The following is a 68,323-nucleotide window of genomic DNA, read 5'->3' on the forward strand; positions in this document are numbered from 1 at the left end:
TCGGTTTTATGATCCCACAACTGGGACAGTTAAGACTGCATAAATTGAGAAAGAGTGGTGATGGTGGCAAGCAGTGCTTTGCAAAAGAAAAATGGAAGGAGGGAAAGAATCTGGATGTGAGCTGAAGGAAGCCTCTGGAGCTGGAGGGGGCGGGAGTTTTGCGCACCTGCAGCAATCTCTGCCCTCCGAGACAGAGGCGCCCATTCTCTGAGCCTTGTGCAATTCGTGGAATTTGCAGGGTGCGCCTGGGTGGGCTTCCTCATAGCTGGCGGTCTGGGAGCACAAAGCCCTTCTGTCCCAGCCGCCCCACCCCCATTCCTCTTCCAGATCCCACGCCTGCCAGCTGAGTTGGGCAACATTTGCTCTGGCCGGTGCTTCAGAAAGTCAGGATCTGGTCTGGTCGTGGGACAGCTTTTGCTGCAAGTCCCACCTCTTTTGTTTAACTGACCACTGCAAGAACCTTCCTGATCGCCTGCTTGCGAAATCTACAACAAACAAAGTTGGCCTTTAACAAGCTCCTCTTGGCTGAGGCGAATCTACAACAAGAACCCTGAAAGTTGCTTTGGCGAAGACCGGTTCTCTCTTTTGCAATGCAAAGCATTTTAAAGAGAGGCCTGTTGTAATTGCTGTGCCTAAGACAGACTTTCTGAGGGCTGGTGAGCAGGTGGTACAGTCATCATGGCGGCCGCCCCCACCCCAGATGCCCTATGCAGAGTTCCTTCCGATGGGGGCATCTGCCATCCTTCAGCTAGAACACCCCTACGCAGACGTGACCCACGAGTTTGGGACCAGGCCAGGCGTTCCAGGGGTTGCACAGCCGGTACCTCTCATAGCAGCTTCCAGATTTATAATAATAGTAATAATTTTAATTTATTATTTGTACCCCGCCCATCTGGCTGGGTTTCCCCAGCCACTCTGGGCAGCTTCCAACAAAGAAGAAAAATACATTAAAATGTCACACATTAAAAACTTCCCTGAACAGGGCTGCCTTCAGATGTCTTCTAAATGTTAGGTAGTTGTTGTTCTCTTTGACATCTGATGGGAGGGCATTCCACAGGGCGGGTGCCACCACCAAGAAGGCCCTCTGCCTAGTTCCCTGTATCCTCAGTTCTCGCAATGAGGGAACAGCCAGAAGGCCCTCGGAGCTGGACCTCAGTGTCCAGGCAGAACAATGGGGGTGGAGACGCTCCTTCAGATATACAGGACCGAAGCCGTTTAGGGCTTTCAAGGTCAGCCCCAACACTTTGACTTGTGCTCGGAAACATACTTGATGCTGAAGAGCCAAGCCAGAAGGAAGCACAAGGCGGCCATAGTGGGAGGATGGGGCTCTGTCTCTTCGGCCGGCCGAGGCTTTCTCTGCCTTCCGTCAGGTGAAGGGCATTTTTGCATGGGAGGCTGATTCCTCAATTCAGTCCAGTTTGTGACACAGCTTTGAAATGTACAGTGGCCAGAACATACCTTCCGTTCGACATTCATTTATCCAGAGGATCCCAGGGGAGCCAAATGTCCCTCTTCCAGTCCCTGCCCCACATGGGGCTCCCATGGCAAGAGGCTGCCTTCGCTCTGGTGCCTTCTGGGGTGTCCTGGGTGAGCGCTTTCCCAGCCCCACGCCTTCGCCAGCCCCACACCTGCCCCTTTGCGAAGAGCCTCCCCGACTGATGTGTCTCCTCAGGAGAAGAGAGTTGTTGTTCTGACACACTTGACTCTGCCCAGGCTCAGTCCCTGTCAAAGTCAACATCTTCCCTTCCGTATTTGCCAGTTCAGCTCCAGAGACCTCACAGCCGTCCATTACAAATCTGGGAAGCGTTTCAGTTCCTGCCATTATCAAAAGGCATTGCAATGTACAGTTGAAGTCAACAAGGAAAATTTATTTGTGCCTGGAACGAAGCGATGGAGGCGCTGCCTTGAATGATTTCATTAAGCCAGGAAGGAAGAGTTTTTAAAAACTAGTTTTAGTTACAGGTAGGTAGCTGTGTTGGTCTGCTGTAGTCGAAACAAAATAAAAAAAATCCTTCCAGTAGCACCTTGGAGAGCAACTAAGTTTGTTATTGGTATGAGCTTTCATGTGCATGCGCACTTCTTCACGAAAGCTCATACCAATAACAAACTTAGTTGGTCTTTTAAGATGCTAATGGAAGGAATTTTTTTATTTTAAAAACTAGAACGCAGATCTAGATCTTTCTGAGATTTCCCATCTGGGTGACTGAGGCTGCCCTGTTCCCGGGACCAGGAGTCCCTCTAGCAACCAAGCATCCTCCACTCTCCGGACCCCACCAGTCACGCCCTCCCTTGATCTAATGAGCCAAGAGGAAACATGGTTGGGCGTACAGCTGCCCACACATGGCAATTTATTTGCTGCCCAGTCTGGGTGGGGCCTGACCCCCCCCAAACAAACATGCTGCAACAGGACCACGTATTCATAGGTGCCTTGGTTTCTTTGCAGCTGACCCTGTCCGTGGGGCTTGTGGCTAGAAACCTGGGCGGTACGCAGCCCAGCTCCAAAGGCGTAATGTAACATTAACTCATACTAAGATTCCCATGGTGAATAATAAATATTTATAGAAAATAAAAGGATTATCCACCTGTAAGTTCTGTCGTTATTGAGAAGAAAGGTTCTCTTTCTCATCTTCAACGAGCCAGACAGACTTGCACAAGCAGATGGCACTGAGGGATCAGGTGTCTCCACATTTGAATAAGAAACTAAAATCCTGCCATACATGAAGAAAAAATCATGTGTATTTGTTTTGGGCCAGCCATAGATCAAGGCCGGACATTTGCCCTCCCCCAGGTCCCCCACAACTCTGGAATGGGCAGGAGCCCCACACCTTTTCCCGTAAGCCTCCCTTCTTCTCCCCCCCTCAGTGCCCCAGAGGCAGCCTCCGCCCTTTTGCGGAAAGAGTTAACGGTAGCGAGTGCAGATTGTGCAACCCTCCTGGGCTGGGAAATCCCTCCTCTCTGCTGATATAAGAGGTGATAGGGCCTGGCCTTGGGGCTCTGCTGCTGTGGACTGGAGCACATCATGCGCAGCCCCTTGGGAGCCCTCTGCCTGAGCTGGGCCCTGGCCCTGGCCCACCCGCTGTGAGTGCCCGGAATGGGGCAGGGGCTCTTTTTGGCACAGCTTTTGCTGCAGAGATGAGCCCCATGGGGGGTCCAGTGGGCCCAGGGAGAGGAGGGGGTGGCTCTGCCGTGGGGGTCTTCTCTCCCTAGACCCCCCCGGAGCAGCATCCACTGTGCCCCCATGTCCTCTAGCAGGAGCTGACCTGAGGCTGGGGCTCTTTCCGCCAGAGCATCCGTGCCGGGGCCCCTGGGCGGCTGCAGAGACCCACTGCCGGGTGCTAACCAGGGTTTTCTGTTTGGCAGGGGTCACGGGAGCAGCAAGTTCAATGGCACCGGCGGCAGCAGCTGGCACCACTCGGCCTCACAGCCTCCGCTCAACGACACAGGTGGGCTTTGCCAATGGGCACCTTCTCCAGAGGTCCTGCTCCTCCTTTGCTCTGGGCACCCCCTTCTGTCTCCCTGCCCCGCTCCCAGCCAGGCTGCCCCCATCCCCCCTTGGTGCGCTGCAGAAAATCAGAGAATTGCAAAGCTGGGAGGGACCTTGGGGGTCATCAAGTGCGGGAATCGCAGCCAAACAAACCCTCTGACAGGCACTGGCTGTGCCCACCACCTTCTGAGAGTACGTTTTGGCATTTTTCTCACTTCTGGGGGCACAGGGCTGGCTGGTATATCAATATATCATCCTAAACTGGTTTGAAGTCCATATCGTGATTTTGCTTTTATAGTTTTTGACCTGGCGATATATCGCGAATAATGATGTCTTTGTGTGCGCTACGCAAAAATCACCGTGTGGGGGAAACCATGCAGCCAGCCAGGGCCTCTCCATAGCGCCATCCTTATCTCAGACCTCGTGAGATATCGGTGTATCGCGATGGTTAGCTGGTGATCTATCACAATTTTCTCTGCTTCTTCCAGAGACCACCAGGCGCTGTGCCAACGAGGAAGGCTTTGACGCCATCACGCTGGACGAGAGAGGCAACATGCTCTTCTTCAAAGGTAGCCTGCATCTCGCACTCGTCTCCCTGCACCCACTGGCGGAGGAACAGGGGTGCGGGGGCAGCACCCCCCCCAGCGGCACGATCCCGATGGGGTGCCATTGCGGCTCCCCCCCTCACTGGGTGCCACGCCCCTGCAGGCGGTGCTCCACACCCACAGGACATGTGCCACACTCCCAGGACGCGCGCCAGCCACACCCCCGTCTGCTCTCTGCCCCCCCTTGAAGCTCCACCACTGCCTTCACACACCCCCTTTCTTCCCATGGTGTGAGGAGGAGGCTGGGTGCGCTAGCCGAGGGGTTGCTATGGGGAGGTCTCTGTGAGATATGGGCTCAGGAAGGATGCAGACCTCGGGATGCTTTCCGGGGGGCTGCTGAAGCTAAGTCAGCCCCCTGGGGGCTCAGCTGGGGCCCCCAGCCGGTGCCTCCCGCTGAGCCTCCCCTTCTTCCCCAGGGGACGTGGTCTGGAAGGGCTTCAGTGGGCCGGCCGAGCCCCTCAACGCCTCCTGGCCCCAGATCCAGGGACCCCTCGATGCCGCCTTGAGGATCCACCACCTGGACCAGCCGGCCGCCCACGACAACGTCTACTTCTTCCAGGTGGGGGGCCGGGGGGTGACTCCCCCCAAGCAAAGAACCCCTAAGCTTCCCTGGGGCAGCAGATCTGCAAGGCAGGACGGCCCTCCCAGCCAGGGGTGCTTCTGTGCCCTGGATGGGAAGGTGGGGCCGCCCCAGGGCTGGGGGGGGGGGGCTGCCAGGGGGCAGGATGTGGAGGCAAGTGGGGTGAGGGGCCTCTCTCTCCCACTGAGCTGCCCACCCATGGGGAAGGGAGACGGTGGGGCTGCCATCTTTTGCGCCCTGTGGTCCTCAGCTGAGATGGAGGGTGTGCCCTGGTCTCCCTGCAGGGCCAGTGGGTCTGGGCTTATGCCCAGGGCAAGCTGAGGCCTGGCTTCCCCCGGCGCATCGAGGAAGAGTTCAGAGGGGTGCCTGGACACCTGGATGCTGCGGTCGAGTGTCACCCCAAGGAGTGTGCGGCCGCCACCGTCCTCTTCTTCAAGGGTGAGCTGGAGCGTGTCTCCTGGGGGGCTGAGGGGCTCAGGAGGTGGGCCGGATGCCCCTGGAAGAAGCAGGGGGTGGAAGTAGAGGGTCCTACCCTGGGGTTCCTCTCGCCAGCCGCCTCCCATGTTAACGGAGAAATCTGAGGCTCCCTTGGACAAAAAACAAGGACACCAGCCAGGAATAGCAGAGCAAAACAGCAGCCAGTCGGCTTGGTCTTGATTGAAGACTGTCACGACAGGACTCCCACCTGCCACAAGCTGGAAGCCCTGAACGAAAGAGCCCCCAAACTTTTATTAGCTGCTAATCCCCATGTTACAACCCCCAAACTACATCACTAATACATCATGGTTACATCATGAAAGGGGAGGTCTGGTGGCAGTAATCTGAGCATCCTGGACCCTGCCCCATGGTTCCCCTTGCCCTCCACCAAACACCCAGCGAGTGTCACAAAAGAGATCTTTACATTTCCCTGTTTCCCAGCCAAGTTCATCACACCCTTTTGTCTCCCTCTGGGTTTGTTATTTCTGGAATGGCTACCTGTCTGGCACTCAGGTATCAGGATGCCAGGGGGTATCACTCAGGTAGAGGGGCTGCTGATCCCAGAAGGAAGAGCAGCAAAAGAGGCTTGAGCCCAGGAGTCAGCCTCTTTTCCTTTGGCCTTAGGCCCACCCCTGGCCAGCTGTCCATTGTCCTCCCTGGCTGGGGTGGGGGGTGGGGGTGGGGGGTGGGTGGGTCAAAGGCCAGCTCAGGCAGGTGGGTGGCACCCGCCCAGGTGAGCCTCGCTTCGTGCCGCAAACCCCGCCCACCTGTGGGGAAGGGAGGGCGGATATTATCCCTCAGGCAGAGGGGATGCTGAGTAGCTGAGCTCACAGGTCTAGATGAATTTCTGAAGTTTCCCCACTGAGCCAGTACATAGATGCATTGATCAGTGAATTCTTACATTTGGTGTTCTGCAGCAGAGGCCCTTTGAATAGATAGGTAGAAACTGCGATGAAGTGTTTTGTGGGGACAAGTCACAAAAGTGATGGTGCTGATTTTGGGGGTGGGCTGCATGTGCATGATGTCTGCTGGAGGGGCAACCCCTCCCCCAACCTATACACAAATTCCTGCAACACCCAGAACATCCCCCTGAAACTCCAGTCCAGGGGCTCCTCCAGCCCCCCAGGCAGGAGGGCAAGGGGGGGGGGGAAGAACTCCTCCCCAAAGCTGCGCCCCCCCAGGAGGATCTTGGGAGATGTAGTTCAGCGAGGGAGGAGGACCGCAGAGGCAGCTTCAGTGGAGAGACCAGGGGACAGAAGGGGAGCCGGGATGTGGCTGGATCAGGCCAAAGGGTCCCATCGGCCCAGCACCCTCTTCTCCCAGCACCCAGGCAGATGCTCAACACGGGACCCGAGCACAAGCGCCTCCTAGTGGTGCAGCCGTAGAACTGTCAGCACATTTGCAAAGCTAAGCAGGGTCGGGTCTGGTTTCACACTGAATGGGGAACCAGGGCACTGGGGCACTGCAGGGGGTTGGACTAGATGCCCCTTGGGGATCCCCTCCAACTCAGCAGTTCTAGCACTCTCTGTCTCCCCGACTTGCATGGAGGTGGCAGCCGCTGACCCCCCTTCCCTGCTCTGTCTCCCGCAGGCCCCCTGGTCCTCTCCTATGACTTGGCCACCGGGATGGTGAAGCAGCGCTCCTGGTCGGCGGTGGCCAACTGCTCCTCTGCCGTGCGCTGGCTGGAGCGCTATTACTGCTTCCAGGGCATCCAGTTCTTGCGCTTTGACCCCGTCACGGGCGAGGTGCCCCCCAAGTACCCGCGGGATGCCAGGGACTACTTCATGCGCTGCCCGGGAAGAGGTGAGCTCCCCCACATCCCTGTTGCTGCATCTGGGGCGCTCTGAGAAGGGAACATCTATCCCCCCACAAGCCAGCAGGCGCAAACCCCACTGAGCCTCCCTACCCTGTGGGGCTGGTCAGGGAGAGTCTTGCATGCGAGGAAACGGCAAAGAGGGAATCTGGGGGTGCCAGAAGCAAAAAGCCCCTCCTCTCCTGCAAGATGTGCTGTGCCAGAGTCCATAGAAGCCAAAGGTGGCTGCGAGGAGCTGTGGTTTGGGGAGACCAGGGCACCCTTCTCCCCGAGTGGCATTTCCCGGCTGTGGCAGCTGCGCAGGGCCTGCCGGCAAGGAGCAGCTTCCCTGGGATGCCCACTGAACCTGGCAGCTTGTGGCAGCCCAGCCAGCTGGACGGCCTGTAGGCCAGGGTGGGGAGGCTGCATGGGCCGAGTTCAGCTGGCAGCGGGGACCCCCTCTGGAGCCCAACTCCAAGGCCTTGGCATAGGGGGCAGCACAAGAGGCCTGTGGCTGCTTCTCCCTGGGCCAATTTGCTCACAGTCCAAATTGCCTTTGGCCCCGGGGTGGGGGGCATCTGCAAGCCCCCCCCCCCCCGTCAAGGGAGCAGGCCAAATTGCGCATGGATGAAGATGGGGCGGGGGGGGGCCTTCACCTGGAAAAGGACTTCAGACAAGGATACTGTCTCACCCGTGGTGGGGGATCAGTGGGGCAGCCTTTGCCCTCCTGGGGCACCGGCTGTGGCTCTGGGGCAGTCAGATTCAGGAGCTGTTTTTGCCCATGGACAGGGCTGTTACTCAGGGCCCCAACCCCCCCCCCACTGGGAGTTTCTGTTCTCTGCATTGCTTCCCCTTGACCCCTGGCAGGCCACGGGCACGAGGCACAGGCCAATGCCACCCTCAGGGCAGCCATGGACCCCTGCAGCGGGGAGCCCTTCCAAGCCTTCTCCTCGGACGACTCGGGGCGCATCTATGCCTTCCGCGGTGAGCAAGCGGGGACACCCTGGCATTACAGGGGGGGCAACAGGGGGCTCACTGGCACTGGAAGCGGGCCAAGCTGAGAGGGCTCCTCTTCCACTCTCGTAGCCCGGGGAGGTTGGAGACCCTCAACTGGAACCCAAATGGTGGCTGGCTGCCCACCCACCCCAGGGAGCTGGAGGCATGAAGCCCCCCTCCATTTCCCCTCCTGGCAGGGGGGCAGTATCTCCGCGTGGACTCCTGGCGCGATGGCTGGCATGCCTGGCCTCTCAGCCACACCTGGAAGGGCCTGGAGGGGGACGTGGACGCGGCCTTCAGCTGGGAGGACAAATTCTACCTGATCCAGGTATGGGGGGCAGGGCAGCTGGGGGGGGGGGAGGCAAGATACACCTCCCTTGTCAGGAGGAATATGGGAATGGGTACCAGCCCTGGAGAGGGCAGGGGTCAGCTCTGTCCTCCACCTGTGTGATCTGGCCAGAAGATGGTGCCTAAGAGGCCCGAGGGAGCCATGGAGTCTCAAGGGGGGGGTCCCTAACCTCTCATAGGAAGAATGAACCTCTACATAGGGATTCTTCTTCCTTTGCCCACCAGAAGGCAGGTCCCCCCCCCCCCCAGTATTAAGCCTCTGGCCCCTGCCCATCTCTTACCACCATCTGCCACCACACTTCCCATAGGGAGGCTCAAAAATGGACACCCCCGTGTGCAACTGGAGAATGAAAAGGCAGCTATGATTTTTTTTTGGGGGGGGGGGCTTTTGTTCAGTGAAACTCCCCCTCCCAGAGAAGCCTGGCTGTTGGTTGAGGCCAAAGGGGGCCCACCCAGTCCTGCCTGCTGCCCCCACAGCAGCCATTATGGGAAGCCCCCTGAGGGGGACCCCAGCTCAGCGCAGAATCACAGAAGTGAAGAGTTGGAAGGCAGGGACCCCCAAAGGTCCTCTATCCCACCCCCTGCCAGGCAGCAGCCGCTTTTCCCACCTGCCATTCCCTGCAGCGGGCCTTAGTCAGAGGCCTCCAGCTGAGCCAGAAGGTGCCTGAGGGGCTGGGAGGCGGCTGGGTGTCCCCCACCCTGTGGGACTGGCGGCTTCCCCCTCCTGCTCTCGCCTGCAGGGCTCTGAGGTCACCATCTTCCGGGCCGGCTCTGGCTACAGCCGCGTGGAGGGCTACCCCCGGCCTCTGCAGGAAGAGCTGGGGCTGCCGGGCGTGGATGCGGCCTTCACCTGCCCTCATTCCAGCCACCTCTACGTCTTTCAAGGTATTTGGAAGGGCGGGGAGGGCCTCATTCTGCAAAGCGGGAGGTGCAGGGCCCCCCAGACCCAGGTGCTCAGTGCCAGGAAAGAGGGCCATAGCTCCCCACATACGGATAGGAAAGGCTTTGGCCTGAAAGCCTGGGAAGCAGCTGCCAGCCTGTGCAGACAGCACTGAAGGAGATGGAGCAGCCGTCTCCCTTGCCGTCGGGCAGCTTCCTGCGTTCCAGCGCACGCTCCGGGGGACTCCTCTCAAGGCAAGCAAGAGCCGCTGAGCCCCCCAGGCCTGGGAATCCTGGAATGGCTGAGTTGGAAGGGGCCTCCAGGGGTCATCCAGTCCAGCCCACTGCCAGGCAGGAGTCCCAGGCAGGCTGCTTTCTCACGTGCAGGCAGGTACAGCCGCGTCTGTGGACAGGAGATGGCCACTCACTTCTGGGTGGGGTCTCTGGCCAGGCGAGGGGGGGGGTCTTCTCCCTCCAGAGGCCCAGAACGGCCCTGCGTGGTTGAGGGGTGGGGGCAGGGAGAAGAGGGTTGGGGGCTCTGCAAGCAGCTCCAGGGACTGGCACCGGGGGCCTGACCCGATTCCTCCCCCCAGGAAACTCCATGAAGCTGGTGGACCTGCAGAGGAGCCCCCGCCTGCCAGGCCCAGCGCTGGACACCCCCCACGGCCACGTGGACAGCGCTTTCTGCACCGCCCAGGGGGTCTTCCTTTTCCAGGGGCCCAACTTCTACCACTATAGGAGTGTGGACCATCTCCTGGGGGCCCCGGGGCCTGTGCCTGCCCAGAACACAGCTGCGGACGTTTTCTGGTGCCCCATGGCAAGGGGCAAGGGGGGGCCCCACACCCCGCTCCCCAGGCATGAATAGCAGGGCCCCTTCCTCTGTGCGACTGCCATAAAACTTAGGGAACAAGCTGTACCAGCAAAATGATTAAGGTTTTAAATGATAATTGTAGGTTATATTTTAGTGATCAAGATTTAATATATTTTTTAACTGCCGCTATATCTGAATTTTCTCTCTTATACCCAATTGCAATTCAATGTATCTTTGTTGTGTTTTATGATTTTCCTGATATTGTGACTGGTCTGTGACCGTAAGAATAAATTCTGATTCAGGGCCTCTTCCTGCCCTGAGGTGACCCACCAGCTCCCACCCTCCTCCCCAGGAGCCCGGACCCACCTGCACCCAATAAAAGCCTCTGCCTGGTGCCCACTGTAATCCTGTGTGTTTGGGGGGGGGGCTACAGCTGATCTCTTGGGTCTCCCCCTCCCTGTAATCAGAGGGGCTGAGGGGGCTTCCAGGTGAAGTGTTTGATGCACCTTCATCCCAGCAAGAGTCGCCCCCCCTTTCCCAGTCCGCCTCTCGCCTTCCTCACTGCAAAATGTTTGGGTCAAGTCGGGTTCCTGTGCCAGAGACTGCCCCCCCCCGCAACCTGCATTTGTGGGAATGGGACTGAATCCCACCCCCCTCCCCTCTGGAAAGGCCCTCAGCTGCTGGATGCTGAGTCTCCTGAGCTGAGAGAGCAGCCAGGTCAGGATTGTCTCTGGGCAGGGGAGGGTCCTGGGTTCAGTCCTGAACTGGGGCCTCGCCAGGAAGGGCCGGCAGAGACCCCTGGGGCGCTGCTGCTGTCAGTGCAGGGAATACGAGCCCTATGGACCCCGATTCAGTATCAGTGCGGGAGGGTGCAAGAGACCAGGCGGGGCGTAGCAAAAGGACCTTTTATTCGGGGGCTTCCCCAAGGCCGTTCCGCGGGGCTCAGCCGAAGATGCAGACGGTGCCGGAAGCCAGGCGGTGGCGGTACTCGTGTCGGAGGCTGGCGGCCTGCGGGAAGCTGCTCTTCATCTCCAGCTTGCCGGGCACCACCAGGAGGGTGACTCCGGGCCCCAGGCCCTCGGCCAGCTTCTGGAGCAGGCGGCGGGCCAGGTAGCCGGCGGCTCGCGCGGGCTCGGCCTCCAGGCTGGCGTAGACCTCGGGGGGCGGGTTGGGCAGCTTCCACTCCAGCTCCCCGATCAGCTGGTGGGTGCGGGCGCGGTCGAGGGCGCCGGGGCTCTCCCCATAGCAGGCCACCACGTGCAGCCCCCCCGGGGCGCGGGCGGCCACGAAGCTGCCCTGCGCCAGCACCTCCTCCTCCTCGCCGCCCGCCCCGTCGCCGCCGCCCTCCTGCCAGGCCATCACCGCCCAGCGCAGCCAGTCGTAGTTCTCCTCCAGCTTGCGCAGGACGCTGGATGCCAGCTGGGCCGGCCCGGGGGGCACCGCGGGCAGCTCGGCCAGCGCCCGCTCGACGTCGTCGCGCGCCTGCTCGGGGAAGTAGCGGGCGCAGGCGGCCAGCGCCTCCTTCATGCGCCGGTGCGCGGCGCCCACGCGCTCCTCCCAGACGGCCAGCAGCAGCGCCGGGTCGCGCTGGGTGAGGCCCGCCTGGCACAGCAGGCACAGCAGCCCGGCGCCCAGCAGCGCGTTCAGCTTCTGGCACACGCCCGCCATCTGGGGCCTCCGCGGCCGGTGCGCCTCGACGGCGCGCTCCAGCACCGGGCGCTGCGCCGCCGCCACCCCGCAGCCCTGCACGCGCCGCCACGCGGCCAGCAGGCGCCGCTCCAGCTTCTCGCGCGCGCACGCGGCCACGAAGAGCTCGGCCTCGCGCGCCGCCGACGCCGTGCCGGACGCGCGCGCCGCCAGAGCCAGCTGCTCGAAGGCGACCGACACGCCGTCCTCGCAGGCGCCCAGCTCGCCCGCGCCGTCCAGCGCCAGCCCCGGCCCGGCGGCCAGGTCGCGCTCCAGCAGCGCCAGCTCGCGGCGGACGAAGGCCGCCTCCTCCGGGGTGGCCGAGCCCCGCAGCAGCGACGCCGCGCCCAGCGCCAGGGAGCGCAGCGACTGCAGGAAGCCCGTGGGCTCCAGGCACTGCGAGAAGAGCGCCATCCGCAGGCGGGACGGGAGTCTGCAGAGGGAGAGAGAGAGAGAGAGAGAGGCGCGGGTCAGGGAGGCCGCCAAGAGGGGAGCGCTCTCTTAAGACCCCGGCTGCTGGATCGGGGCCAGGCCCCATGTCGTCGAGCAGCCTATCACTGAAAGGGACCTGGGGTCGTCTAGTCTAACCCCTGTCTGCAATGTGTCTGCGTCAGGAGAGCCGCCGTTCAACCTCTGGCTAAAAGCCTCCACGGAAGGAGAGCCCCCCCCGTCCTGCCCCCCCCCCAGTTGCCTGCCAGATGTCCCTTACAGGAGCCCCTTCCCCTCTTGCGATTCCCAGCCACGGGGAGGCAGAGCCGAGTCACCAGGGCTAGGAGCCATCCAATAGCTCTCTCCCATCATTGCCTCCTGTGGGAGGGAGTTCCACAGTCTAACCATGTGCTGCATAAAGAAAGACTTTCCTTTTTTAGGAAGGGGGAGGCTGGGACCCCAATCTCTGTCCCGGTAACCATGCCTGCTTCTGCTCCTACTGCAGGCATAGGCAAACTCCGGCCCTCCAGCTGTTTTGGAACTACAATTCCCATCATCCCTAGCTAACAGGGCCAGTGGTCAGGGATGATGGGAACTGCAGTCTCAAAACACCAGGAGGGCTGGAGTTTGCGTATGCCTGTCCTAATGCATTGCGAATCAGAGAAGAGCAGCCAGCCACTACCCACTGCGCATGCTCAGAGAATCCCTGGTCCAAGGAAGGAGATGGTGCCTTGGAGTCTTTGAGGCCAAGTCCTAAGGCAGCCTTGGCCAACCAGGCACTCTTCACATGCTCTGGGCTGGCAGCTCCCATCAGCCGCTGCATCATCCGGCTGCGATGGCTCAGACTGTTGGGAGTCGTAGTCTGAAATGCTCAGAGGGCGCCGCGTTGGCCAGGGCTGCCGTCAAGCCTTCCTCAGCCCCTGCAGCAACAGAGGGTGAGCCTCTGGCTTAGGGGCTGAAATCTGTGAAGGGGGAGGACTGCTGGCACACCCACCCTCTGCCCAAATAACCCTGGCAACTGCCCCCTGCAGAGAGCTACGGTTCCCAGCACCCTTTACAAACTAGGGTTCCTAGGAAACTTGCTAAAGAGAGCTTCCAAGGCCAGAGGCAGTCTACCTCTGAATGCCTCTAGTCAGAGGGGCGGCGGGAAGGCCCTTGAACCCAGATGGATGCTTGGGTCCAAGCCCCCCAGATTAAGTGGGGCTCCCCAGCTGGGGCGTGGCCTCCTAAAGAGAGTGAGAGACCCCTCATATTTCTCAGCCTGGGTCTGGCTGGCCTTGTGAGGGAGGGGGAAGGCCCTGAGGGGCTGGCCTGATGCCACCCCTGGCACCCTCCCTCCCTCCCAGCCATGGCTGCCTCTCCTGCCCTTGGCCCTGCCTTGCCCTTGTGGTGACTGGCAAGGGCGGGCAGGGAGCGGGGAGTCGGGGCCCTGCCTGGCACAGGCTTGGAAGCGACTCGGTTCTTCTTCTTCAAGGGCAGCCCCAGGGAGTGGCTGGCAGTGCCAGGACCAGGATCCTGCCTGCCTCACGCAGCCCTTGGTGGGGTGGGGGTGGCGGCTGGCGCACTAACCAACAGCCCAGGCTGCGCATGGCAGGGAAGCTGCGGAAACTTCCCTGACACCATTTCTTGTCGGCATAGGAAGCAGGCCAGCCTCTGGCTTCCACAGAACCCTTGGGCAGGAAAAGTCATTTCCTTCCCTCCAAAGAGTGCCGATATTTAACAGGGTTGAGCCACCAGATGGGCAAAGGGCTCCCCATTCTAGGTAGGGGTCTGTGACCCCAAGAAGAGGTGGTCAAAGGGTCCCCTGGCCTGTTTTTGGTCTGGTGCTCTCACCCCCCCCCCAGGGCAAAAGGGGGTCCTCACTGATACCCCCCCCCCCCCGTAGCCAGATGGCTTTGTTTGGCCTCCATAGTCAGAGGCAGCAAATTATAATAATAATAATAATAATTTATTATTTATACCCCGCCCATCTGGCTGGGTTTCCCCAGCCACTCTGGGCGGCTTCCAAAAGAATATTAAAATACTATGATACATCAAACATTAAAAGCTTCCCTAAACAGGGCTGCCTTCAGATGTCAAATTCTCCTCCAGACCAGTTTCTGGGGGCTGTGAGACAAGAGGGAAGGCTTGCTCCTGGGGGTTTTGGTCAAGAGGCATCTGGCTGCCACTGTGAGAACAGGAATTGGCTGGGCCCCCTGGCCTGATCCTGCAGGCTCTCCTTAAAGGGTCAGCCCTGGCTAGAGAGGTCCCTGGACTCTGCCTGCCCCCAGCTGCCTGTGGAAAGGGCAGCAATGGGCCTCCCCTCAGGTGGGGGTCTAGGGGGTCTCCTTTACCTGGCGGCACAGGAGGGTCTGCGCAGCGGCTTCCTTGGCCTCTTGTCCTCGTCCTTTATTGCTGAGGTGCCAGCCACCTCCTGCCTCTGCTACCGCTGCTGCTAGTGCCTCTGATAACGCCCCCCTCCCGCCCACCTTATCACAGCAGTGGCCGTGGCACGTGGAAGGGATCTCACCTTGGCACTGCAAGACCCGCCCCCTTTGTGTGTGTGTGTAAACAGGGGCAGACATGTCTATGGTTACCAAATTTTTTTCAATGAATCTGGGGACACTCTTTTTTGGGGGAAGCTGAGTAGCAACAGGGAGTCAGTAGTGGGGAGGGTGAGGCAAAAGACCCTGGGCCCAAGCACACAGGCATATTGTATCAAGGTGCAAAGCCCTTGCGACTCCCAAGCCTCCCCGATCAGTCAAAACAAAGGGGGAAGGGGGCAGGAGATCTGTACCGCCGGACGTCCCCGGATCCCCTTTGGCAGTGGGCTCTGACTGGCTTCAGGAGCTGCTCGCTGGCACCCGCCCTTTTTCCTCTGGAAGTCCCCATATGATGGGTTGCGCATAAGACACATCATATGGGGACTTCCAGGGAGGCAAAATGGAGGGTGACACGGCAGCGAGCAGCTCCTGAAGCCAGCCAGAGCCAACTGCACTACCAGGCTGGCTCCGGGCTGCTGAGGCTGTCACATTTCCCGGGGACAGATTTGCAAATCCGGGAGCCAGGGACGTCTGGTAACCCTATCTTATGGGAAACACAATGGTACCTCAGGTTACATACGCTTCAGGTTACAGACGCTTCATGTTACAGACTCTGTTAACCCAGAAATAGTGCTTCAGGTTAAGAACTTTGCTTCAGGATCATAGAATCATAGAATCATAGAGTTGGAAGAGACCACAAGGGCCATCAGGTCCAATCCCCTGCCAAGCAGGAAACACCATCAGAGCACTCCTGACATATGGTTGTCAAGCCTCTGCTTAAAGACCTCCAAAGAAGGAGACTCCACCACACTCCTTGGCAGCAAATTCCACTGTCGAACAGCTCTTACTGTCAGGAAGTTCTTCCTAAGGTTTAGGTGGAATCTTCTTTCTTGTAGTTTGGATCCATTGCTCCGTGTCCGCTTCTCTGGAGCAGCAGAAAACAACCTTTCTCCCTCCTCTATGTGACATCCTTTTATATATTTGAACATGGCTATCATATCACCCCTTAACCTCCTCTTCTCCAGGCTAAACATGCCCAGCTCTCTTAGCCGTTCCTCATAAGGCATCGTTTCCAGGCCTTTGACCATTTTGGTTGCCCTCCTCTGGACACGTTCCAGTTTGTCAGTGTCCTTCTTGAACTGTGGTGCCCAGAACTGGACACAGTACTCCTGGTGAGGTCTGACCAGAGCAGAAGACAGTGGCACTATTACTTCCCTTGATCTAGATGCTATACTCCTATTGATGCAGCCCAGAATTGCATTGGCTTTTTTAGCTGCCGCGTCACACTCTTGGCTCATGTCAAGTTTGTGGTCAACCAAGACTCCTAGATCCTTTTCACATGTACTGCTCTCAAGCCAGGTGTCCCCCATCTTGTATTTGTGCCTCTCATTTTTTTTGCCCAAGTGCAATACTTTACATTTCTCCCTGTTAAAATTCATCTTGTTTGTTTTGGCCCAGTTCTCTAATCTGTCAAGGTCGTTTTGAAGTGTGATCCTGTCCTCTGGGGTGTTAGCCACCCCTCCCAGTTTGGTGTCATCTGCAAATTTGATCAGGATGCCCTTGAGTCCATCATCCAAGTCGTTGATAAAGATGTTGAATAAGACCGGGCCCAAGGCAGAACCCTGTGGCACCCCACTAGTCACTCTTCTCCAGGATGAAGAGGAACCATTGATGAGCACCCTTTGGGTTCGGTCAGTCAGCCAGTTACAAATCCACTGAGTGGTAGCATAGTCAAGACCGCATTTTACCAGCTTCTTTACAAGAATATCATGGGGCACCTTGTCAAATGCCTTGCTGAAATCAAGGTAGGCTACATCCACTGCGTTCCCTTCATCTACCAGGCTTGTAATTCTGTCAAAAAACGAGATCAGGTTAGTCTGACATGACTTATTTTTCAGAAATCCATGCTGACTATTGGTGATCACAGCATTCCTTTCTAGGTGCTCACAGACTGTTTGCTTAATGATCTGCTCCAGAATCTTCCCTGATATTGATGTCAGACTGACTGGGCAGTAATTATTTGGGTCTTCTCTTTTCCCCTGGCTATTTGTTTGAATTCCTCTTTGGTGGTTTCCCGCCTTTTCCATTTTTTGTACACATCCTTTTTTAATCTTAACTCAGTTAAAAGTTCTTTAGATAGCCACCCTGGCTTCTTTAGGCACCTTCCATGTTTCCGTCTCATTGGTATTGCCTGACGTTGTGCTTTTACTATCTCCCTCTTAACAAACTCCCAGCCATCATGAACTCCCTTTCCTTTTAGTATTACTGTCCATGGGATCTCACCCAGCACTTCCCTAAGTTTTATGAAGTCGGCTTTCTTAAAGTCAAGAAATTGAGTCCTAGTAGGCTTGGCTGCTCCTTTCCGCTGTATAGTAAACTTCAGAAGAGCATGATCACTCGCGCCTAATGATCCTTCCACTTCTACCCCACTAACCAGGTCATCAACATTGGTTAGGACCAACTCTAAAATGGCTGTTCCTCTTGTTGCTTCTCCCATTTTCTGGACAATGAAGTTGTCTGCAAGGCCAGTGAGGAATCTGTTTGACCTTATGCTCTTGGCTGAGTTTGACATCCAACAAATATCCGGGTAATTGAAGTCCCCCATTACTACTATCTCCCTTCCTTTTGCATGCATGGCCATCTCTTCCAGGAAGGCATCATCTATGTCCTCCGTTTGGCTTGGGGATCTATAGTAAACTCCCACAATGAGGTCACTGTTATTCTTCTCTCCCTTAATTTGGACCCAAATGCTCTCACTTTGGCTTTGAGGTTCTAAATCTTGGATCTCTTCACAGGTATACACATCCCTGACATATAACGCCACTCCTCCTCCTTTCTTGTCTGGTCTGTTTCTCTGAAATAGATTGTATCCCCCCATTATTACATTCCAATCGTGGGACTTATCCCACCAGGTTTCAGTGATGCCTACTATATCATATTTAGTTTGCTGTACCAAGAGCTCAAGCTCATCTTGTTTATTTCCCATGCTTTGCGCATTAGTGTACAGACATTGAAGTCCATTAATCATTCCCCCGTGTCTCTTATTTAAGGATTTTTTCCTCCCACCACTAGGTCTGCATGCTGTTTACTCCATTTGGTCTATGACATTTGGATGATCATCTTCATCAATTGATAGACTCCTACCTTCAGGAACACTGTCTCCCTCCCCCACATATGAGAACAGAAAACGTGCTCCGGCGGCACGGCGGCAGCAGGAGGCCCCATTAGCTAAAGTGGTGCTTCAGGTTAAGAACAGTTTCAGGTTAAGAACGGAATGGTTTTAAATAGAGGGTGACTTGAATGGGGGGGGGGAGAGAGAGAAGCAAAAAGAACTTATTTGTCCATGGCTAGGGGGTGCAGTCTGGAAAGTTCTGCCAGGGGCGCAAGATCACCTAGCCTGGTGGCAAGCAAGATCCTTCTCCAGCCAAAGAAGGACCATGGGACCAAGCAGATTGTGAGGCCTAGGATCAACACTTAAGACAGCATCTTAAAAAGCAGAGACCTCACCTTGCCGACAAAGGTCCGTATAGTAAGAGCTCTGGTTTTCCCAGTAGTGATGTATGGAAGTGAGATCTGGACCATAAAGAAGGCTGATAGCCGAAGAATGGATGCTTTTGAATTATGGTGCTGGAGGAGACTCTGGAGAGTCCCACGGACTGCAAGAAGATCAAACCTCTCCATTCTGAAGGAAATCAGCCCTGAGTGCTCACTGGAAGGACAGATCCTGAAGCTGAGGCTCCAAGACTTTGGCCACCTTATGAGAAGAGAAGACTCCCTGGAAAAGACCCTGATGTTGGGAAAGATGGAGGGCACAAGGAGAAGGGGACGACAGAGGATGAGATGGTTGGATGGTATTCTCGAAGCTACCAGCATGAGTTTGACCAAACTGCGGGAGGCAGTGGAAGACAGGAGTGCCTGGCGTGCTCTGGTCCAGGGGGTCACGAAGAGGCGGATGCGACTAAATGACTAAACAACAACAACAACAACAAGAGGATCAACATTGCCAGAACAGCCATGCCTGAACTTTCTGAACGCTTCTCCGATTCTGTCAAACAAGCTCTTCTGAATTGCCCCAGAGATAGCATCAAAGTCAGGTGGAACCACATCACAGAGGCAGTGCAGCTGGAAACCTTGTCGGGCGAGATCATGCCAGACCGCAGCAAGCAATGGGCAGAGCACCATCAAGATCTGAACTGGCAGGAAAACATAGTTCTTGACACAGCAGGAGAACCGGGTGTCCCTCCCGGGATGAGCTGGAGATTGCCATCAACTCTTGCGCATGTGGTGAAGCCCCAGGACAGGAAGCGATGCCAACAGAAGTGCCAACCTCCCTCCTGATGCACCTCCACGGCTTCCTCTTGCCACGTTGGGAACAAAGATCCACCAGACCTCTGCAGCTCCAACAGTGTGACCCTCGACAAGAGTGCAGCCACTGAGGGGTGAAATCCCCAAAAAGGATGTTACTTTTTTTCTGTATGCCACAGCAGCTGCGAAAATTTTACTAGCGAAGAATTGGAAGAAACAAGATTTACCAACTATCGAAGAATGGCAGATGAAGATGATGGACTATATGGAACTTGCCGAACTGACCGGGAGACTCTGAGACCAGAGAGAAGAGACGGTGGAAGAAGATTGGAAGAAGTTTAAGGAATATTTGAAAAAAATATGTTAATATTTAAATCTAAGGATAGCTTTGGAAGTGGATATAGGCTGTAGGGTTAGAAGTAGAAGATAGTGTATTTTAAAATAGTATTACCTGTAAGGGATAAAATGTCAAGATTTTTAGGGTAAAAGTGTGATAAAAAAATGGTCCAAACTTATGATATATGTAAACTGCTAAAGTTGAGGTAAAATGAAAATCAGATGGGGGGACTTGGGGAAGCCCACTTAACAATGTTTAGAAAAAATAAGGATAAGATAAGAATTTGTTTGTACTGTCTGTTTTTCTATTTGTGTTGTTTAGTTGTGTTATAAAATGAAGAAGAGTGCTGCCAGTGCTGTGGGATCTCCCTGCTGAGCCCTGTGAGGGAAGCCTTCGCCAGTGGGCAAACAATCTCCTGTCTGCAAGCAAGCCCTGAAGGCTGGCAACACCAGCTGCGCCAGGTGGGCATCCCTGGCAGAGGAGCCCAGGGCCCAGGACAGTCAGGTTGGGCATCCCTGGCAGTGAGAGGAGAAATGGCCGCTGGGAGGAGCAGCCCTGGGGGGCATCTGCAGCAGCACAACCGGACCCCTTCCTTGGAGGTTGTCAAGCAGAGCTTGGATGCCCAGCTGCCATGTAGAGGGCCTTCTCAGTGGCGGCTCCCGTCCTGTGGAACGCCCTCCCATCAGATGCCAAAGAGATAAACAACTACCTAACATTTAGAAGACACCTGAAGGCAGCCCTGTTCAGGGAAGTTTTTAATGTGTGACATTTTAATGTATTTTTCATCTTTCTTGGAAGCCGCCCAGAGTGGCTGGGGAAACCCAGCCAGATGGGCGGGGTACAAATAATAAATATTATTATTATTATTATTATTATTATTATTATTATTATTACGCTGATCTGCCCACGGATCACTTGGCTTGTGGAGCACCAAAACAGACACATCCTTTGGTGGGAGGCAACTGATTCGTGCAGCACCCTTTATATAGAATTTTTTAAAAAAAATTAGGCTTTCATTTCTACAAAAACCCAGAAGCTTTTCTACTCAGAATTACAGGACCAGACATTCCTAGGAATGTAAGAGAAATTTTTCTATAAGCCACTGTCACTGCGAAAACCCTAATAGGATGAATTGGAAAAGTGATAAAACTGTGGAACGCCGTCCCATCAGATGTCAAGGAAATAAACAACTATCTGACTTTTAGAAGACATCTGAAGGCAGCCCTGTTTAGGGAAGCTTTTAATGTTTTAAGTTTTATTGTGTTTTTAACATTCTGTTGGAAGCTGCCCAGAGTGACTGGCAGGGTATAAATAACTTCCTTCTTCTTCTTCTTCTTCTTCTTCTTCTTCTTCTTCTTCTTCTTCTTCTTCTTCTTCTTCTTGATTGAGTTCAGATTCCTGCATTGCAGGGGGACTTAGATGACCCCTGGGGTCCCTTCCAGCTCTACAGTTCTAGGATTCTTTGATCTGCCCCAGCTGCAACAAAACATCTCTCTCCTCTCTTGGTTTCAACAGCCACAGCAGGTGCTGTGACTTCCGAACACTTTGACTTCCTGCCCAAGGGCTCTTCCCTGGGGTCACGAGACAGGCGGGTGCCAACCAACCAGCGACACCTCTTACTTTTTAAAAAGTCCCCAATTCTCCAGCGTTTCTTCCCAGGGGAGTCACTCCACCCCTTGATCATTTGGCCTGCCCTTTTCTGAACCTTGTCCAGCCCTATAATATCCTTTTTGGAAGTGAGGCAACTGGGGCTGCCCCAAATGCAGTCCCACCACAGATTTGGGCCTTCTGGCAGTTCCCTCATTGAGAGAAGTGAGGTTACAGGGAAGCAGGCAGAGGGCCTTCTCGGTAGTGGCACCCGCCCTGTGGAACATCCTCCCACCAGATGTGAAGGAAATAAGCAGCTATCTTATCTTTAAAAGACACCTGAAGGCAGCCCTGTTTAGGGAAGTTTGTAATATTTAATGCTGTATTGTTTTGAACACTTGATTGGGAGCTGCCCAGAGTGGCTGGGGAAACTCAGCCAGGTGGGCGGGGTATAAATAATAAATAATTATTGTTGTTGTTGTTGTTGTTATTATTATTACTACTATTTGTGTGACACATTATGATATTACTGGTTTTATTTCCTATTCCTTTCCTAACGATCCCTAGCAGGGAACTGGCCTTTTTCAGGGCTGCCACACCTGAGCTGGGCACCAGTTGCACCTTACAAATTACTTGAGAGGTTCGGGAGAATGTGCAGCTTGCCTTTCCTACTGGGCCAACCCGGGGGCCCTGGGTTCGAGTCTCCCCACTGGGGAACGAGGCTCGCTGGGTGACCTTCAGAGTCAGCAAGTGCCTGGCAAGAACCCAGCCTACCTTACGGGGCTGTGGGGGGGATTAAATGGGGAGGGGGAGTAAGGAGACCCACGCTCGCTCCCTGGAGGAGAAGGGACGGAAGGGCAAAGCCGTCCACCCAAACTGATGCCCAGTGTCCAGAAAATCAAGCGAAACGGGGGGCGCTGTCCGTGCCCAAGCGCCCAAGGTCACGGCAGGCCGGGGGGGGGGGGGAGCTCCGCCCGTGTCGGATTTCCAGGCGACCCCCAGGGGGACCCTCTCCCCCCGCGGGAGATGGGGAGAGCGAGCCGCCGAAGGTGGCATCTCCCGTCGCCAGAGACCCGGATGAGGCGAGCCGGGTGCCCAGCTGGCACTGCCCCCACCCAGCTGGGCTAGGCACCCCCTCTGGGGTCTCCACCGGGCGGGGCGCATCGCGGTGGTGGGAGACTCGGAGGGGCGCCCCGTCGGAGACCCCCGCGCTGAGCCGGCTGCCCCCCCCCCCGCGCACCGGGAAGCCAGCTTCGGAGGCGGCCCCCGTTGCGCAGGATTTGCACCCGGAGCCTGCGGACGGGGGGGACCCCTGCAAGTGACCCCCGCCCGACGAGCCCCGGTCCTTCCCTCCCCCCCCCCACGCCGGAGCCCCTCGAGGCTCCCCCCTCCCTGCTAGCGGGCGGGGCTCGGCGGGCTCGGAAACGGAAACGACGCCTCCCCCCCCGGTTCTCCCCCTCCTTCTCCCCCCCCCGGCCGCCCCGTCTCCATCCTCACGCAGGCGCCGCGCTGCTGCAGGTACCGCGATGCAAAAAGGAGGAAAAAAGAGGGGAGGGGGTCGCTAGGGACAACGGAGCCCCCCCTCGGGGGGGTGCACGGTGGGGAGGGGGCTGCAGAGGCACCGTCGGGCGGGGGCGCCGGCGTTTCGGGATGTCTGGGCGGGGAGGGAGACGGTGCCTGCCCCCTCCTTCAAGGAGACCCCTTCCCACAAAGGGACCCCCAGGGGCATCGGGAGCAGATTCTGTGCCCCCCCCATGGGTCTGGCCTTGCGGGGTGGGGTGGGGGGCTGCACGATGACGGCCGGGGATGCCCGACCCCCCGGGAAGGGCGCGCGGGGCTCCATCCTTCTCCGGACTCCTTTCTCCGCCGACGCGCCGCCCGACTCTTGGCACCGGGGGCGGGAGAGGACGCCCCCCGTTTCCTTGGCCAGCAGGGCCGGCTTGGAGCAGACGGGGGGGGGGCACATCTGCCAGGGAAGCTGCGCCAAACCCCCTCCATCTCCATCTCCCTTCCAGGAGAGGCCTTGGATGGGGATTTGAGCAGGCGGGGAGGATGTGGGGCTGGTGCCCAGCTGGCACGGAGGGGGGAGCGGGGAGAGGCCAAGGCACCCCGCCCTAACAGGAGCAAGCTGGACTGGATGGGCTCCCTCTCAATCCAACCACTCATTTCTGGCCGCCCCCCCAAAGGGCCTGTGGGTGCCCCCTGTTCACAACTAGAGAGGAGGGGGCAGTGGGGGGGTGCTGCCCTGGTCCTGCCCCCTGCAGAGACCCCCCTCCAGGCCCTGAGCTCCCCCCCAGCGCTTGGTGGGTTCAAGGGGGGTCATGGGGGGCTTGTGGAAGGTGGCGAGTCCTGAACCAGGGGGTGCTCTGATGAATTAGGGGGTCCTGTGGGGCAGGGCAGTGGGGCCCTGGATCTCCAGGGCATTTTGCCAGGGCTCTGGGGCTGAAGGGTCTTGGGGTGGGAGGGGGCTGCTGCTTCTGGGAGACCCCCTTCTCCTGTCTCAACTGAGCTGTGCCTTTTCTGCCTCCAGGCTCTAGGGGCAGACCCTCTCCTGGCCGCTGCCCGTTTTGTGCCACCCAAAGCATGTAGTTGCCCGCTCTTCTCTCTCTCCGGCCCACGACAGGTAAGTCCAAGGGGGTGGGCAGAGGCCCCTGGGCTTAGGGCAGGGGTGAGCAGTTGCAGGGGGCTGCCGAGGTTACTCAGAAGAGAGGGGCATAGAGCATGTGCAAAGTGCAGAGGCCCATGGGAGCTGGGGGCAAAACTTTGAAGGCAGGCTGTTCTGGGGGTGCCATGACTGCAATGCCAAAGTGTCACCTTCCCTGATAACAAAGACACCCTTTTCAACAAACAATTCCAGCTCTTATCCTGAAATTGAGCTCTCAAATATTATTATTATTATATTTTCTGAATGCCAGGCCTTATGGCTAAATGCTGGCACAGTGAAGGCCTTGTGGCGGCTGGGAAATGTGTTTCCTTACCAGGATCAGCAATAATAATAATAATAATAATAATAATAATAATAATAATAATAATAATTTTATACCCTGCCCATCTGGCTGGGTTTCTCCAGCCACTCTGGGCTGCTCCCAGCAGAATAATAATAATAATAATAATAATAGCGACAAAACATCAAACACTCAAAACTTCCCTAAACAGGGCTGCCTTCAGATGTCTTCTGAAAGTCAGATAGTTGTTGATTTCCTGGAGTGTGTGATGGAATTCTGCAGAGCATGTGCAGAGTGCCTTTCCCTTTCCCCTGAGAGTTAGAGCAGACAACCTCCAGGGATCTGGTATTAGGCTCTCCGGAGAGGGAGGGGGTTGGCAGTGGAGGAGACCAGAATCGCTGCTTTGCACAGGACATTGTTAACCTGCAGAACTACCTGCCACTGGAGGAGGGAGTTGCTCTTGTGCTGGGATCCTGCTTGTTGTGGGTTTCCCTTTGGGGCCCATGCTTGGGCACTGTGAGTGAGGGTGCCGGAGTGGGGCTGAGCGCCTAAGAGGCTCCTCTCTCTCTCTCTCTCTCTCTCTCTCTCTCTCTCTCTCTCTGTCTCCTTCCTTCTTCCTTCCTTCCCAGGGCTCCCGCCATCTCCTTTCCTGCCCCCCACGGGACCCCCAGCGCCATGTCGGGCTCCCTGAGCAAGAGGGGCGACTTGGCCAACGACAACAGCTGCCTGGGCCTGAGCCTGGGCCTGGTGGCTCCCGCCGTGGGCCCGATCCTGCCCCGCAAGGGCCACTGCGCCTACAGCTGCGCTGAGCTGCAGGGGGTCCTGGGGTGCCCCCCCAGTGCGGAGGAGCCCCCCTCCAACACCAAGTGGGTGAAGGACGGGCAGAACCAGCTGCGCCAGGCGGCCGAGAGGGGTCGCGACCAGAACCGCAACGAGCTCAGCCCCCCCACCAAGGAGCTGAGCGCCCTCCTCATCCCGCTGACGGGGGACGCCCAGCGAGAGGAGGAGGAGGAAGAGGAAGACGAGGAGGAGGAAGAAGAAGAGGAGGAGGAGGAGGAGGAGGAAGAGGACTCCACGCCCGTCCAGAGCGAGCCGGCCACCGAGTCGGAGGAGCAGAGCTCAGAGAGGGCTCCTCCGCGGGGGGATCAGGGCCGCAGCGCCAGCCTCCTCTTTGGCATGCGCCACAGCACCGCCAGCGACGAGGACTCCAGCTGGGCCACCCTCAGCCAGGGCAGCCCCGCCGGCAGCTCCCCCGACGAAGCAGGTAGGGGGCCAAGGGCCAAGGGCCCCCCGCTGGAGACCCAGAAGGGGCCTGGGGGTTCCTGAAGCCGGACCCTGGCCGTGCCAAGGCAGGCGGGACGGCTCCCTACTGCCCACTCTGACTGGCAGGAGATGCCCAGGAGGGGAGGGCTCAGGGTCGTGGGTTCGAAAGATTCCTGCCTTGCAGGGGGTTAGACTGGATGACCCTCGGGGTCCCTTCTAGGATTCTAGGGTTTAAAAAAGGTTTATATACTGTCTTTTTCTCAAGGTGCTCAAGTACAGTCATACCTCGGGTTACAGATGCTTTAGGTTGCGTTTCTTTGGGTTAAGGACCGCTGAAACCCGGAAGTACCAGAACAGGTTACTTCTGGGTTTCGGCAGCCACACATGCGCAGAAGCACTAAATTGCACTTTGCACATGCGCAGAAGCGCCGAATCGCAACTCGCGTGTGCGCAGATGCGCCGCTGTGAGTTGCGGATGCTGTGGGTTGTGAACATGCAGCCCTCACGGATCACGTTTGCAACCTGAGCATCCACTGTACGTGGTTCTCCTGGTTTTCTCCTCACAACAACAAATGGATTTAAATCCAAATTTAGATGTAAATGGGAATTTAATAAATAAGAACAACAGCCCGGTGAGATAGGCTAGGCTAAGAGATGGTGGCTGGCTCCAAGGGCAGCTCAGAGGGAGTGGGGGGGCTGTGGAGACAGAGCTGCCCCCCCACGCAGAATGCTATCGTTACAAATCCTGCCTTGCAGGGGTTGGGCTGGATGACCTTTGGAGTCCCCTCCCCTCTACAGTTCTCCGGGGGGGGGCCTCTGATTTGAAGCAGGTGGGGAGAGGGAGGTCTCTCATGGCCACAGCCAGGGCCAAGTTGATGCCAAGGCAGCGAGGGGGGGGGCTTGCCCACTGGGGCTCCCTGATTCCCCCCCCCAGCTCCTGTTTTTCCATGGGGTGGGCTGTAGCGTTCCCAAAGCAAGGAAGGATTGGACTCTGATTACTAGAATACACACGAGGCTTGACTAGCAAGACTGTGGGAGGAGTGTCAATAATAATAATCCTCTCCCCCCCCCCCTTGGCCCAGGTCGTTTTATTCACAAAAGAACTTTTTACACCATGTCCGTAAGAACCAATCAGACTCCCTCTGAGCATTTCAAAACCCCACATGGGACAAAGTCAGAAAGAAACCATTTCCTACTTGAGCATGCATCTGTAGTTCAGAGTCAATAAAACAGAAATAAAAGGAGGAATGCATTCAGCAAAACCCCGGAGGTCGTAAACAGGAGAGGCAGGATGGCAGAATTCACCATCTCCTTGTAAACTCTCTTCCTAGACCTTAAGATCTATCTAAAGATTAAACCACATCAAAGTAACCTATTATCTTTATGTACTGAGGATGCCCAGGGAAGCAACTGGCCTGTGTTTAGAATGCTTATACGTGCCTGTCAGGCGTAGAGAACGCAAATGGCAGAGGTGGAGAGGCTTGTGGGATTTGATCAGAAATTATTGTCAATGAATCAAACCCAGTCAATGCAATGCTTCCATCGCGGACACAGTGGCCTGCTTCATTTTTCATAATTCCTCATAGCAATCCCACCTGACCCCCACACTCTGGATATTTGCACCCCTACAGTGGGGGGCGGGCAGGGGGCTGCCGCTGGACTCCCTGCTTCCTTGGTCTTGGGGGGGGGGCAGAGCTCAGCTCTGAGCCAGAGGCTTTTGCTGCTTCACGCCCCCCCCCGCTGCCTGGCATCTGGCTGTTGTCCTCCCCCCCCCCGGGAGCAGGGTGCCTTGGCGACGCTTCTTGCCTTGGCAGCCGTGATGTCAGTGGGTGCCTTGGGACACCCGCCCAGGAGCAGGCGGGGGGGGGCAGCCGGCGACACCCGCCCTCCGGGGCGCAAAGGGAGCAGGCGTTGGAGCTAGACGCAGCCCCCCAGCGGGGACAGGAGCCATGCGTAGCCCCAGCCAGGGTGAGCGGTGGGGAGGGGGCTCCGGGGGGGGGGGACTGGCTGGCAGGTGGGGGGAGGCCCAATTTACAGGCCTGTGGGGAGGGGGCCAAGGCAGGCGGGGAGACTCCTTGGGACCTCCCTGCCCTAGAGAAGCAGGCACTGCCCCCCCAGGACCCAGGGGTCATCTAGTCCAACTCCCCCAATAAGGGGGGGGGGGAATCACAGCTCAAGCTTAGTTCTGTGCTTGTACCCAAATTTAAAACATCTACCTCCCCACCCCCCAAAAAGTTGGCAACCACTCACTCTCTGACAGTCAAAGGAAGGGACTTTATTAGGAATTAAAGGTAGGGGGAAGCAGGCAGAAAGTTGGAACCAGTCCTTCTTTCCTGGAACATTTCCCCCGAAACATTTTGTGCATCTACGTTTGGCCTCGTTGAGGGGCAGTATTTCAGTGCAGTGGCACCTTGGTTCTCAAACTCCAAAAACCCGGAAGTGTTTCCGAACATTTTTTGGAAGCTGAACGTCCGACGCAGCTGTCGGCTATTGTTTCCGGGGCGCCTGCACCAATCAGAAGCTGTGCCTTGGTTTCTGAACATTTCAGAAGTCAAACGGACTTCCGGAACGGATTAAGTTTGGCGCTTTTCTTTTTGCTATTTATGTTGTATTTTTGTTTCCGAGGCTTTTTAGTTTAATTTGTTTTTGCGACTGTGCGGAACCCAGTTCAGCTACTGATTGATGGATTGCATGACTGCAGAAATGTTTCAAAGCCCCCCATGCAAACAAGGACTATCATCAGAGCAGATGAAAAATTAATGTTAATTTTTATCATCTACAATACTGTCTTGGTTTTTTTTTTATACTACAGTACATTGGTTATTGCTTCCATTTTAGGGATCAAGGGTCTCGTTAGATAGTACAATTCATGTTAAATTGCTGTTATAGGGGTTGTTTTTAAAAGTCTGGAACAGATTAATTCATTTTGCATTCCTTTCTATGGGAAAGTATGTCTTAGTTTTGGAACACTTTCGTTTTGAAACAGGCCTACAGAATAGATTAATAATAATAATAATAATAATAATAATAATAATAATATTTTATTTATACCCCACCCCACCCTCCCCGGCCAGGACCGGGCTCAGGGCAGCTAACACCAAATATACCATATTTTTTGCTCTATAAGACGCACCAGACCATAAGATGCACCTAGTTTTTGGAGGAGGAAAACAAGAAAAAAAATATTCTGAATCCCAGAAGCCAGAACAGCAAGAGGGATCGCTGCGCAGCGAAAGTAACGATCCCTCTTGCTGTTCTGGCTTCTGGGATAGCTGCGCAGCCTGCATTCACTCCATAAGACGCACACACATTTCCCCTTACTTCTTAGGAGGGAAAAGGTGAGTCTTATAGAGCAAAAAATACGGTAAACTACAATAAAACGTAATAGGAAAAAACAACAGTTAATTAAAATACGGCTTAAAATGCAGCCTCATTTTAGTAGTATCCCATAAATCAAGACCATAAAGGGAGGAAACATCAGATATTCACCCGAGGCAGCTATCCATGCTGGTCCTGCGTGGGCCAGCAAAAAAGCCATGGGAAGATTTATATACCAAATCCCATATAAGGGGTCAGGCTGTGCCCTGGCCAAAGGCCTGGTGGAACAGCTCTGTCTTGCAGGCCCTGCGGAAAGATGTCAAGTCCCGCAGGGCCCTGGTCTCTTGTGACAGAGTGTTCCACCAGATGGGGCCACGGCTGAAAAAGCCCCGTCTCTGGTTGAGGCCAGCCTAACCTCCCTGTGGCCCGGGATCTCCAAGATGTTTTTATTTGAAGACTGTAAGGTCCTCCATGGGACATACCAGGAGAGGCGATCCCATAGGTACGAGGGTCCTAGGCCGTGAAGGGCTTTAAAAGTTAAAACCAGCACCTTAAACTTAATCCTGTACTCCACTGGGAGCCAGTGCAGCTGGCAAAGCACTGGGTGAATGTGATCCTGCAGCGAGGACCCCGTAAGGAGTCTCGCCGCAGCATTCTTGACGCCTCCCTTTCCATGGAGGCGCAGGTTACAGCAACAGCCAAGGCAACATTTTTCCACCTTTGCCGCATCAAGCAGTTGGTCCCTTACCTTTGCCGCCCCAAACTGGCCAAAGTGATCCATGCGATGGTCACCTCCAGGCTTGACTACTGTAATCTGCTCTAGGTGGGGCTGCCCTTGAAGGAGTACCCCTAAACATTTTTTTAACAGAAAAAGCACTTATCGGAAGAGAAAACAAACTCCAGCGCTGTGGCTCTAGATATGAGCTCATCATAGAATTGCAGAGTCAGAAGGGACCCCAGTGGTCATCCAGTCCAACCCCAGGCGATGCGGGAATCTCAGCTTGAGAAACCGGGACAGATCAGCTGCCCAGCCTTTGGGAGTCCTGCCTTGCAGGGGGTTGGACTAGATGACCCCGGGGTGCCCTCTGACTCTGCCATTCCCTGACCCCTTCCCTGTGGGGTGGAGATTGGCTGGCAGGCGGCTGGGAGGCCGAGGGGGCCAGATCCCAGGGATTGGGGTGGGGGTTCTATCTGCCCTCCCCCCGTCCTGCCCTCCCCCCTGGCTGCTTCACCCCAGTGCACTGCCTCCGTTTTGGGTGGGGCAGGTGGGGGCAGGCGGCCCCCTTTCCTTTTTTTTTAAAAAAAAACTTTATTGAAGAAATTTTAACATAATCAAAGTTCAAATTACATTTTACAATTTCAATTAACCCCGCCCCCCATGACTTCCCCCAACCTCCTTCCCTGGTTTAGAACATATTTACAGTGGTGCCTCGCAAGACGAAATTAATTCGTTCTGTGATTTTTTTCGTCTTGCGAGTTTTTTCGTCTTGCGAAGCACAGTTTCCATTTTTTCAAAAAAGTCTTCAAAAACCTCAAAAAAGGCTACCACACCGCGTGCTATGAGTTGCTTCTCGAAGTCAAGTCGCAACTGCACCTCTTCAAGCAATGCACCCTGTATTACTGTAACGGTTTTAAGAAAAAGGAAACAAACTTGCAAGACGTTTTCGTCTTGCGAAGCAAGCCCATAGGGAAATTCGTCTTGCGAAGCAACTCAAAAAACCAAAAACTCTTTCGTCTTGCGAGTTTTTCGTCTTGCAAGGCATTCGTCTTGCGAGGTACCACTGTATTTCTTCTGCTTATACTTTGATATACCTTTTTAAAAAAATCATATTTATATTTTCTATTGTAAGTGTATTACTCAAATCCTGCAAGTGATTTTTTTGCAATGCATCGTTTCTGCATATACATCATAAAAGGTTCTCAATCTTTTTTGAAGTCATTCTTGTCCTTCTCTTTGAGTCTCTCCCTTAACTTTGCCATTTCCGCGTCTTCCATAAACTTTTCTTACCAATGTTCTTTCAATGGTATTTCATCACTTTTCCGTCTTTGGGCTAATAAGATTCTAGCCGCTGTTGTTGCACACATAAATAAATAATTTCTTCTTTTTTAAAAAAATCATTTTTATTAATTTTCCAATAAAAAACAGCCAATCATCATATCATAATCCAACTAAAACAAGAAAATAAAATTAAAAAAAGACCAAATTGTAATCCAAATTATAATTATTAATTTTTTGGGGCTCCCCATAGTCTGGACCTCTGAAGCATATCTCCAAATCTTCAGTCCTGCCTCTCCTTGTTGTTTTCATATTTTCCACATCCCGAATTTAATGCATTAAAGTTCTCTGTCGCTGGCTCTACAATTCTCAATCATGTCATAAATCATATATCCTTTCATCCGTCGAATACTGCTTTCTTTCTGTATATATATATTTTTCCAACTGTCTGTTTGCCAGCGCAGCTTTCCCTGACCCCATTCCAATCTTCTAATCTGGCCTGTTGTCCAAACCTTTCTTTTGAAATTTAATGACACAGTACCTTCCACGTTGAATAAATAAAATTTTCTTGTCTTTGGGTATATCTTACTCTAATGTGCCTCGCAGAAATGCCCCAGAGCTGACTCACCCCTCTCTCTCCGCAGACTCCTTCTGGCTGTGCAACTCGCTGGAGACGGACTCCGACCTCCCGGCCGGATGGATGCGGGTTCAAGACACGTCCGGGACCTATTACTGGCACATCCCGACCGGCACCACCCAGTGGGAGCCCCCCTCGGGGGGCGGGGGCAGCGACTCCCCGGGAAACACCCCCTCCAAGGAGAGGCAGGTGAGGAGGAGTCTGGAGCAGAAGACCAGCCGGGGCCGGACGGGGCTTGGAGGCGGCCCTCAGCTCCGGAAGGGAAGGGGGCCCTTTCCGTGTCCAGCTCTCCTTTGCCCACAAGAAATGGTCGCTGTTTTTTGTGTTGAATATTTGCTCGATGGCCATTGCTGGACCTCACAGGGATCTCAAGCCATTTGCACATCACAAAAGATGTACCGTATTTTTCGCTCTATAAGACGTACCTTTCCCCTCCAAAAAAGTAAGGGGAAATTTGTGTGCGTCTTATGGAGCGAATGCAGGCTCCATGGCTTCAGCGAAAGCAACAGGAAGCCGCTGCGCTCCGGAGGCTTTGCGTTGCTTTCTCTGAAGCCTGGAGAGCGAGAGGGGGCGGTGCGCACCGACCCCTCTTGCTCTCCTGGCTTCGCTTCGCTGGGGAGGTGCTGCGCAGCTTTCCCTCTCTGCGCAGCGCCCCTTCAGCGAAGTGGGGCTCCGTTTCTCCTGCCGCTTTGCTGAAGGGGCGCTGTGCAGAGAGGAAGAGAATTTTTTTTTCTTGTTCTCCCCCTCTAAAACTAGGTGCGTCTTATGGTCAGGTGCGTCTTATAGAGCGAAAAATACGGTATTTTATCAAAGTAATTGATATAGAATTGAGCAAAGCGGTGCTATTTGAGGGAGCAGGCGAGCAGGCGCGGCTCATGACTTACATCGGTGGTGTCCAAACCTTTTTCAAAGAGGGCCAGATTATTTGATGAAGTGAAGGACCATGAGTTGTTAAAGTTGAAGTTGTTGAGGTTTTTTTGAGGCTTTTAGCCCCAGGAAATAAACTTCCACAGGGGCTGAATTAGGCCCCTGAAACGGACTTTGGACATGCCCGACTTACATCCTAGGAGCCATACAACACAAAACACAGTTGCTGCATGTAAGTTTTATTTTATTGGTTTTTCATCTTATATTTTGGACATCCAGTTTTTTCTCCCTTTAATCTTTTGGGGGCCCCCAAGAGTCAGTGGCGGAGGAAGGGGGGCAGTCCTCCCCGGGTGCCATCTCTGAAGGGGTGACAAGAAGGCACCCCGAGGGGGACTCGCTCCACCGCGGCCCATCGCACCGCCGCAGCCACATGCGGAGGATCCTCCGCTCATGGCTGCACCCTCCACCACAGCCTGTATGGCGCTTGAGCATTGCTGTCGGCAAACCACCTGGCGGCGCATGTGCATACGCTGTATGTACGGCGCATGCGTGGTGCTGCACGAGTGCCTTACGGACAGCGGCAGGATCCCTCTGCCACCGCCGCAAGCGGAGGATCCCGCCACCGTCTGTACGGCGCACACATGCATGACACGTAGCAGTACGTGCATGCGCCGTATGTAGTGGTGCGCATGCATGTGCGCCGGGCGATTTGCCCCAACATCCTGCACTGGGGGCCGGTTCTCCTTCCTTCACCCCTGCCAAGAGAGTTTGGCCCTAAGCTACTGCTTGTTTAGCTTAGACATAAATCCGTCCCTGAGCTCTTTCGCAGGCTCAGTTTAAGCACTGCAGGTCTAGGGCAGCTTACAATTTTAATAAATATGAGATAAAATAATAAATAAAAAATAATTATAATTCCTAAGGGGTATAGGAACTCTCTTGTGACACTTTTTCTTCTCATAAAATATATTTTTATGAAAGATTTAGTTTACAAAAATACGCGCATTGTCTCTTTTTCCACGTTGCGTTTTCTACAGATCAGTTTGATTTGTGGTGAGACGTTAGAGTTACGCCTTACGCCGCACTTTCAGTCAATGGCCCTCCTTCTCGGGAGGCCTGCCAATTCTGGGCTCGAGCCGTTTCTAAAACCCCTTTCAATGTTACGTATTTATTTGTTAGATTTGTACACCAGCCTTCATTGTGAGGTCTCAGGGCAGCTGGCAGAATAAAATACAGGACAAGAGGAACTAAATAAGTAAATCAAAAGAGCAGGACAATATGCCCACAGTCCCTGTGCAGCCCTGGGCTGTGTGGATGGGGTTGGCTGGTGGTTTTTTTTTTTTGAGAAAAGCAATTTCTCACCACGTAAACCAGAGGAAAATCAAAATCAAACGACAAACAGAAGCTTTAATTAAGAGAAAATGCTTAATGCTGGCCCCACCCTCTTCCCTCCCCTGGCAGGAGACCCAAAGAGGGCAGCTCTGCGTGGCTGGTGTTTAATTGAGCTTTTAATATTCTCTTGGGAGTGGGTGGGAAAGCCAGACGGATGGGTGGCCTATAAATAAGAAAGTTATGATTATGTTGATGGTAAATTGAGGGGACTTTGGGTGTGGGGGGGCACTTCCTTTGTGCTTCACTTGCTCTGGGCTGCTTCTGTAGAAGCGGAGATCTGCCAAAGGGACCCCCAAAGGTCCTCTAGTCTCACCCCAGCAATGCAGGGATGGCAGCTGAAGCAGCCCTGACAGGCCAACACCCAAACTCTGTACCTCGCAGAGTCGTTCTCTCTTCTTCTTTTTAAAAGTTCCTTTTGTTCATTTTCACTTTTACCATTTGACATCTGTTGAAACCAGGAACGGGGGGGGGGGGGGCAGTTAAATGACTCCCCACCAAACCCCAACCACAGTCTCTAAAAAGTAGTCTATAAAACTATAAAACTTTTTTTAAAAAAATAATTTTTATTAAGTTTTACAATTATATATTCGCCACAATAAATTTTGTGCCCACTTAATCAATACTCATTTAACCTCTTCATCCTTGGTTTCCCACTCTAATAATATTTATACATCTTCTCCAACAATTTAGTATTATCTCCTATAATTTCCCCTTGGAATCTGGATAAAATATAGCGAAATCCTTTCTTTTTATTTTCTTCATTTAATTGACAATATTGCAACCCATCATGTACATAATTGCTCATCTCTTCAAGATCCTTCAGCGTTAATTTCCCCTCTGTTTCTGTTAACAGACCTCTAGATGTCGCCATTTTTCTTCCCTATTTGTTTTTCTAATTGAGGTTGCTTCTGTTGGAGACAACCGTCTTTTGTTCTAATAAACCTTTGTGTTTCCCCCATACTTTAAAAAGTGATCTCCTAATTAAATGATTATGGAATTCTTTATGTACCGTATTTTTCTGTCTATAAGACGCTCCCTATTTGGGGGGGCTCCAAATTAAGAAAACACTGGCTCAGCACTACCCGTGTATAAGACGAGCCCCAATTTTAAACCTAATTTTTTTGTAAAAAAACCCCTAGTCTTATACACGGAAAAATATGGTACTTTCCCTTTATTATACCATAGACACGCATGCTAACCAAACCTATTATCACGTCCTTCCAGGTCTATCTTAGAGTAATTCTCAGCCCTCTCAAGGATGTTTGAGAACTTCTTGGGGGGGGGGAGCAAGTAAACTCACCTGCCGGTGGTGGGGCAGCCCCATAGACCCCTCCCTTTGCTTGTGCTGAGCGAAGAGGGGCAGAGAGGGGCTGTTCTTCCACACCTGACCCCCCCTGCACCTTTGCAGCTCACCTGGATGGAGTTTGGGCAGGCTGAGCCCTCGGAGGAAGCCGCTGCCTTCTGGAAGGTGAGAGGCTGGATGGGGGGGCGAGGGGGTGAGGGAGGGGGTGGGGCTGACCTGGGGGGCTCCTTTCTCACGGTGTCCCCTTTTCCGCTGTGCTCTCTGCAGGACGTCCCGTCAGAAGAGGGGGTCCCAGAGCCCCAGGAGGACAAGAAGGGCACGCTTGGCTTGTGCTTGGGGTCCCCCAGCAACTGGTGAGTGGGGCGGGAAGGGGGGCCCCCCAGGAGGGAAGATTCACTGTTTGCACGACCCACTAAGAAGGATGATAACGCGACACGATTCAGAACAGGGACAATTGAGTGCACATTTATATGCAGTGGGACCTTGGTTCTCAAACTTGATCTGTTTCGGAAGTCCGTTCCAAAACCAAGATGCGCTTTCCCATAGAAAGTACAGTGGAACCTCGGGTTACGTACCTCTCTGGAAATGTAACCTTCAGGTTACGAACGTGGCAAACCAGGAAGTACCGTATTTTTTGCTCTATAAGACGCACCAGACCAGAAGACGCACCTAGTTTTTGGAGGAGGAAAACAAGAAAAAAAACATTCTGAATCTCAGAAGCCAGAACAGCAAGAGGGATCGCTGCGCAGTGAAAGCAGCAATCCTTCTTGCTGTTCTGGCTTCTGGGATAGCTGCGCAGCCTGCATTCGCTCCATAAGACGCACACACATTTCCCCTTACTTTTTAGGAGGGAAAAAGTGAGTCTTATAGAGCAAAAAATACGGTATTTTTCCAGGTTTCGCTCCGCGCGAATGCGCAGAAGCACTTTACATGCCACACACAAGCGCAGAAGCGGCGCCTCTGGATACAGATTTTTCAGGGTGCGCATAGACCCCCGGAACGAATTAAATTCGTATCTAGAGGTACCTCTGTAATGCAAAATGAATACTTTTAAAAACAAGCCCTAAAACAGCAATTTAGCATGATTTTTTTCTATCTAACGAGATAGATAAAATGAAAAATGAAAGCAATAAACAATATACCGCAGTCACACAATCAGTCAATCAGTAGCTGAACTGGGTTCCACACAGTCACAAAAAGAAAGCAAAAAAGAGCCACGAAAATGCAAAATAAATAGTAAAAACAGACAGACCTCAGCGTAACACTCAAAACGGAGCACGTTCGGCTTCTGAAAAAAGTTTGCAAACTGGAACACTTACTTCTGGGTTTGCAGTGTTTGGGTTCCAAGTTGTTTGAGTACCAAGGCCTTTGAGAACCAAGGGACCACTGTAGAATCAAATTTAAACGATTCAGTTCAATTAAGCCAAATGGACGAACTTGACCCAGGGATGCCGGCTTTTCAAAGACCGAGAGCCATTTATGTCTCCAGAGCCCCCCTTCCTCTCAGCTCCCCCCAAGTAATCTTACCCCCCACTTTCTGGACCCCTGGTCTATGGGACGCAACTCCCAACGGGGACTGAGGCTCCTTCCTTGCAAAATGGGGTGCAGTCGGGGGGTCTGGCCTGTGGCAAACTCCCCCCCGGCTGCTCTGGGCTCCGGCAGCTCCTTCTCCCCCCACTTTCCAAGGGACTTGGAGGTCCAGTTCAGGCAGCTGCTTTCCCTGTGTGTCTGGGCTCCATTGCTCCCCGGTCAACGAAAGGCTCTCTGCACATGCCCCAAGGAAGCCTGCCGTGTCCTCTGCCGCCTCTGGCTCCAACTGTGACCCTGACTTTGCCGCTTCCTTTCCCCAGGTCTTCCCTGGAAGAGGGGGGCGAGGAAGAGGAGCAGTTCCTGGGCGTCTCCCAGGGGTCCAAGGTAAGGTGGGCTTGCCGGGGGGGGGGGGTCCCAGCCATGGGACGGGGAAGGGTCTGCTCTTGGCCTTAGGGCATTTGGGGGTGGGAAGAGGAAAGGGGGCCACTCTCTTCCTATGGCACTAAGGGGGGGGGACACCAGCTGCAGCAGGCCAACATAAAACCAGACAATTTCTTTAAAAAATAGTTATTAAGTTTCCATTTTATCACCTTTAAACAAATCCTTAATATACTCATTGCATAATATACTCAGGCTGTCTTACCCATAGGCACTAGGGGTGCGGGGCACCTGGGCGCCCGGCTCTCAGGGGCGCCAGGCCGAGAGTCTGAGGCCGAGATTTGGAGTCTGGGGATTGGGAAGAGCCGAGAGCTGCTGCCGAGTGGAGCAGAGCCCGTCGGAGCACCGCAGCTCTTCTGCTGTGGGCAAGCAAGGCACTGAGGCAGCCGGCTGGCTCCCTCCTCCTGTGTGCCTGGGATTGGTGGGCTGTTGAAAGGCCCCCCACGAGGCGCCCAGCTTCGCTCAGTTGCTGCCACTTCCGCCTTGGGCTCGACTTTTGTTTTTGCACTGGGCTCTGCTTGCTGCCCCCCCCCGGTGCCCGGCCCACCTCCACCACTGCCTCGGGCTCCTCTGTTGATGGTGGTGAGGTGGCTGGCCAGGGCAGCTCTGCCGTGTCAACAACTTTGGGGTTCCCCCCTAAAAAAAGGTTAACAACTGTGGGCAACCTGGGGGAGGGCGTGGGCAGATCTTTGCACCCCGGCGCCGCATATCCTTAAGATAGCCCTGGTCTCAGGTTTGGGAGAGGTTGGGGCAATGGGGGCACCTCTCGGGGGTCCTGGGGGCCAGTGCCAGAGCCCCCACAGGCCAGGGCTCCAACGCAGGTTCTGCCTGAGCCTCGGAAGCAGCTTCCGGTAGAAACTGGAAGTCGCCTTGTCTTCCTTCCATGAAAGGAGGACAAGGTTGCAAGCAGAGAAGAATGAATCGTCCAGATGATGGACTCTACTCTGCCGAAAGGGCAAAATGGGCAGGGAGAATCAGAAACCAAGAAGATAAGAGATTTATTAAGGAATGGGGGAAATTTATAGATTATCTTAGGGATCACTGTACGCAGTTAGCAGGATTAATATAACACTTGTAAGGTAATAATTCTGGGGTTATAAATGGAAATTTGAATATTAATATAAGATGCAGTGTATAATGTAATACTATGGAAACAGGGCTGGATTTTGGTTTGATGTGGCTCTCGGCTCCGGAAGGGAATGGGGCCCTTTCTATGTCCAGCTGTCCTTTGTCAACAACAAATTGCCGCTGTTTTTTGTGTTGAATATATGCTAGATGGTAATTTAGGGACCTAATAGGTATCTCAAGCCATTTGTGCAGAACAAAATATGTATTTTATCAAAGGAATTGCTGAACAAAAATACAATTACGAAGAAGTATATTTTTGGGGGACCCCCAAGAGAGGGGCCCCCTAAACTATAGCTTGTTTAGCTTATACATAAATCAGGCACTGATTGGAAATCTTGGGGGAGCAGAGGGAAGTCGAAGGATTCAGAGAATCCTGTTTATGTATAAAATTAATTATATTTGAGTGTGAAAGTTATTTGTAAAAATTGAAGAGGAGAAACTGGAAGTCACGTCGGAGGTATTGTCAGGCCCCCAGTGTGACCCCCAAGGGCTCCCCTGTCACCAGGAGATGACGTCACAATGCCATGACATCATGTTACCTCTTGGATGTCACTGGGCACCCATATCTGGGGCCCAAGTTGCTGCCCTGGGCTGGGAGACTTCCCTGGGGGGGCCCACTTGACCCAGCTTGCCTCTGTCCCCCCCCCCAGTGCTTCTCGGTCCGCTCCCTGGGCTGGGTGGAGATGTCCGAGGAGGAGCTGACCCTGGGCAGGAGTAGCGTGGCCGTCAACAACTGCATCCGGCAGCTGGCGGGGCAGAACCCGGACCTGGGGGGCTCCTGGGAGGAGGTGAGTCCTGCTGGGGGGGGGGAGATCCCTAGGGCTGCAAATGTGGGCGGGGGCAGCCTTCACCGGGCGGAGGAGAAGAGGGGTGGTTTGGATGAGTCTTGGGTGCCCCCTCCTCTGCCCACAATGCCTGTAGGGCTGCAGGGGGGGGGTTCCTGTTGGGGAAGGGGCCTCTGTGCAGCTGTGACCCCCTCCCCCCTCCCCGCAGGGCAAGGCGATGCTCCTGGTCTTGGAGAACGAGACCCTGAAGCTGCTGGACCCTGAGGAGCAGCTGGTCCTGCACAGCCAGCCAGTCGTCACCATCCGCGTCTGGGGGGTCGGGAGGGACAGCGGAAGGTAGGGGGGCACCCTGTGGGGAGGGGGGCAGGGAGGGGTCCCCTTTCCTCTGGCCCCCAAGTCGGCCGGCCAGCTGCTTGGGCATGGAATCCTAGAAGGGGGCCCTGAGGGTCCTATAGCCCACCCCACTGCAAGGGAGGGAGGGGAAGGGGTGGGGCTGCCCCACTGCCTCCAGAGTCTGCCCCCCCACCTACCTAACTCTGACTGCTCTCTTCTCTTTCGCACTCGCTCCCTTGGGGATCCAGGGAGAGGTAGGTAGCTCTGCCCAGAAAACATCCCCCCTTTCCTTTCAGTTCTTTGTGAGCACCCCTCTTCTCACCACAAAAAACATTCCATTGTGAACAATTGAAAGTGGCAGCCCCCCTTGACCCCTGCCTGCTCATCTTTGAAAGGGATCCTTTTTTATGGGGGTGGGGGCGACCTTGTTGGGAAAGGCAGAGGCCCCCCCCCGTGCTGCCATCTTCACCCCCAAGAGGCGCCACAACAGGGCCTTCTCTGTGGTGCCCCCTTTTGCAGAATACTCTCCCTGTGAGAGGCCCACCAGGCGGAAACTTCCCTCCATGCCCATTCATGAGTGTGCTTTCGGGGGGGGGCGTTCTAATTTTTAACTGGTTGTGTTTCGTAATGTCAGGGGGCTTTGAGACTCTTTTGGCGCAAAGCGAATGAGAGACGTGATAAATAAGAACCCCCCCCGTGTGTGTCCCCCCCCCCAGGGATTTTGCTTACGTGGCCCGGGACCAGCTGGCCCAGATGCTGAAGTGCCATGTCTTCCGCTGCGACTCCCCAGCCAAGGACATTGCCACCGGACTCCACGAGATCTGCTCCAAGGTGACGCCTGAACCCCCCCCATGATACCCACCCCCTTTAGCTCCAGAGCAAGAGCCCCCCCCCCGGACAGGGCTTAGGAAGCAGCCCAGGATTCATGGCAGGGGGGCTGTATGGTGATGGATCCCTGCTCATGGGACCCCACCCCCGAGGAAGGGCATGTGGGTCGGGGGGGCGGAGGAATCACCCTTGCCCCCCCCAGAGCTCCTGCAGGAAAAGCCCAGGACCTGGCAGAACTTAGTGCTCCGAGGCTCCGCTTCCTCCTTTAAAATGCAAAAAGCAGGTTTCTAGACCTCATTGCCAAGCAAGCCAGGTGGCCAGGGGGTGGGGGTGGGCTTCAGCTCTGTGCCCCCAAAGGGGTTTTCTGCTGCTCTTCATGCAGCGCTGGGGGGGGGGAATCTGCGTTCAGGTCCCCCCTGCTGACCCTCCTTTTGCTCTGCGATTCCTGCATTGTTGCGGGTTGGGCTAGATGACCCACGGGACCCCTTTGAACCCTGCAATTGTTCTGCCATTCTAGATCATGACGGAGCGGCGGAACGCCCGGCCCCCCCTGAACGGGCTGTCCCTCGACCACTCCAAGATGGTGGACATCCCCTTCCAAGGTAGCTTTGGGGATGGGGGGGGGACAGGCCAGGGGGAGTATTCTGGCCACCGTTTTCATTTTATAATATATAAAGAACAGAGAACAGTTATAACAACAGATGAACATTAAAAGACGAAAAAGTTCAAAATAGACACGCCAAATGGGTCCGGTTGCATTTGGGTGAAAATAGCAGAGTCCTGCTAAAGAATATCAGTCTGGTTCTGGGTTCCCCAGGCTTGGGGAAAAGGGTTGCCTTGGAAACACACTGTATTTTTCCGTGTATAAGACTATATCCCCCCCCCCCCCCATTTTTTAAGTTTGAAATTGGAGGTCGTCTTATACATGGAATGTTGCAATTATTTATTTCTACATTTTGGGGTCAAAAAATAGGGGTCATCTTATACATTGGAAAATACGATATATGTTATGAAGGAATCCTATAAAAGGTGCCTGGAGGTTCTAGTCCTCACTGAAGCCTCGTCAGATTTTCTCCAGGACAGCTCTTTTGCAGAGTGAGCAATGGTCCGATTTGGGGCTGGTTCCTGTTGGGATACAAGTCAGGGTGGCCATATTCCGAAGAGCAAAAAAGAGACACTTTTGTAGGTGGGGGAGAAAAGAAAAATAGTATTGATTGTGTGTGCGTGCGGTAAAAGATAACAAGTGTATTGAAATATTTAAAAATGGTTATTAAAAACGAAAATGACATACCCTCCAACATTTTGTGAGATCAATTCAGGGCACCCCCCCCCCCGCAATCCTGTGTCTCTGTCGCTCCCCCCTCCTTCCCTTGGCTGCCTGCGGCCTCCTTGCTCCTTGCTCACGAGACGCTGGATCCCCAGACAAGGCCAGACTGAGCAGCCCCAGGAAGGAGAAAGGCGACCAAAAATGAAAATAAAGGCCATGATATTTTGCAAAATTTTAAAAAATCCACCCGGATGGTGATTTTACCTTTGACAAAGAGGAAATGCCCAGGAAAATAGGGATGTTTGGCAACCCTATTCCAAGTCTGTGCTGCCAGGATGAGGCCAATGCCTTGGACACCTGTGTTGGCATCCCCAGAAAGATCCAGCAAGCTTAATTTGGAAGAACAAGCCCTGGTTCTGCTTCCGCCAAAATTAAATCCCAAAATCTCGCACAGGCAAACCTTCCACCCTAAAAGGAACCCCGGGTCTCCCCTGCAGTTGATGTCAAATGGATTTGCCCAGGACGCCTTTGGGGGGTCAAGGAGCTGTGCCCCCCAAGCCAAATTGGTACCTGTTGGGCAGAGGGGACCCGGGGGGGTCCTTGCCCAGCCCCCATTTGCGCCCGCAAGAGGCATCTTGTGCCCCAGGCTCACTTCCAGGCACGCCTTCTGCCCCCCAGTGCCCCAGATGTGTGTTTTTTCGCTTCTCACGGCCGTTTCCGCTCTCCTCCCCCCAGTTGAGTTTCCAGCCCCCAAAAGCGAATCTGTGCAGCGGTTCCAGGTCTTCTACTTGGGGAGCGTCGTCGTGGCCAAGCCTGTGGGTAAGGAGGGGGGGCGGGGGAGCCAGTCTCATGGGGCTGGCCAGGACCAGGGAGAGACCCGGGTTCGAATCGTTGACCGGGAATCTCACCGGGCGGGACCTCGAGGGCCGGGCATGCTCAGCCTAGCGGACCTTGCAGGGGGGCTGTGAGCACAAAATGGGGAGAAGCTTGCAGGTTCGATCCCCATTTGGGACAAGGGGTTATTCCTCTGGGAGCTGGTGGGGCTGGTGGGAAATCCTTTTCGGTGCGCCCCCCCAGTGGATGCTGCTGTGTAGCCCTTGCCTGCCCCACCTGGGGGGCTCTGGGCCTGCTTGCCAACCTCTCTGCCTCCCCCCCAGGCATGGACGTCCTCAATGCCGCCCTGGACGTGGCGCTGGCAGAGGGGGCCAGAGAGCAGTGGACCCCTGCCCAGGTCAGCGTGGCCCCTGCCACCCTCACCCTCACCCACCAGCAGGTGAGTGCCCTCTGGTCCCCGGGGGGAGGGCAGGGAGGAGGGGGAGGATGACGGCAAGGCCTGACCCCCCCGCTTTTCTCCCCAGACGGAGGGGGTGCTGTGCGAGTGCAGAGTGCGGTTCCTGTCCTTCATGGGCATCGGGCGGGACGTCCGCACCTTCGCCTTCATCATGGCTGCCGCCCCGGGAAACTTCCGCTGCCACATGGTCTGGTGCGAGCCCAACGCTGCCGGCCTGAGCGAGGCCGTCCAGGCTGCCTGCATGGTAGGTGCCCCCCCCTCACACCTGCCTTGCACCCCCCCATAGCTCAATATCACGTCTGGCAGCAGCTGGCATCGTCCGCGGCTTGTGGGAATGTTGTGGGTGGCAGGACAGGAGATATTGATTAATATTACCCTGCCCAACTCGCTCTAAGCAGAGTGTATTCCGTATTTCACAGCAAGAAGCTAGTTGCAGATTTGTTAGAACAGGGGTCAGTAAACTTTTTCAGCTGGGGGCCGGTCCACTGTCCCTCAGACCTGGTGGGGGGCCAGACTATATTTTGAAGACAAAAAATGAATGAATTCCTATGCCCCACAAATAACCCAGAGATGCATTTTAAATAAAAGCACACATTCCACTCATGTAAAAACACGCTGATTCCCGGACTGTCCACGGGCCAGATTTAGAAGACGATTGGGCCAGATCCGGCCCCCAGGCCTTAGGTGGCCTACCCATGCGTTTTAGAATCTCTTAAGTTCTATTATTCCTGGCAACATCCCTTTGATCCCCTCCTAAAAGAATAAAGGCACCCCAGTCTGGTTCATAAGTAACAAAAAGAAGTTGACTCACGGTCAGGCAGAGCAGAATGTGATCCCTGAAGGCAGGCTTAAGACTTAATAAATAGAAATAGGTTTACCCCATATGGGAGACAACCCAGGGGCGACTGGCTGAGAGCAGGAAGCAGAACAAGGACCCAAAATAAGGGAGGGGGCTTTTGGCCTTGGACCAGGTCTGGAAAGGTCATCACCACCTTCCTTAGGCATGTCCAAAGTCCGCTTCGGGGGCCTAATCCGGCCCGCCAGTCGATTTAATCCAGCCTCCGTGGCAGTATATGTCCTGGGGTGAAATCCTAAAGAAAGCTCAACAACTAACAACTTTGGGGTAAACTTCAATCCTCAGCAACTTTGGTCGGCCCTCACACCTGTTCACTTCATCAAATCTGGCCCTCTTTGAAAAAAGGTTGGGTACCCCTGACCCACCTGGTCACACGCAAGGAAGGATGCTCCATCCAGGTGTGACAGGAAGTTTGCCTGGCTGGACCAACATCCCCTGCATGTCCCCTCTAGCAAAACAAGGAATGTTGTACTTGACTGCTCCAGTGCATTACATCCCACAAGTGACCCTCTGGCCGCATTTTTGCCATGCGCCCTGTGGGGGGCAGGAGGTCCTGGGCGGGCAGGGACTGGGGGGGAGGGGGGGCTCGGCTGCCGCCACCTTCACTGCCCCTTCGGATCCTGGAACTGCCGAGTTGGAGGGCCCCCCAGGGGTCACCCAGCCCACCCCCTCGCCGTTGGACTGCCACCCGCTTCCTCTCTTGTAGCTGCGCTACCAGAAGTGCTTGGACGCCCGGCCCCAGACCACCAGCTCCTGCCTGCCGGCCCCCCCGGCCGACTCCGTGGCGCGCCGCGTGGGATCCACCGTCCGGAAGGGGGTGCAGAGCTTGCTGGGGAGCCTCAAGCCCAAGCGCCAGGGGGCTCAGACGCCATGAGCGCCCCCTCGCCAGGCCCGCTGCGGGGCCAGCAGGAGGGTCCACACGGGGGCCCTTGTCGGATGAGGTCGGCCCCCCCATCAGCCCGGCAGCTCTTGTCCCCCCAGACCCCCCTTGGGGAGAGCGAGTGTGCGAGGTGCGTATTTATGAGGCGCGAGTGCGAGTGTGAGAGAGAGGAACGCTGTGGCTCCCTGACGTGAGCTGCCGGGGGAGCGAGGGGGTCACATATCTAGGGTGCCTCTCCCGGGGGGGGCCAGCTGCGGCCTCATCCCCCCCCCCAAGTCGGGGCACCTGATCTTAAGCTGCTGCTTTTAATAGGATATGAAAGTGGAGGCTGGGGGGTTATTTGGGGGTCCCTGCCCTAGTGGGGGGCACTTGCACCATTGCTGTGTCTCCCCAGGGGTGGCCCCAGCGGATGGAGGCCCTCATGGGGGGGGGGAGTGGAGGCCCCGGCCGTCTCTGCTATAAGAAGAGATCTCTGTGTTGTACTAAAACTCAATAAACTTGGTTCCCCTGATGTGGCTCCTTCTTGTGAGGGGGGGCAGAGGGAGGGGGCCCCCCGGCACGATCATGTCCTCCTGGAGATCCCTGGTGAGACTGCATCTGGGGTTCTGGGCACCGTTCTGGTCGCCTCATGTCAAGCTGGAGTTGGAGAAGGTTCAGGAAAGGGCGCTGCCGGGATCCCAGGGGACGGAGTGGCTTGCTCGTGAGTAAAGGGTTTGGGTTCAAATCTGGTGCTTTTCAGGCGAGGGAGTGGCAGCAAGAGAGAAGCTGACAAAATTAGTAGAGCTGGGCGATGTATCGATACATTGCCCAAAACCGGTTTGAAGTTCAGATCTCAATAACGATTCCAGAATTGCAAACCCCTGCCCGCCTCCCATGCGCTGCCAGCACCATGTGCTTCACTCCTGGGGGTTGCCAGCATTTGGCACGCAACCTCCTCAGCTTGCTCCCCGCAAGGCTGCCCAGTGCTGGCCCCCTCAGGCACTGGCGTCCAGGGCCCAAGATGTGAGGGGGGCCTGCCTGCGCCTTGGCTGCCCTCTCTGGCCAGGCAACTGGACCGCCTCCTCCCTTGTGCCAGGCTGCGCAATGGAGGCATGCCTGCGTCCCAGGAGCCCCTGTGGCGGAAGCGGCCCTGGCTCCACCTCCCCGTCTCTGGGTGCTGCGGTCACTGGTAATCGCACGCTGGCAACTGCAGTGGGTGGGAGCTGCACCCAGGCAGGAGGGAGCCTTGCCCAGTGCTCCGTCACCGCTGGTGCCAGGAGAGGCGATGGTTGTCATGAGCCTTGACTGGCAGCTCCGCGGGCATTGGCAGAGCCCTGTGGTGCCATGCTGGCGTGCGCAGAGCCGTGTGCTGTCCCAGCCGATGCTCCCGCCCAGCACAGTGATGCCGTCTGCCCGCCTGGCTGACTACCGAGGGCAGAGGCAACTGACGCCTTTCCACGTTCTTGGCATTGCGATGTATTGTGATATCTTGAGGTTCAGATGACGATCTAGAAAAGCAGGCATCTCCCAGCCCTACTCGTAAGGCTAGAATTTGTATTATATTTTTTATTGGTTTTCTAAATACATACAAACCTGTCCAAATTATTTAAATTTAACACAATTTCTTTTGAAAATTAGGTGTCCATTACTTCCTGATGTTGCCACTTCATTCTTCTTTAATCTCCTCTTAATCCTTCTCTGGATGTTAGCCCATTCTCACAGCTGACTTTTCCAGTTCCCTTGCATTCAGCACCTCTCTTACTTTTAAGAATATAAAATCCTTTTCACGTGTGTAGTCTTCATAAACGTTTTCGCAGATCATTGCCACCTTCCTTTGTCCAGTTCTCTGCAATGTTTACAAAGTCACTTTCCATTCCTTTGAGATCTCTGCAGACTGCGGATATAAATAACTCTCCAACAAGATGACCCCTCTCTGCTATTAAAATTCCACGCTGGGGTTCTTCCTCAGCGCGCAGTTAAAAAAACCCCGTCTTTTCACAAATGCAAGCTATTGCCAGATTTAATTAGCAGCCGTTCATCTTCTTACCCTTAATTGTTCTTACACTCCTGGTCCAGTCCAAAGATAATTTAAATGAAGTGCATTCTACCTTGGTCAAAGTGGGAGGGCATAATAAAACATTGTTAAATCCTTCACTGGGCATAAATCAAATGCCCCCCCCCTTTCCCTCGGTGTCAGACAGAATAGCATAGCTACACACGGCTCATTCATTTTGCGGGGGGGATAAGAAAGAAAAAGACAATTTGGAAACCAGATGAAAACGCAGCGTGTCTTGTCCTCCCCCTTCCTTCCCGGCTGTTGTAAGGATTTTCACGCTTCTTGAAAATCAGATACCTTCAGAGATCCAAACCCAGTCCTTCCGGCAGCTGATTGGTAGCAGCCCTTTATCATATGCCCTTTGAGGACGGCCTCATAATTAAGGCCAATACTGTTGAACCTTGGAAGTCGAATAGCTTAGTTCCCAAACATTTTGGCTCCTGAATGTTGCAAACCCAGAAGTGGCTGTTCCAGTTTGCGAACTATTTTTGGAAGCCAAATGTTTGATGGGGCTTCCTGCAGCCAATTGGAAGCCGTGCTTTGATTTTCAAACGTTTTGGAAATTGAAGAGACTTCCAGAACGGATTCCGTTCGGCTTCCACGGAATGGCTGTATTCCAAATTAGTGAAGAATAAATCACAAATCATGCTGGAGATGGAGATTTGTCCGTGGCAAGGACACACTTGCAAGTCGCACCTGATCTGCCTTTCAAATTGGCAGATATGGGCTTAAGCGACGCCGTGGAGTGCAGGGAACTCCCCAGAACCCCCGAGGAGCATTAGCAGGACTTTTACCCCATAAATCCTGGCTTTCCCCTGCCCCCGGAGGGCAGCAGAGCTTGACCATCACGGATCGTGACATCAGCCGGAAACCCATTAAGCTAGAATTTGTGGACATCCAAGGGGGCAGAATGTCGGGAGGTGAAATCAAGAGCTCCTTCAACTACAGAACAGCCATGGCCCCCAACCGAGATGGCTTTGAAGGAGGATCAGGCGACTTCACGGCGGACGAGAGGGTTATCCATGGCCGGCAGCCCCAGTGGCCTCCGCGGAGGGAGACAGCGATGCCTCTGGAGTTGCTCTTGTGTTCGAATCCTGCTGGGGGGTTTCCCGTAAGGGGCCCCTGGAAGAAGAGGAGGCTGAGCCAGAGGGGCAGTGGGTCTGATCCCGCAGGCTCTCCCTGTGCTCTGAAGAGGCAGCTCTTGGTGCGAGAGGTTGGCTATGAGCCAGTGGTGCCTCTGGGAGCCTCCAGTGCCAGGAGCAATAGACCCCAATGAACTGCTGTGGGGCAGGGGAAGGGCTGCTGCCACGCTTGGGGCCAGATTGGAAGCTGGACAAGGGGGTCCATTGGCCGGAACATGGCCTGTTTTCAGGAGCGCCCGGACGGGGAGGGTGGGGGTCGCCATTCCTGGTGGGGAAAGACACAGACTGGAGCCAGACGAGAGATGTGGCAGAGCCAGAAATAATTTATTGCACAGGTGGGTGGGGTGAATATAAATAGGGGGAAGCCCCCAACCCAGTCGGAAGACGAGGAGACGGTCACGAGTGCGGGTTTCCTGCGTATGAGGAAGGGCCAAAGCTCAGCGGCCGAGAATCTGCTTTGGGTAAAGAGGGTCCCGGGTTCAAGTCCCGCTGGCGGCATGTCCAGGTGTGGCTGGGTGAGGCTTCCTGCCCGAAATCCACGCTGGGGGTGCTGCTGCTGCCAGTCCGTGTCGGCACTGCTGAGCTAGAGGGAGCAAGGGTCTGACTCTGCTTAAGGCGGTCCTGGGGGTCCTGTGTGAGATGCTTCCCCAGGCTGGGCCAGAAAGAAAGGATTGTGGGGGGGGGGGGCTTCCACTCAGCCCCTCAAAGAAACATCCAAGGCAACAGTGGGGAGGGGGGTGGGGGTGGGAAGAGCCAGGGATGTCTTTGGAGGAGCAGTTCCTGAGAGTGCCCCCCCCGGCAGGCAACTTGTGGGAGGCTGGAGGGGTGACCCATCGCTCCCAAACAGGCAGCGCAGCCCATCCTCCGGGTCTGTGGGCTGCGGACAAACTCTGTGCTTAGAGAATTGGTGGAGGGTGCTGGGAGCTGTAGCTCTGGAGGGGGCGAACTACAGTTCCCAGGGTTCTGGGGGGGGGGGCCTCATGTGCTTTAGGTTTAAAGTGGGGGAGGGGAGTCTGGGAGTAGCAGCCACTGCTCTCCCCCTGACTGTAGGCCTTTCATTTTGGCCTCAGCCCGCTCCGAGCCCCACTGAAGAGAGACGGGGGGAGACGGGGTTCAGCTAGATGACCACAGGGGGTCCCTTCCAACTCTACGATTCTGTGATCCTCCCTGCGATGCAGACTCGGGGGGCCCCCAAGCCAACCCAGCTGCAGCAGCAGGATGGGGGAGGGGAGCTAACAAGGCAAAGCAAGAGCGTGGGGGGGGGAGAGAAGACCCCCCCATTTCCTTCATGTAAATCAGTTCCCTCCAGTGGGGAGGCAGCTCCAGTGTTTGAAAGGGGGGGTGGGTTTCCTCAGTCCAGGCCACTCCCTCCCCCAATACTTGCATGGGGGGCTGGAGAGTCTAGGGCAAAGTCCAGAAGCCTTAGAAGCCAAGGGCACCCTGGTGGTCATCTAGCCCAACCCCCTGCCAGGCAGGAATCCCTAAGAGGCGGCCCCGATCTGCCGCGGCCCCGATCCTGTTTGACCACACGACAAACTCCCTTGGAAGGAGGCGGTCTTTCCTGCGGGGCTTCTGGGCAGAGGTGGGGGGTCCTAGCAGAGCTGGCGCTGCCTCCACCAGGCCTGGATCTGGGCGAAGGGCACCTTTTGGGCGTGCTCCGGGCAGAGCCGGGGGTCGTCGGCCTTGCCGGTCCGCAGGGCGCAGAGCAGGGCGGTTCTGCAGAGGTCCTGGCAGGGCTTGTGTGGCTGGTGCCCTTTGTGCATCAGGAGCCAGAAGCGCTGGAAGAGACCCTCGTCCGTCTGCATGCGCCGCACCAGGGCGTCCCAGTCGGCCGGGAAGGCGCTGGCCAAGCCGTAGGCCTGGCGGGCCCCGTAGAGGCGCTGCCACTGGGGTTTCGCACCCGGCACGTTGGCCAGCGTCAGGTTGAGGATGAAGGTCTCGTGGTCCAGGACCTGGAAGGAGCTGCCGGGACGCGGGCCGTCCACCTGGTAGACGCGGTAGCCTGGCAGGGAAAGGGTTACAACAACAACAACATCATTGGGTTGTGTTTAATTTCACAAAACAGGAAAATCTTCCTTCCTACTGTTTGGACAATCAAACGCAGATTATTGAATTATAATAATAGAGTCGAAGCCGCAAAGTGATAGAGGGAAGTCAATAAATTTATAAGGGACTCAAACAAGTATGGAGGACTTCGTGTACAAAATATATAAGTATTGGTTTGAACTTCCTGAATAATGTTTGTTATTGAAAAGTATTTTTATTTTTATTTTTTTGTTGCCTTTTGTTGCAGTTTTTAGTTTTGTCATTTTGTTTTGGTTTTTTCGTCTTTTTCTTTCTTTTCTTCTCTCTCTCTCGCTGTTATTCTATTTATCTTGATCTTTAAATATTTCTGTTATAAAAAAATTCCTCCCAATAGCACCTTAGAGACCAACCAAGTTTGTTATCGGTATGAGCTTTCGTGTGCATGCACACTTCTTCAGATACACTCTAAAGTGCTACTGGAAGGAATTTTTTTTATTTTGTTTTGACTACAGCAGGCCAGCATGGCTGCCTACCTGTAGCTATTTCTATTATGTAATTTGTAAGACTTATTTTTATCTTAGACTATGTAATTTAGGAATTTTTTTAGTATTCTTTTGTTGCAAATTTTGAAAACGTAAGAAAGTTGTTTTTCCTGTTTAAATGAAAGGGGCTGTGGCAGCAGCATTCTGCACCCCCCTAGAAAAGCAAAGGGGGCCCCCAGGCCTCCAACCGCAACTCCCAGCATGCATCTCTCGGACGGTGGGCCAGGAGTTCTGGAAATAATCCCAATGTGTTTCTGCCAACCAATTTCAGACAGCCTAAAAGGAGAGACTAGTCTTGCATTTAGCATTCACTCTGGAAGGGTCTACTCGATTCTGGCCAAATTCAGTTGAATATTATTGTATTTGACATTTGTTTTTTGTACTGATGTACTAAAATTACAGTTACTCTTTAAGGATGCCTCATATCAATGATTAAAGGCAGGGAGTTTGAGGGTTTTATGGTCATTTTTTGGGAGTATGGGGTGCGATTGATGTAGATTTTGCTTTAGGAGACTTAGTTTGGTTAGAATCGAGTCCACAATTCCAGAGTTAATGCTAAATACCGTATTTTTCGCTCTGTAAGACACACCAGAACAAAAGACGCACCTAGTTTTTGGAGGAGGAAAACAAGAAAAACAATATTCTGGCTTCTGGGATAGCTGCGCAGCCTGCATTCGCTCCATAAGATGCACACACATTTCCCCTTACTTTTTAGGAGGGAAAAGGTGAATCTTATAGAGCAAAAAATACAGTACTTTCCTCCTGGTCAATGAGCTACTAGAACTGCTAGAGGGCCTTGAAAAGGTGTTACCTGGGTTTTTCCAGACTCATCTACTATCTGAAATCCAAAGGGGGGTCAGATGTGACCCCCCCCCACCCTAGCTCTCCTACCCCACTAGGAAGGACAGGACAGTTTTATGAGTCCTTCTTAGGTGAGCTGTGGAACTCCCTGCCACAAGAGTAAGCGATTGCCACAACTCGGACTGCTTTTGGAGAGGATTGGGCACTGATGCTGATGGGGATCCCCATTTCATCCTTGGCCAGCCCTGGGGGCAGGATTCCCTCCCCACAACTCACCTGGGTTGAGGTTGACGTAGGTGGTGACGCTGGGGGCCACGAAGGCGATGCCCACCGGGCGCGAGAGGGTCTCCTCGTCGTAGAACAGCTCAAATTCGTCCAAGTGCGTGTGGCCAAAGAACTGCCCGGCCACCGTGCCCTCAAACCTGGGGGGGGGAGAGGACAGGGGTAAATGTGGGGCTAGCTGGGATCTCCTCTTCCCAGAACCCACGGCCACAGCCTGGGAAACTGAGGCAGGGCAGGGGGACGCCATGGGGAGAATGGGCAGTGGCCCCCTTTCTGGCCCAGCCATGGGGGGCAAGAGGCAGGAAAGAGCAGGATTAAGGGGGCCAGGGGAGGAGGCGGCCCCCCCAACTGGACTAGATGGCCCTTGGGGTCCCTTCCGACTGGCAGAGCGGCATGGAGGGAGGGCAAGGTCCCAGGTGGCGGGGGGGGCATGCAAGCGTCTCACCTGCTGATGATGCGGTAATAGTTCCACCCCCAGGAGCGCATGCAGTGCGCCGGGGGGATGTGGCCGATGATGTGGACCTGGGTGGGGGGCAAGAAGAAGAAGTGGGGCTGAGAACCATTCTGGGGGGCTGGACTGGCACACAGCTGGACCGGGCAGGAAGGAAGGAGTCTGCCCCCCGTCCCCCACCCCCTGTGAAGCCCCCTCACCTTCTCGCCTTGCTCCTCCGCCCCCTGCAAGACCCCCACCAGCCACTGCAGCTGCCCGGCCGGGTCCGTGGAGTTGATGAGGAGCCAGAAGTTGGCGTCCGAGCAGAAGTTCATGTTGAGGGAGACGAGGCGCAGACCGGGCTGCAGCAGGAGGGTGTAGAAGCCCCCCAACCTGCGGCGGGGAAGAAAGGGGGGGGGGGAGAGGCGTCAGGGCGCAGGAAGGAAAAGAAACCCCAGTCCCTGCCCTCCCTCAATCCAGGTGAGATGGAGGCCCTGTTAGTGGGGGGTTCCCTAGACCAGATGGGTCCGAGGTTGCCTGCTCTGGATGGGGTTACGCTGCCCCAAAGGAGCAGGTTCGTAGCTTTGGGGTCCTCCTGGATCCTTCACTGTTGCTGGAGGCTCAGGTGGCCTGGAGTGTCTTCTATCACCTTAGGCTGATGGCCCAGCTATGCCCCTATCTGGACAGGGAGAGCCTAACTACTGCTGTCTATGCTCTGGTAACCTCAAGGTAAAGGTAAAGGAACCCCTGACCATTAGGTCCAGTCGTGCCTGACTCTGGGGTTGCGGCGCTCATCTCGCTTTACTGGCCGAGGGAGCCGGTGTACAGCTTCCGGGTCATGTGGCCAGCATGACTAAGCCGCTTCTGGCGAACCAGAGCAGCGCACGGAAACACCGTTTACTTTCCTGCCGAAGTGGTACCTATTTATCTACTTGCACTTTGGCATGCTTTGGAACTGCTAGGTTGACAGGAGCAGGGACTGAGCAACGGGAGCTCACCCCGTGGCGGGGATTCGAACCACCGACCTTCTGATTGGCAAGCCCTAGGCTCTGTGGTTAACCCACAGCACCACCCGCGTCTAACCTCAAGGTTAGATTACTGCAATGCGTTCTACGTAGGGCTGCCTCTGAAGATGGATCAGAAACTTCAGCTGGTGCAAAATTCAGTGGCCAGGCTGCTCACCGGAGCAAGGCGGTTTGAACATCTCACACCAATCCGGGTCCGACTGCACTGGCTACCCATTAGTTTCTGGGACCAATTAAAAGTGCTGGTTTTGACCTATAAAGCCTTAAAAGGCTCAGGACTGCAAGACCTCAAAACCGCCTCTTTCCATATGAACCCACCTGGACCCTGAGATCATCTTCTGAGGCCCTCCTTCGTGTGCCGCCTCCTTGAGAGGTCCAGAGGGTGGCGACATGAGAACGGGGCCTTCTCTGCAGTAGCTCCCTGTCTGCGGGATGCTCTCCCCAGGGAAGGTCACCTTCATTACACACCTTTAGGCGCCAGGCAAAAACATTCCTTTTTAACCAAGTCTTTGGTTGATCTTATTGACATCCAACTTTCTTTTAGAATCTGGCATTTGGGGGGGGGGGTATTGGGTTACTGCTTTTGGTTGGATTTCATATGTTGTGGTCTTGTTGCGAACCGCCCTGAGACCTCTGGGTATAGGGTGGTGTATAAATTGAAAAAAATATTATTATTATTATTATTCCGTATTTTTCGCTCCATAAGACGCACCTGACCATAAGATGCACCTAGTTTTTTAGAGGAGGAAAACAAGAAAAAATATATTCTGAACGAAACAGTGGATGTATGATTTTTGTGGTTCATGCTGTGGCCACAGACATGTGATCTGATGGTAAAAATCCTGAGGATCCATGGGCTTTTACCTCCCCCCTCCCAGGCAGCCTCCTTTATCTCTCCCTTATCTCTCTTCCGATCCCACCGATCAGCTGCTTCCTTTCAACACTCCCTTCCCTCTTGTTTGCCTTAGTGTCTTTTCCTCAGCTGGAGCAGTTTTTTGCTCCTCCTTTTCTTCTAATTTCTCTCCTTGTTGCTTTAGTCTTCCTGTTTCCCCCTTTTGCAAGTTTGCTGTCTTTACCTCCCCCCTCCCAGGCAGCCTCCTTTATCTCTAGCGTCCCTTATCTCTCTCCCCAATCGGCAAACGGATCAGCGGCTTTGTTTCAACACCCACTTCCCTCTTTTCAAAAAAAAAAAGCATGATCTGCTTTTCACCCTTGGGCAATTCGGCTCCAGGGAGCATGCATTTGCTCCATAAGACGCACAGACATTTCTCCTTAGTTTTTAGGAAGAAGAAGGTGCGTCTTATGGAGCGAAAAATACGGTAATAATAATAATTCCACTCTCACTGAGCCTGATACGTAGACGTGTGGGACCCCCAAGGACTCTCTGGCTGGGATCCCTATGAAATGTGCAATGCCCCCCTCCAGAGCAGGACCCCCCGCCTACCTGAGGGTCCCCAGGGCATGGGGGGGCAGCCAGGGGCGCCAGGCTTCGGCCATGGCCTCGTAGAGCCAGGCAGAGGACTGGTTGCCCACCACGAAGGGCGGGGGGAAGGCGTTGACGGGCACGGCCTCGTGGTTGCCCACGGCCGGGTAGACGGGCAGCGGCCCCAGGTGCTTCTGGATGAGGGCCGTGATGGTGCCCAGCGCCCCCAGCTGGTCAGCCCGGCTCTGCTCCCAGATGTTGTGGGCGGGGATGTCGCCCGTCCAGTAGGCCAGGTCAAAGGGGCCGGATCCTGCCAGGTGCTGCAGGAGGCTCTCCAGGGTGTGCAGGGGCAGGTCGCAGCGCCCGTAGGTGCCCCAGAAGCCGGCCCCCGGCCCGCGAGACGGGGAGCCCCCCCGGCAGCACAGGGCGTTCTTGCAGTCGGGGTCGCTGCCGGGGGCGTAGGCCTTGTCCCAGTGCAGATCAGTGAGGAAGAGGATGCGGGAGGAGGGGGCGCCCGGCGGAGGGGGCGCGGGGGGCACGACGGGCGGCTTGGGCGCCCGCGGCAGGGTAACGTTCCAGTCGGAGTAGATGTCCCAGTGGCCGCAGCGGGAGCCCACCAGCAGCCCGCAGATCTCGTCCGGGCGCAGCACCGAGCGCCGCCAGGCCGTCAGGAAGTCGGGCACAAAGAGGCGGATGACGTCCTGGCACACCTGGGGGGTGCCCGCGCGGAGGCGCAGGCAGACTGCCACCCCCGTGCGCTGGATCCAGTCCTGGCTTGACTGTAGCTGCAAGGGAGGGGAGGAGAGAGAGAGGGTCACACCAAGGGAAGGGGGGGTGGGCTGGATGATGCCCAGGGGGCCCTTCCCAGTCCCTGGTTCTGTGGGAGCAGAGCTAGGAACCCAGTCAGACTTCAAGGAACTGGGAGAGAGCAGGGTTCGAAACCCCACTCTCACTAGGGGCAGGGGGGATTCGATTTAAATCAAATCAATTTACCGTATTTTTCGCCCTATAGGACGCACCGTCCCATAAGGCGCACCTAGTTTTTTGGGGGGGAAATAAAGGAAAAACATTTTATTTCCCCCCCAGGCATGGGGCTGGGGCGGGGGAAGCCCAAGCTTCCCCCAACCCCAGCCCCCAGAACAGGCAACTCTCTGCAAGCCGTGGGAGCCTGGCGCCGGGCTCCCGCACCTTGCAGAGAGCTGTGCGAAGTCTGGGTGCGCTGAGCTCAGCGTGCCCAGCCTTCGGCATGCAGGCAACTCTCCGAAAGCCGCGGGAGCCCTGCGTGGGCTCCCGCGGCTTGTGGAGATCTGCGTGAAGGCTGGAGAGCGAGAGGGGTAGGTGCGCACCGACCCCTCTCACTCTCCAGGCTTCAGCGAAAGCCTGCATTCACCCCATAGGACGCACACACATTTCCCCTTCATTTTTGGAGGGGAAAAAGTGCGTCCTATGGGGTGAAAAATACGGTAAATCACTAGTCAGTAAGACTTGATTTACCATATATTTCTGTGTATAAGACGCCCCCAGGTATTAGACACCCCCAATTTTTAGGGACTCCAATTTAAGAAAATAGGGGGGAGACTGCCCCGTGTATAAATAACCCACAGTTTTTCACATCATTTTAAAGTAAGGAACCCCAGTCTTATACAATACAGTCAATCCTTTTTTTACAGAAAGACTCATTCTTGCTGGTATAATCTTCATATTTACAACCAGATAAAGGTCTCATTTTTGGATTTACATATGCAAGTGGGACTGGAAAGAAAGAGTATTTCATTATTGTTATGATTATGGTTTAACTACAGAATTAACTGTGTGGAATTTATGAATTTTGTAATCACTTTCAACGGATTGATAAGATAGATGATGGAAATTATGGTTTCTAGCTACAGCACAGTCTTATTTGTCTTGGAAGGAGATAAAACCAAGAAGTTTGGATATATGCCTGGTACAAATGGTGGAGAGCCAGATTTCCTCCCGCTTGGGGTGTGTCGCAGTGGAAAGCGACAGGCGTGAGAAAGTGAAAGTGAATTGCCACAGACAGACTGTCGAAGAACAAAGAAAAACGCAGAAAATAAACATTCACACAGAAACAGACTCAGAGGCTGTTAAAAATAAATGAAGGATCTGCAATGGAATGTCTTATTGGAACTACCCGGACTAATTAAGGGAAGCAGCACAAATGTGAGATCACTGGGAGATCATCACTCCCCGAAAATGGAAAACTTAATAAATATTATTACAGTCATACCTCAGGTTACAGACGCTTCAGGTTGCGTTTTTTCAGGTTACGGACAGCCGGAACCCGCAAGTACCGGAATGGGTTACTTCCGGGTTTCGGCAGTCATGCATGTGCAGAAGCACCAAATCGCAACCCGCGCAGGCGCAGACGTGGGTTGCAAACACTGCGGGTTGCAAACGTGCATCCTGCACGGATCACGTTCGCAACCCAAGCGTCCACTGTATTATTAAAAAACAAAACGGAGGATCTCCTCCAAGTCCACCTTCCGGAGTTCTTTTCTGCTTCTCCAGAGAGCAAGAGATCCCAAAGCGCCGGATTAAAAGATCAGGACTCAATATTTGGAAGAGCTTTGTGGCACTAAGAGGGGCTTTAAGGGGTGGGCGCTCCTTCCTGGGAGCTTTCTAAGCAGAGCTTGCATGGCCACCTGCCCAGGATCCTTGAGTGGCGATTCCTGCCTTGCGGGGGGTTGGACTGGATGACCCCTGGGAGTCCCTGGTTCCACTCTAGGACTTTCTGTTCTTACACTCTGCCAGGCAGCAGAGAGCTGACTCCCCTGAAGGCCCATCAGGATCACAGCTGAGGCACCGATCCAGCTTCGTCGTGGAGGTGCTGCAGCTGCCCAGCAAGTGAGGAAGGAGCTGAAGGCCAGTGGGCCTCCCTGTCCAGCCCCTGCCTCCTCATTTTATGGTGCTTTTAATTCTGTTGGGAATTAAAAGACAAGAGTGGCTGGGGAAACCCAACCAGATGGGCAGGGGATAAATAAATATACCGTATTTTTTGCTCTATAAGACTCACTTTTTCCCTCCAAAAAAGTAAGGGGAAATGTGTGTGCATCTTATGGAGCGAATGCAGGCTGCACAGCTATCCCAGAAGCCAGAACAGCAAGAGGGATTGCTGCTTTCGCTGCACAGTGATCCCTCTTGTTGTTCTGGCTTCTGAGATTCAGAATATTTTTTTCCCTTGTTTTCCTCCTCCAAAAATAAGGTGCATCTTGTGGTCTGGTGCGTCTTATAGAGCGAAAAATACAGTAATCATCATCATCATTATCACCATCATCATCTCAGGGCCAGGAGGCAAGGACGAGGTCAGGGTCACGGCTTGGCAGGGAGGGGCGGGAGGAACAGGGCAGCCTCCGAAGGGGAAGCGGTTGCCGCACGCATGCAAATGCCACCTCTGCAGATAATTGCAGGATGCAGGAAATGAAATGCATAATCGGATAATTGAGGGGTGGCGGAAAAGCTCCCCAACCCGTGTTTCCTGTTTCAGGCAGGCAGGGGTCTCCTGTGCCCCACGGCACCCCCATCATCCCTTTGAGGGCACTGCTCAACACCCGCCCTTGCCAAGGGAGCAAATCACCCTGGCCAGGGATCTCTGTGCCAGGCAGTATCCCGTGACCAGAGGAAGGCTGGGATTAATAATAAGAAGAAGAGTTTGGATTTGATATCCCGCCTTTCACTCCCTTTAAGGAGTCTCAAAGCGGCTCACAGTCTCCTTTCCCTTGGGAAGATTAAGAGGCAAAGAGAGGCCCCGCTCCGGAAGGGGCCCTGGCACCCTCCCTCTCTTGTGGGGGGGGGGGGAGAGGCAGAGAAGTGCCCAGCAGCAAGGATAGCAAAATGGGCCAAAGTGAGCCCCCCCCTACAACTCCAGCAGGGGGAGGGGCGGGGGGGGCAGAAGCTTCTCCTGCACCAGAAAAGGAGGAGCTGCACAGAAAGGGGAGAGTCAAGAGGCTCTTACCTCTTGGCTGAAGAAGGAAAGAAAGAAAGAGAGAGAGAGAGAGAGAGAGAGAGAGAGAGAGAGAGAGAGAAAAGGGGGGGGGGGGAGAAAAGAAAAGAAAAGAAAAGAAGGAAGGAAGGAAGGAGGTCCTTTGTCAGAGGCTCTGAAAACACCTCATTCCGAAAGAGGAAGTCACAGAATTGTGGAATCGAGAGGGAACCCCAAAGGTCCTCTAGTCCAACCCCCACAACGCGGGGATCTCAGATAAAGCATCTTGGACAGACAGCCCCCCCCCCAAGCTCTGCTTAGAAACCTCCAAAGAAGATGAGCCCCCCCTTTACTCTGACCCTCAGGAATTTTTTTCTGACGCTTAGTCAGAATCTCCTTGTCATGTGAGTTTCCTGGACGGAGTCCTGCCCTCAGGAGCAGCAGAAAACTGGCTGGCTCCCCCTTCCCCGTGACAGCCCTAGAGATAGTTGGAGACCCTCCAGAGCTCTGAAGAGAAGGCCCATGTTTACTCTGGTGAAGGAACAAGTCACCCTGTCCCCTCCTCCAGGCTGTTTTGCAGCCCAGGCCCAGAAAGGACTCCCCCCCCCCCCGGACTTGCCCAACCTGCTTCTCCTCTGGCTTGGCGGAAGGATGGGCTGGGTTGGGGGGAGCAGTTGGCAAACCACATTGCCCCACTGGGGCCAGGCCCTGGGGGGCAGGTGGGGCAGACGGAGACAGCCGGGCACCCAGAGCAGCAGGGAAACCAGGCAGCCAGGGCCACACAGGGGAGGAACGGCTTCATGGAAAAGTCTAATGACACCGGGAGCCAGAAGCTGCCGCCCAGAGCCAAGGTAGCTGGGCCTCTGCCCAAGTCGCTCGGCTGCCAGAAGAGCTGCACATCTGGAAGGAAGAGGTGGGGAGGGGCTGGTGGGGCTGGCGCCTTCACACTCCACCTGCTATGGACCTCTGACATTGCTTTGCCAGCTTCTGCCCACCTGGTGCCCTCTGCCAGGTGGGCTGGGGCTGCTGGGAGGCGCCACCCACAGCTTCTGGAATGGGGGGCACCAGGTGGGCAGAGGCTGGTCTAAGGGACTGGGCAATTCTCATACTTTATGGGGGGGGGGTCAATTCTTTGACTCTGTAAGTTGGCACCCATAATTCTTCCCCTCTCCATCCTAACCTCACAATACCCCTGCAAGGTCGGGCCAAGAGATGGTGACTGGTCCAAAGTCACTCCCTGAAGGGGGATTGGAGCCCTGGCTTCCAAGCCCAGCACTCCAACCACTACACCACACTTCCTCCCCAAAGCAGCTGACAAGGCAGTCAGCTGACTCACCTGGGGGGGTGTTGTGGCTGAGAGCAACTTCCCCCTTTGCCAGGGATCCCGTTGCATCTGTGGGGTCTGGGTGGCGGGAGCAGCCTGGACTGCGCTGGGCTCAGCTGCCAGCTGCTGCCCCCCAAGCCAGTCTCAGGCAGAAGCAGGGGCAGCTGCGATGCCGCGGCCTGGAGTTCAGAACTTGTCCAATTCCCAATGAACGGATTTAGTTGCACTGCAGGGGGTTGGGCTAGATGACCCAAGGGTCCCTTCCGGCAACAATTCGATGATGGGTTAAAATCTCGCTTGGAGGGGCGGGTGCTGGCAGCCTGTCCCTGACCCCTTTAGGGCTCCCTCCTCTGCCCCCCCAAGCTCCACAAGACAGAGGGATTCCTTCGCTTTTGATACCTGCATTGCAGGGGGTTAGGCTAGAGGACCTTTGAGGGTCCCTTCCAACTTTACAAATCTAGGATACTAAGAAAAGCTCAAATTCAGAGTAAAGGAAATGAAAGGTGTCTGTAGACATGAGACCTCCTGCCAGGTCATTTCAGGAATAATTGGGAAGATTCCCCACAGGACTCCCTTCTCTTGGGGGGGGAGTGTCCCAGAAGGGACAGAAGGAAATTCTTCGGCAAGAAGAAGAGCAAGGAAGGGCAGGATGCACAGGGTGGATTCTGGCTTCTTGCAGGGATCTGTGGAGCCCTAGGGCAGCCTTGCCCCACCCCGACCCCCTGGTCACGGGGCAGAGAACTGTTTTGCAAAGGAAAGGTCCAAAGGTTGTCCTGGGCCAGCAGCCTCTTCAGACTCGGGTGCAAAACATCTCCTGCCTGTGTGACCCTGGGGGGGGGGGGAGCAGCTGCCGGCCAGAGAAGGCAGTCCTGGCTAGATAATAAGGCTCCGGGGAGTGGCAGCTTCTGGAGCTGCCCCCTTCATTTGGGGTTTCCATCGGGAGCCACCCTCTGCCCCAGCTTCCCCTGCTTGTAGGGCAACAGCCTCAGACAGGGAAGTGGGGCAGCTGACGCACAACTAGGGTTCAAGTAATGGGGGGGAGGGCTGCGCTCTGGGCCTCTTCAGGTCAACAGGGCCTTTTCTGCTGTGGCCCCAGAAAGGCTTTCAGGAAGGGAGGGGAATCGGCCACGTCTGTTCACCCTGGTTTCTGCGGTCCCTTCGGTGCCGTGTGGAATCCCAGGCTTGTAGCGCTGGACGGGACCCCGCGAGGCCATCCAGCCCAACCCCGCGCAATGCCGACTGCCTCCCTCGGCGCCTTAAAAGCGGCCATGTCGGGACCGCGGCGCCGCTCGGGTCGCTTTCCTGGCATCCTGTCAGCTGATTCGTGCTGGGAAGCAGAAGCCGCAGGTTGCGGTCAGAAGGGGCGTCCGGGGGGAGCGCTTCTCCTTTTGGGGGGCGGGGAGAGTGAAGGAGGTCGCCCGAGCGGCCCGCCCCGTCCGAGCCCCGCTGCCCCCCATCCCGCGCGCCCCGGAGACCCACCTGCACGCCCACGTCGAGGGCCAGGAAGAGCGCCTTGCAGGCGGGGCAGCTGAGGTTCCTCCAGCCGAAGCGGACGCCGGTCTCGGGGAGAAGCTCCGCCAGCGCCGCCGCGTCCTGGGAGCCGCCGGCCTCGGTGGCCCACGGCCCGGCCAGCGCCCCGGCCAGCAGCGCCCCCCAAAGCAGCGCCCGCGCCCCCGCCGACCCCCCCATGCCTCGCTCGCCCCACAGCAGCCCCGACGCCCGGGAAGAGCCTCACTTGCCGGCTCCCTTGCTCGCCGCTCCGCGCTGCGCTTCCTTCCTGCTCGGCTGCGGGCGGAGGCGAGGGGCGGGCCGGGGAGGGGCGTCGGCGGGCCGGAGAAGCGCCCCCGCCTGCCCGCCCCCCCCGTCGGCCGGCTGGCTGGCTGGCCTCCCTCCCTCCCTCCCTCCCTCCTTCCCGGCTCTTCTCCTGCGCGCCCGGAGCCAGCGGGGGAGCCGGGCGCGCGAGGCGGGGCGGGGGCTCCGAGGGGGCGTCCGGGGTTGGGGGGCTTCCCGGTTTCCCCGCGCTCAGCCTCCTTCCTCCGCCGCGGCCGGAGCGCAGCCGCCTCTTCCGGCCCGGATCCAAGATGGCCGACCTGGCGTCGGCGCCCTGCGCGGCCCGAGCCGGGGGGGGGGGGGACAGGAGCCGCGGCTGTGCCCCCCAAGACGCGCGCGATTCAGGGATCGGGGCCAGGCGCGGCGCCGGAGCGGACTGAGCCTCCTGGCCGCGCGCAGTCTATCTGGACAGGGGGCCGGGTGGGCTTCGGACCCGCCGGAAAATATTTGGGGGGGCCGAGCTCCCCCAAAGTTGATGGGCATTGCCATTCCAATGGAGTGGATGCCGCGTTATGATCGATTATGCGTCATGATCGATATAATGTTCAAGTTGGCACCCCGGAAGGGGGCTTTTTAACAAGACCCCCGAGGTCTTTTCCGAGGGACGGGGAGGCGCAAAAAGACCCCCGAGAGTCTCGGCCTCTTCCGGAGGGCGTCTGGGGAGCATTATTATTTATTAAATAAATGCTTTATTTATTTTGCAAATAAAAAACAACAATAACAATCCCAAATCGAAACAAAAGAGAAAAATAGAAACAAGTAAACTAAACAACTAATTTTTATTTTTTATTTTTGTCTGCGGAAGATTTTATTCCGGCCTCTAATTCAGATACAAGGAGGAGGAGGGCGAGCCGATCCTGCCGGGCGGGCGGCTCCTACACGCGTGTAAACGGGGTGGGAGCCGCGGGGCGGGGTCCCCTCGGGGGCGCAGCGCCTGCCTGGCGAGCCGAAGGTCCGAGGGGGCGCAAAGCGCGCTGGCACCTGGCCAGGTCGGCCTGGGAGCCTGAGACCCGGGAGAGCCTCTGCCGGTCCGGGCGGGCAATATGGGGCTGGGCCCCGTGGCCTGACTCGGCCTGGCAGCATCCGCGGCCCGCTGCGCTGCGCGCGAGGAGCTGGGCGCCGGGACCGTTGGCTGCGCGCCGCTCGCTGCCTTAAGCGCCCGCGCCCCTTCGTCAAAATGCAGCATTAAAATGCAGCGCGTGGATCGCAGGAGCTCTGAATATTCAGGGAAGCCGCTGGCAGCTGTCAGTTAAGCCTGAGTGACAGGCTGCTGCCGATCCAGCCCACGTAAACAGTTCGCGGCATAATTGCATAATTATCGCCAAGCGAGAAGCGCGCATGAAAAGACATTCCTCGGCTGCGCGATGGGGTTTCTGCGGGGGGATTTCGGATGAACGACCCTCCCAGCGGCCGCTCCCTGCCTTAGCCAATGAAAAAGACCCCAAGGGAGCAGGAGAGGCTGGGACGTTTCCTCTCACTTGGGCCTCAGAATTGGAGAGTTGGAAGGGAACTCCAGGACCATCTAGTCCAACCCCCTTAAAATGCAGGGATCTCAGCTTAAGCATCCAGGACAGGTGGCCGTCCAACCTCTGCTGAAAGACCTCCAAGGGTCTAGGAGAGTCCAACATCCACTGAGGAATAGCTCTTACCGCCAGAAAGTTCTTACTTCATGTGCATTTTAAAAAGGATTTTGAACCTCTTGCAAGGCAGGGGGTTGGACTAGATGACCCTAGGTGTCTTCTCCAGATCTGCAATTCTATGATTCAATAATAATAATAATAATAATAATAATAATAATATTCTGCCCGGACACTGAGGTCCAGCTCTGAGGGCTTTCTGGCAGTTCCCTCATTGTGAGAAGTGAGGTTACAGGGAACCAGGCAGAGGGCCTTCTCGGTAGTGGCGCCCGCCCTATGGAACGCCCTCCCACCAGATGTCAGAGAACAACAACTACCAGACTTTTAGAAGACATCTGAAAGCAGCCCTGTTTAGGGAAGCTTTTAATGTTTGATGGACTACTGTATTTTAATATTTTGTTGGAAGCCCTCCAGAGTGGCTGGGGAAACCCAGCCAGATGGGCGAGGTATAAATAATAAATAATAATAATAATAATAATAATAATAATTTGACTGGGTTGCCCGAGCCACTCTGGGCAGCTTCCAAAAATTATGAAGATTTAAATAAGCACCACCAGTCTAGGTGCCAGTCAGCTGGGGGGGAGGGCACTGGTGGTGGACCAACCTACAGAAGCTGATGGGTGCAAATACCCCACAGCATGATGGGAGTTGTAGTCCAGCAACCTCTGGAGGACCGCAAGTCCCACCTCCACCCTGTCCAGTCAAGGGTGAGGCTTCTGTCCTCAGCTGGAGGCTTGGGAGGGAGCAATTTCAGCTGATTGGCCTTTGCTGCATCCTGAAACTCAGCTGTGATTTGTGACCTGGGAATCGGGACCCCCCCCCCCCGTTTACTCCCTTGCAGGCCTGCTGCAAGCTGCTGCCTCTGCACATGAGCCTCCAGCCAGCAAGAGGAATTCTGCCGGGGAGCCGCACTGCAGGGCTGTTGTGCGTTATTCTCAGGCCTAAAAGGCCATGGAGAACATTGCAGGGTTGTCAGACAGGTTGGAGCAGGGCCGGATTTCAGTTTGATGCTGCCCTCAGCTCCGGAAGGGAATGAGGCCCTTTCTATGTCCGACTGTCCTTTGTCAACAACAAATTGACGCTGTTTTTTGTGTTGAATATATGATGGATGGTAATTTATGGACCTAATAGGTATCAAAAGCCATTTGCACATCACAGAATATTTTATCAAAGTCATTGCTGAGCTGAAATACAATGAAGAAGAAGGATATTAATTGTGAAATACAATGAAGAAGTATATTAATAGTGTAATAATTATGAAGCTCTAACTTAAAATGATTTTTGATTCATAACAAACTTAATAACGCAAGCACATTGGCATTTGGCAGGAACAAAGGTTCCTTTTAGAAACACAAGACTCATCATCTAGTTTCTAGAAACTTGTTAGAACATGAAATAATAAGAGGTGTAAATATATGATGCAAATGACTCATAATTATAAATAGTAGAATGTAGGCACCCTATATATAGAAAGGAGCAAACCGGTGATATTTGAGGGAGCAAGCTAGCAGGCGGGGGCCATGACTTACATCCTAGAGCCGACAAAACACAAATCATGGTTGCTGTATGTTGGTTTTATTTGTTTTTTATCTTATATTTTTGAAATATCCTGTTGTTTTCCCCCTAAAAAAAGGTGGGGCCCTAAGCTGGAGCTTGTTTAGTTTATAGGTCAATTGGGCACTGGGCTGGAGCAGCTCCTGTTGGCCAGGCCCCAGGGCCACTGCTGGACCTCCTGGCCGGCTTCTGCCCCCAGGACAGTTGGCCTCGCTGCTCCAGAGGGACTGGCCAAGGGGGAATGGACCTCCTGATGACTGACAGCCATGGGGGCAAGTTCCGCCTCCACAGTGCCTGGGCAGACCACATCCGCCTTCCCACTGGCGGGAGGCCTGAGAGCCCCCCCATCTCGGACCCTGGCCAGCCCAGCATCTGGCTGAGCTGTCGTAACAACAGGCATGAGGTGCCTTTGTGTGTTTTAATGAACTGAACAGAGGGAAGGTTTCTGAGTCTTGGGGGTGCAGAGATGGTGGGAATGAACTTAGTGCTTATCTTATCTTTTACTTGCTATTTTGTGGATGTTTTTAATATTGTTTTATAGATTCTAAATGCTGCCTTGATTTGTTAATCAAATGACTTGCCGTAACTGTGAGGCTTAGCTCATTTTTTAGTTGCTGATTTGTTACGTTTTTTATAGATTGCAATTTGTTAATTATTTTAGATGACGTATGCTGTATTCACGATGTGCTGTTATGTTTTATTATGGCTATTTATTGGTTGTAAGCCGCTTTGAGATTCATTTGAATGAAAAGCGACATAGAAATTTTATCAATCAAATCAATCAATCAATCAATCAATCAATCAATCTGCTGCCAGAGGGGCCGGGTGCTGCTAGGCAACACCGCAGGGTTGTGAACCAGAACCACTCAAACCATTCAGCATGGACTACATTGCTGGGGGGGTCGTAAGGAGCTCTGTCTCCCAGGCCCCTCGGATCTCCAGACTGGAGAAGGAAGTGGATTTGGCCTTCACAGCAGGGTCTGTTTCTTAATGTTGGACACTAAATAAGGGCAGGGACTCTGCTGCAACCTTCTGGGGGGTGGGAGGTTTGCAGTCAAACCTAACAATGTCCGAGGGGGTTGAGGGGAAACTTTGCTCTCTTCCTGTATCTTTCCACAAAAGCACATTCGCCTGCAGGATAAAGCATGACCGGGACCTTGGGTTAAGTAAGTAAAGCATTTTTAAACTTACTTCTGAGTTTGGTCTCTTTCACTGCATGAGCGTTGGAGGAGCTTAAGCTGCCTCAAGCAGCTGGAACAAAATGAAAGAAGGTTGAGTAGCCCAATGGTGGCCAAACTTGGCCCTCCAGCTGTTTTGGGACTACAATTCCCATCATCCCTGACCTGTGGTCCTGTTAGCTAGGGATGATGGGAGTTGTAGTCCAACAACAGCTGGAGGGCCAAGTTTGGCCACCCCTGGAGTAGCCTATTTCTGTGCTTCGTGACTCTGCCTAACAATGGGATTTAAATGCTTGTTTGTTTAAAATCTTTAATAAAAACAGATAATTGCAAAGCTCTGTGTGTAAGCCCAGAGTTTTTAAGAACAGGCACCAGCTGTTTTCCCTCTCTGTGTTCACCCACACATGTGGGTCTGTAGAGGATTAAATATAATTCATATATCGTCTTGCTGATCCCCATCAGTGGGGGCTTGTGGAGGGCGGGGGGGGGGGGGCTGCTGGCGTCCAGTTCGACCTATGTTTAAACCTTGGGTTTCTCTGCAGATTTCTGGGGGTGGCTTCCCTAGGGACTAGGGAGGAGGAAGGGGTGAGCTGCTCAGGCAATGCCCGGGCCCAGGATGTTGGTTTTTGTCAGGCTGGTGGTGAGGCTGAACTCCCTGCAGGCTTGCAAGGGCAAAATGTTTGCTGAGTCTCTGCAGAGCTTCTTCCGAGTGCGTTGTCAAAGCCTGTTTGAGTGGAGATTCCTGCATTGCAGGGACTAGAGGACCCCCAAGGTCCCTTCCAACTCTATGATTCTATGATAGTTTGTGTCATCTGCAAACACCGTCACTTGGATAAGGAGGGTTAGACAATTTGCCACTAAAAATGTGAATTATTCTGCTTAACTGCTTAGGGCAAGTTGCAGACTTGTTGTTTTAAATTGTACCACGAAGAGGGAAGGTATGGATAATTCTGGTGTAGATGGACCGAGCCACCACCAAGAAGGCCCTGTCTTGCGTCCCCACCAGGCCTGCCTGTGAGGGTGGCTTCCCCCAAAGATCTCAAAACCCAGGCAGGCTCATCGGAGGGGAGACGGTCTTTCCGCCCCCTTGGAACAAAGCCGTGGAGGGTTTTATCAGCGGCACTTTGAACTTGTTACGGAAAAATCTAGGTGTGAGGCTGCTCAGTCCCCCAGCTGGTCGGGCAGAGCCCGCGGTTCCCTGCGGAATAAAGGAAGGAGTCCACCCACCAACTGGAGCAAATAGCTGTAGACCAAAGTTTATTGCGCAACAGGCTCAAAGAGGAATATTGAACCCCGAGGATGGGGTGACAAGGACTTTTAAAAGTTTCTATCTTATCCCAGCATACAGTTCATTAATCATCATCACTACATCATTGCTACATCAGAAAAGGGGAGGGTTATACATGATTAACAGGAGGAACGTGTTGGGGCAACAGGCGGAATACAGGATATGTACTGGGAAGTACATTCTAAGCACCTACTACAAAAGGATAATGGAACTTTGGTTTGCATAGTCTGCCACCTGGGCAAGTCTGGAGGAGTGCCTTTGCCCAGCGATTGACACCTATGAGTCCCTTCCTGTGAGCATGTGACTTCCCGTTTGAGGGATTATGGCGGGGACCAAGTGGTTTCCAAGTCTTTGGCCAATGAAGCAAAATGGTGGTGGAATGAAGGAAACTGGCAAAGGAGTTGATTTTACAGTGGTACCTCAGGTTACATACGCTTCAGGTTACAGACTCCGCTAACCCAGAAATAGTGCTTCACGTTAATAACTTTGCTTCAGGATGAGAACAGAAATTGTGCTCCGGTGGCACGGCGGCAGCAGGAGGCCCCATTAGCTAAAGTGGTGCTTCAGGGTAAGAACAGTTTCAGGTTAAGAACGGAACCCTGGAACGAATTAAGTACTTAACCCGAGGTACCACTGTATATGATTGATAGAGCTAGGTAACTTCCCTGAGCTGTCAAGTCAAAAGGATACATTTATGCATAATATTTGTAACATTTAACAACTTTAAAGATGTGCCCCCTCCGTAATTTCCGTAACAAACTGTGCCTGGAAGCGGCCGGGAGCGAGGGAGTCCTGAAGGCACACCTGAATACGTGAGCAAGGGCCATAATAAATCTAATTGATTAAGTGCGGCAGCTGCTCTTCTTGCGCCACTCCAGCCAGTAATGAAATGAGCCTCCAGTCAATCTGAAGGCTGGCGATTGGATTTCATCCTGGCAACGGCGTCGGCTGCAGCAGGCAGGTGGCCGTGGGCTTTGCCCCCTGGCCACGGGCAAGGAGCTTTGGGGGCTGGGGGCTTGTCTCCCGGCCACCGCGCTGGGCTGCCACCCCCGACAGAAGCTGCCCCCTCCCCACAGCTCCATTCGCCAGCCCTCAGGTGGGTTCCTGGGGTGTGTGTGTCCAAACACCAGGTTTCGGCCAGTGGGTGGCGGCCTCGGCAGAGCTTTGGTGACTCTTCTGCTGCAGAGAGAACAGAAGCGTCTTCGGTGCCAAAAATCCTCTCTTGTCTGCCTTCTTTTTTTCCTCCTCTGATTGGCTGGCGTCCCTTGCAAGGCGTAGACAGACAAGCCACTTTGCCCGCCCCTCCCTGGCTCCTCCCTGCCCATAGCATGATGTGTGTACAGTGCAGCAACATCTCGCTCTGTGTCGAAAGATCAGGAGGACAGAAGAGGATCTTGCCCGGCAGCCTCCTTTCGGTGGCCAGGCAGAGGCCTCTGGCAAACCGGCCGGCAGGAAGGGAGAGCAATATTTTAAACAGACTGCTGTATTTTAATATTCTGTTGGAAGCTGCCCAGAGTGGCTGGGTGTCGCAGGAACCCCCCCCCCCCAATCATTCAGTTTGTACAAACTTCACACACACTCACACTCACACACTACATACGCTACGCTTCTGTTATAAATTCATAGAAAATCAACCATACATCGGATTTGCACTGTTCCACTTTTATTTTACTCCATGAAGGAAGGACTACAAAATGGGGAAGGTTTGATACAGGGCAGCCATGATCCCTTCAGCATCCCAGCACATCCACAGGAGCCCTGCCCAGTTGCTATGCCAACCCTGATGGTCCTAGACAGAAGACCATCAAGATCACAAAGATTGCATATGGGAGTGGATTCAGCACAGACTGGAACAAAGGACAATGATCAGATCTTCCCTCTGGGGGCAGGATACTGCAAACTCCCCTCTGTCACCTGGAAGTGACTCATGGGGAGGGGGAAAGGGGGAACCAGCCAGGTGACAGGACACTCAGGT

General features: G+C 54.7%; 3 protein-coding genes across 3 annotated transcripts; 2 read left to right on the forward strand and 1 right to left on the reverse strand.

The window, feature by feature from the left end:
- Positions 1-2,947: 2,947 nt before the first annotated feature.
- HPX (hemopexin) lies at positions 2,948-10,367 on the forward strand. The gene is made up of 10 exons (XM_081002215.1): positions 2,948-3,078; positions 3,361-3,443; positions 3,973-4,053; positions 4,506-4,648; positions 4,954-5,107; positions 6,737-6,949; positions 7,806-7,922; positions 8,132-8,262; positions 9,023-9,167; positions 9,755-10,367. Exons 1-10 carry the CDS (start codon positions 3,020-3,022, stop codon positions 10,024-10,026), a joined length of 1,398 nt encoding a protein of 465 aa, XP_080858341.1. The 5' UTR covers positions 2,948-3,019; the 3' UTR covers positions 10,027-10,367.
- Positions 10,368-22,282: 11,915 nt separating this feature from the next.
- On the forward strand, positions 22,283-44,403 carry APBB1 (amyloid beta precursor protein binding family B member 1). The gene is made up of 15 exons (XM_081002103.1): positions 22,283-22,356; positions 23,369-23,461; positions 24,413-25,047; positions 31,005-31,186; positions 34,662-34,721; positions 34,824-34,909; positions 36,407-36,470; positions 38,303-38,440; positions 38,646-38,773; positions 39,487-39,601; positions 40,116-40,200; positions 41,601-41,684; positions 42,023-42,138; positions 42,224-42,400; positions 43,719-44,403. The coding sequence occupies exons 3-15, from the start codon at positions 24,459-24,461 to the stop codon at positions 43,884-43,886; spliced, it is 1,992 nt and encodes a 663-aa protein (XP_080858229.1). The 5' UTR covers positions 22,283-22,356; positions 23,369-23,461; positions 24,413-24,458; the 3' UTR covers positions 43,887-44,403.
- Positions 44,404-47,367: 2,964 nt separating this feature from the next.
- Positions 47,368-60,565, reverse strand: SMPD1 (sphingomyelin phosphodiesterase 1). The gene is made up of 6 exons (XM_081002153.1): positions 60,341-60,565; positions 53,619-54,382; positions 51,371-51,542; positions 51,165-51,241; positions 50,714-50,859; positions 47,368-49,071 (listed from the first exon to the last, which is right to left on the reverse strand). Exons 1-6 carry the CDS (start codon positions 60,548-60,550, stop codon positions 48,662-48,664), a joined length of 1,779 nt encoding a protein of 592 aa, XP_080858279.1. The 5' UTR covers positions 60,551-60,565; the 3' UTR covers positions 47,368-48,661.
- Between the last annotated feature and the right edge of the window lie 7,758 nt (positions 60,566-68,323).

Source organism: Podarcis pityusensis, assembly GCF_964106645.2.
Source record: "Podarcis pityusensis genome assembly, chromosome: 4".
In the NCBI taxonomy this organism is placed as follows: domain Eukaryota; kingdom Metazoa; phylum Chordata; class Lepidosauria; order Squamata; family Lacertidae; genus Podarcis; species Podarcis pityusensis.

What these genes read in the sequence shown, in the direction of transcription:
- HPX (XM_081002215.1), top strand. Translation starts at nt 3,020, where the DNA reads ATGCGCAGCCCCTTGGGAGCCCTCTGCCTGAGCTGGGCCCTGGCCCTG. An exon ending in CTGGCCCTGGCCCACCCGCT is followed by an intron (nt 3,079 to 3,360) that starts GTGAGTGCCCGG and finishes TCTGTTTGGCAG; the next exon opens with GGGTCACGGGAGCAGCAAGT. An exon ending in CCACCTCTACGTCTTTCAAG is followed by an intron (nt 9,168 to 9,754) that starts GTATTTGGAAGG and finishes TCCTCCCCCCAG; the next exon opens with GAAACTCCATGAAGCTGGTG.
- APBB1 (XM_081002103.1), top strand. Translation starts at nt 24,459, where the DNA reads ATGTCGGGCTCCCTGAGCAAGAGGGGCGACTTGGCCAACGACAACAGC. An exon ending in TTGGGGTCCCCCAGCAACTG is followed by an intron (nt 34,910 to 36,406) that starts GTGAGTGGGGCG and finishes TCCTTTCCCCAG; the next exon opens with GTCTTCCCTGGAAGAGGGGG. An exon ending in TCACCCTCACCCACCAGCAG is followed by an intron (nt 42,139 to 42,223) that starts GTGAGTGCCCTC and finishes TTTTCTCCCCAG; the next exon opens with ACGGAGGGGGTGCTGTGCGA.
- SMPD1 (XM_081002153.1), bottom strand. Translation starts at nt 60,550, where the DNA reads ATGGGGGGGTCGGCGGGGGCGCGGGCGCTGCTTTGGGGGGCGCTGCTG. An exon ending in CGGAGGAGCAAGGCGAGAAG is followed by an intron (nt 51,242 to 51,370) that starts GTGAGGGGGCTT and finishes CCCCCCACCCAG; the next exon opens with GTCCACATCATCGGCCACAT. An exon ending in TATTACCGCATCATCAGCAG is followed by an intron (nt 50,860 to 51,164) that starts GTGAGACGCTTG and finishes TCCCCCCCCCAG; the next exon opens with GTTTGAGGGCACGGTGGCCG.